We start from the raw sequence: 72,089 nt of genomic DNA on the forward strand, positions 1-72,089 counted from the left end.
CCACAGTTAAAGGAAGATGTTCTGAGGCACAAATTATAAAGGCATGAATAAGTTTTACCTATGACTAGACAGGACTGACAAGTATTTTCTCTTATCTGGAATGAGAAGATGGAATGAGGAAAAGCGGTACATTGCAATGAGTGGGGGCGCAGTATTAGTCAGCATGATTAATGGATGTAAGAATCTGTCTTGAGAAAAAATGCGCTGTTAGTCTTTATGTGCGTATGTGTGTGTGTGTGTGTGTGTGGTGAGGGGGTGGGAGGGAGGCTCTCTCCTTAAATCGGGTAACTGGTGGCTTGTGTTGTATATTATGTTATCATGAGCACAATATTATATTGTAGCCTCTCAGAGAGAATCTTTGAATTTTATTTGAACAGAGGAAAATTTTGTCCAACTCAGATCGCCGTTCTTTAACCCAACTACCCTCCAACCTCACTCCCATGGCTATGGCCAGCTGGGTAGAGTTAGCTGACTATTGCCCTGCTCAGAGCTACACTCATTTCTATTTGAAGGACACATAACCAATTCTGTTTTATTAACAAATGTATGAGCAATGATACACATTGTTATATTCCAGTAGATGGCGCTCTTTATATTAGCTATGTCTAAAGGGGTTCCTTGCCCTTCCCATAGTGTGTCAGGCTATGTTATTGGTTGCTCTTCTGGCTTTTGGGAGTTGCCTAACAAAGGTGGAGCAGCACTTTCCCTCTCCTCTAGACTCATTTGTGGGAACAGAAAATTGTATCGTCTTGATGAAGCAAGGATTTTGCAGGCAGGGAAGGCATTTTATGGGAAGGAATGTGTGACACAGATCCCTTGGTAAAGGGTCCCCAGTTCTTTGCAAACTCTCACGTCAGACCTGAGAAACGCACTACAACAAACACGTTACAGGATATTTACCCATAAAGAGTAACATGTAAGATATCTACAGAAAGCTTGTAACATGTCAAGATTTATAATCATTATGAAGTGTATGTACAGGTAATATTTGGAGAATAATGTATTTGTACAGAAAGTATGCTTTATGGACTTGGGGTAAAGGCTAGTCACCTGCAGATAATGTGTCTTGATGATGACCCAGTCAAGCAAAAGTAAGTTGTTACCCCTCCCTAGTCAGTAGGCAAAGTAATGCAAGGTTCTGTTGTCTACCCTTTCCATAGCCCAGAACAATCAGTGAAAAACTATCAAAGACAATTGCAAATGATGGGAACCACTTGGAGTTGGAAAGGAACATTATAGTAGGTAGGAGATCATCCTGATTCTGAATAAAGACAAAAGACTGTTTCAGTATAACAGAGTGTAGGGAAAGTGTGTGGGGAAAGTCACTCAGTGTATCCATTCACTGAGGAAATCCCTTGAGGAGCAGAGAGGCTTTCATGAAGGTTTGGATCTTAGTTCTTGTGAAACCAGCCAGCTCTGCAATGGACTGAACTTTGGGGTGGAAAATCTACTTTACTAGATATAAAAGGCAACTATTGATAACTGGAGTCCCAGGTTCCTCTTTTATTATTGAGTCGTAACAAGTTATTTCCATCACTTTCTCTCACCCCTAGTTAAATCTCTACTCCTTCTTAAATAAACCCTACTTTTGTTTTATTATAAATGCTCACAAGTGCTGTGTTCATTACTGGAGTAGTGATTTAAGGTAAAACTAGTAAATGGGGACACACAGCACCTTTGCATGCAGAGGATCTCGAATTTCTGTGAGTAACCAGTATCAAGGGCTGGATATCACAGGAGAATGATTCAAAGAGATTCAGATATTGGGGTGCACCTATTGTTAACCTGCAAGGCGAAGTTAGGGCTTGTTAGGACAGTGAGTGAGTGACTGAAAGGCTGGTGGTGTTAGGGGGCAGTCACCCAACTACCACAAGAAAAACTTCCTCTTGCTGGTGACAGGGAGTGACAAGATTACTCTCAGCTGTAGATTTACAGGATGTTCTGGGAGCATCTGGGTATTAATACAGATGCCCAGATAGCATACACTTCTTCAACTCTGGTTATGAGCACATCTTTAACATGAACCTATGACTTTAGCTTAAAGAATGGTTGTGGGCTGTTTGGCAGGATACCAATCAATAAGCTACTTGTGACATTTTGTGGCTTATGTGGTCTTTTGAGGAAGAGAAAGGCATTTGGCTGTTTGGGTTGGGATATTGGGGTGATGACACAGGAGTGTACATCTCCCAGAACCGTGGCATTCAGGGGGGCCCATTAGTAGAGACTGCTTGGTATCTGGCTCAGTGCTGACAGTGATCTTCTTTACGGCCCGGAGTGTGAGACTTGTGACCAGGCCTGGGTGGGCTGGATGGTTTATCTGGCTGGGTAGTTGTTGTGACCATGGAAAAGTCAGGACAAAAGATGGTTCATAGCCTAGCTGAGTGTCTACAGCCACCCTTTGCAATAAACACTACATTTATCCCCCTTTTTGTTTACATTTTTTGTTATTTAATTAAGTTGTAAATGACTCCTAGCCTGTGAGAAGTCTTTCTGGGGATCTTTTAGCCAATATCTTTTAATCTTGCACAACACCTATTGATTCACTTTATTATAATCTAAGATTTATGTGTATGTTTTGGCTACTCACCTCCTCCAAACCAACATTAATGTAACAAATTAAGAGGAATCCACTTGGCTAGTAAGATTCCTACCTGGTATGTATTGAGTGGGATTTGTGCCTTATTTGTCTCATTAGTCTTTATAGTGTCAATTGATATTCCCTGACAAAAAATATAATGAAGGTAAGGTTGAAAGGATGTATCACTTATCTATGGAAAACTACATGACACTGATGTAATTATCCCCCAAATAAGCATTATAAAGCCAAGAAATTCAGAGTCAAACTTAAAGGAAATCCAAATGTATTAAGCTATGGAAATGCACAATTCAGGACACTTAAACAACCTTAAGTCTGTCCTGTAGTAACATCATTCAATCGCAAATTAGAGTGTTTTGAAGGTATATACATCCTCTCCTTTCTGCCCACATAATATCACAACTTCTTAAACACACTGAGGACCAAATTATACAAGAGTATATATGCTTGCAGAACATGTTAATGACAGTTAGCTTCCTGGCTTTGTTTGGGGTCAGTCATGGTATATGGATCTCCTGGGGTCGGGGGGTGTACATACACAGAGAGAGTGAGGGTTTATTAACAGGCTTTGATACTAATACATTAGGGGGAAATAAAAATTGTAACAATAATGATATTTAAGAAGCAAGTTAACTTTTTTCTCCAAATGGCAAAAGTTTGCAGTTACTGTCTGAAATAACAGCCACTATATTTCCTTACACTTGGGTTTTTACTTCAGTTTAGAAGTCATTATTGTACTTTCAGCCACTTATACTTGATCATTCCACAATTGAAACACTCTTTTCTTACCATACCTAGTACTATCTGTTGAACTCTGTTGGATCATTCATTATCATTACACACATGGCATATACCAAAATATAAAGTCCAGAATTGTTAAAACATTTGACATATACAAGAAGAATACAGTCAAGTATGAATGCATCTATTTCAATTAAAAGACTATAAAATGTAGTGTGTACACATATATATATATACACACAGAGAGAGAGAGACTGCATTTTATAATCTTATCATTTAGATTAGTTGAATAAGACGATTCATAGTCAATGCAGTTGGCAGATATTACAAAAAAGAGCAGAAAATGTGTTTTAAAACATTGAAGAAATCTCAGACTATTCCTGTCATTTTTACTTTACAAAATAATTCTAGGGGGTTTGGGGCAATTTTTTTAACTGGTGTAGCCAATTTCAAGGAAATATTGCAAAAAATTCATGCAAAGTGATGTTCGAATGAGTGAGTGTGTGTGTATATTTTTCGACAAATATACATCACTTGAAACATAACAGACTCTGCTGTCTATGCTACATTCTCAGAGGCACTAACATGTTGTGGCAACTGTATGACTGTTTTCTCAGCTGGCATTTTTCCCACTTTCTCTAAAAATAGCTCATCTTAAAAGAAAAAATAGCAACTTTTTCCTAAGCAAATCAAAGCCCAGTTGCCAGTAACAGAAAATAAGAAAAAAAAATCTTTATAAAATATTTTCAAAACTCGCAATGCCCTGGCAAAAAGTGTTAGACCTTTGTAAAATGTCAAATGCTGGCCTGGAAGTTTTTCAGCTCTAGGCAGGGCCGGCTCCAGGCACCAGCTTAACAAGCAGGTGCTTGGGGCGGCCAAGGGAGAGGGGCGGCACGTGCAGCAATTCGGGGGCGGCAGGTCCCTCACTCCCTCTAGGAGCGAAGGACCTGCCGCTGAACTGCCGCCGCCGATCGCAGCTTTTTTTTTTTTTTTTTGCTTGGGGCGGCAGAAATGCTGGAGCCGGCCCTGGCTCCAGGGATCATCACATGGGAATTGGGGAAGCACTTATGGGCCCCAGTGGGAGCAGTGAAGTTTGAGGAAGGAAAGGAGAGTCTTAATGTATGCAACAGCCTGGTTGGAAGACTGTGGTAAGAAGAGAGTGAGCAGTAAGGGATAGTGGGGGAGTTAAATAGGGGAGTAAGGGCCTCAATACAACTGTGGGAACAGGGAAGAATCAGGGAATCTCTTAGGGAATGATTGCCTCAGTGACAGCAGGAAAGTATAATTCCTCCAGGGCAGCGATTGTCTCTTCTCTATGTCTGTACAATGTCCAGCACTATAGGGCTCCAATCCTGATTGGAGTCTTTGGGTGCTACCATAGTACAAATATGTACTACTACAACTAGTAAAAACAAATCTGAGCACTCCAAAATGATGGTATCTTGGAAGAAGCAACAGAGCCTTGTGGTACATCCAACAACATTGTGCCAAATTCTGCTCTTCTTCCTCATTTGAGTAATCCCAATGACTGGCATGGAAATATATTTATTGACTTTCCTGGGATCTTTCATGTGCAAGGTGAGCTGCATTTGGAGAGGACAGGTTAAGCACACTAAAATGTGCTGCCCAATTTAAAACAGCTTAAATTGTGATATTAAATCTGCAGGTAATGAAGAACCCTAGGGAATGCAAATGATTAATTTTGTTAATGAAGAATTCATTCAATTAATCAACTCATTAATTCATTCATTTCTAATACTGAGTTTGTTAATATCAAGAATAACTATCTCTGAGAATCTAAATAGATACCATTTGGGCTCACATTTAGCATGTCAGGCTTCTAGAAGAGAACAAAATCAGATTCCCCTGATGGAAGCCTCCTATATTAATTTAGAAAATATATAAATTAATATATTTAGAAAAGATTAAAAAGTAATTTGCAGAAAAAATATTGTAGGTTCAAAAGCCTTATGGATGTATAATTCAGCTACAAACATAATTTTGTTTCAATATAAACTTTATCATTGTAGATTCTTTAGAAACTATTTTATTGCAGAATGACTGGCAGTTATCAATAGAATCCATGTATTATTATGCCTTTGGTGTACATGTACACACACACCATGATCTTTGTAGTTCCACATTACAAATATCATTGCCATGTTTTTTGGTGAATATTCACTTGTCACTTGTTCTGTTAACATCTCTTCTTTAAAAAAAATTAAAATCTATTAGCATACTACCTTTCTTTTGTGCATCTCAAATCACTTTGTGAACATTAAGTCTCATAGCACCATTATGAGGTAGGTAAATACTATATCCTTTTAACAGAGGTGTAATCTGAATCACAGATCTGTCAAAATGATGACCATAAACACACAAAAATTCAGTGGCAGAGCCAAGAATACGATAGTTCTTAGTATAGCACATGAGCCAGTGGACATATTTTCTTCTTCCTGCTAATGGCTGAGGGTGGCCCAGGGAGCCCCTCAATGCCAGCTAGCAGAGGGCACACCATACCATAACTCTCATCAAGCCTGACACACTCATATCCCCAACTCACTGTTGTCATAATCTGCATCTAAAAGGTGTCATATGCAAGTTGGCTAGTAATATTTATTGTGTGATATATGTATGGGTGGTGTATAAAGAATTATAAATTATAAATGTGTGCTAAAAATATGTTCCTAAAACATGTTTGGCACTCTTTGAGCCTATGAAAGTTGGGTTCCCTAGTCTGGAAATGGGCCATCCTGATTATCACTACAAAAGTTTTTTTTTTTTTCTTTTTCTCCTGCTGATAATAGCCCACCTTAATTGATTAGTCTCGTTAGAGTTGGTATGGCGACCCCCATTTTTTCATGTTCTCTGCATATATATATATCTCCCTACTGTATTTTCCACTCCATGCATCTGATGAAGTAGATTTTAGCCCATGAAAGCTTATGCCCAAATAAATTTGTTAATCTCTAAGGTGCCACAAGTACTCCTTGTTCTTTTTGCTGACAACTTGATGTAAGTCAGAAAACTGCGTAGGCGAAGATTGTAACTTGCTAGAATTAAGTTTTAATCATAAGAAATGTGATTTGTTTATTTTGTAACCTTTCCTATATCTTTCACTGTTACTTGAAATCACTTAAACCTGTATTCTTTGTTAATAAGCTTAATAAGCTTATTTTGTTACAAAACCATCTCAGTGCTGTGTATTACACTGAAGTGAGCGTCTTCAGCCAAATTAGCAGCCTGGTGTGTATATTCTGTCTCTTTGGAGGCAACAAACTATCTTTTGGGCGGGTCCAGTGAGTTAGACTGGACACTGAAGGGGAGATGGTTTTCGGGAGATGGTTTTGGAAGGGCTATTGGCATCACCCTGCAAAGAGTAACCAGGCTGGTGGAAGCCAGGGTGAGGCCATTGTGCTATGAGCATGCTTCCAGGGCTCTGAGTCAAAATAACACAACACAGAAGCACAGAAGTGCCCTGTTGCCAGGATTATGTATGCATACTCACTCTCCTTTCTCAAAGGGGAGTAAAGTTTTAATTCTCCCAGTGTAATATTTGCATGAGTAAACTTGTTCACCTGTGAGATTTTATTGAACTGGAGTTTGACTTAAGATTTGTATTTTTCAGTGCTCATTTGGAGAAGACCAATTTGAAAATAATTAATGGCTAATTCCTGCTGTAATTGATCAGGTAATCCCATACAGGTGTATTCCTATATTCCAGAATAGCTAGATAGAGATCTCCTTCACTCTGGATTTTATTAGCAGGCATGATAAAATTTGAACTGCCTCTTCTATTTATCCATACCAGTAAACCCTTAGCTTTGTTTAATTTCTTGTCTGACACAGGTGAACTGGACATGAGTAAATAAAACTGAGCCACAAATGTTTTCTCCATATTGTTGTGCCCTACCAAGAACAATCTGCTCACAGTGTTAGTGTCTGATATATCCTTTCCTGGTCTTGGTTTAACCAGTGTATTGTTTCTGCAGATGTAACACCATGCTTTGCAGACATGGTGGTGCTCCTGCAAGAGGTCTTTTCCAAAGACTGACTCATTTGTAACTTTTCTACCATAGTCTGATGGAAAACATAGCCAAACACAGTTTCCTCCATCTATTTTTGATCTAGTTTCTGAGGATAGGGGGAAAAAAGCATATTTAAAATGAGGTCCCTTCTTGCATTTACACAGCCTCGAGCATTTACTATGGTAAATGGGTATTCCCGTCACCAGATCAACTGAAGTAAAGAAGTTAGTTCACATTCGCTCAAATGAGGGTATCAAGCCCAACCTTGAGAAGGTAGCACTGAGAACTCTACCAGAGTATTATTATGAGCTGGTAAAGACAGGCATTGTATTCTCCCCTGGTAGCACTAGCCACTAATGTATCATCCTTAAAGGTGAAAACCCATGAAGTCCCAATAAATATTTCTTCCATCTTTAGAAACACATTTTTTCTCTTCTCCCTCCCCCGAACGAACACCAATACTTAAGCTGAAAAATGTCTCTTACTTTCTGGAATATTAAAGTGATTGGCTATGAATTGTCTTTGTCTGCTATTATCAGTAAGTACTCAGGTCTCGCATCTAAATACATTGAAATCAGACATCAGCAAATTTAACTACATCAATAAATACAGAAGGTCACTCAACTATTTACAGCTCATGTATCTATGTACATTTGCAGCCCTCCCCCTCCCCCCACATGTGTGGTTTCTCCTCTGTTTCCATGAAATTTACCCATTCCTAGGACCATCTGTTTGACAGATATTATTCCTAAATTTTCCATCCACAAAATCTCTTTACTTAAATCAATTATTCTGGTATTGCAACTAGAATTTTTCATACAGCATGTATTATAGGTTCTATAGTGGAATGCACTTTAATGACGTTTTTGCCAGGAAACTACCCTAGTCAATAAAATACATCTTGAAAATGTTTTTGTCTATGAGTTCAAAGTTTGCTTTCCGGTCATATTCTCTAATATTGACTTAAAATGTGCTTCTCTGCAAACGTTCCTGACAGTAAACTGAAATATTAGTGGAAAGTGAACACAAAATGGATGCAAAACCAGCCACCACAACTTTCTTCGGGGGGGGGGGGGGGGTTGGAGGATATAGTCAAAGAATTTTTCAAGTGTACATTGACGTCTCCAGACAGCAGATGAATATTAAGTTTTGTACTCTGCTTAAATATGATGAAAGATTGTGTGATATAACCTTGAGATTTAAAATGCCATCTTTTCGTAGGTCAAGAGAAGAAGGGCCTCAAGAAATTGCCAAAATTTATAATTGTCATACTCTTCCTTCACACACACACACACACCATGCGGGCATAGGCTTAAAAGTGCCTGGGGTACAGGTTTCCTCCATCTCTAGTAGTGATGTTGAACATTGATTCAGATATATGGAAACTGATTTTTGCAAGAATCAAAAACATACACGCACTCTCGGAGGTACCAGACATTTTGGATAATCAGAACACTCTTGTGAACCCACAGATACCCAGATGTTTAACAATTTCAACACATGCGTATATCTAAATGATTAAGAAGTAGGGTCGGAATTAACTTTAATCTGCAAATCGAGAGGAAAAGCTGAACTGTAGACAGGGCTGAATGAGGAACCTTTAAAAGGTGACTTGTATAATAGGATTTAGTTTCCTACATTGGAAGACAGAAGTTTGTATAGTTATGGTTATGACAGATTTTCTGGTATACCATTTCATAACTGAGCTATTGTAATAATATTAATAATATCAACCTATTCCCTTATGTACTGTACATAGGAAACTATGAGATTCAGTTAATGGTCCAAGGTCTCAAAATTTGTGAAATATAATCACCTCATTCATCATTCACAACAAATAATTTTTTTATCTTCTCCAACAGGAAATGAGAGGGTGAAACTATATATCCATCTTTTCTTTCTGCCTAATATAGTATTAAAAAGCACGAACAAACAGTGCACCAGCATCTACTCAGCCAGTGACACAAGTGCAGCGATAAGCCATATAAAATATTCATCACTGGAACTTTAGATGTAGGCAGATTCACAACAACAGACACAAGATTTGCCAGGAATTATTGAGAGATTGAAAGTGTACTTAAAGGATTTATTACAGCAATCAGAAGAAACCTCTACTGCAGTTACCATGATTTCAAGGATTTCACTGCCATGTATTTAATCTTCTTGCACTGTAACAGATAAGTTATGCTTCCTTGTGATTTGTGTACAAAGAGTTTTCTCAATCTTTTCTAGTACTATAAAGTATAGAATATCATTTTTTACTTGCTAAGCGAAGCATTAATAGGAATGTCAGAAGCAAGATGAAACATGCAATAAATATTAAATTTTCATGTTATAATGATTTATGGTGCAGAGACTATACCTCTAGATTATGAGATATGATTATTATCCTTTGTGATAAGAAATGATAGGAAAAATAATTTGATGGCAGAGGTAACTTTCTGAAGCTTTATACTCAGCAGGGCTAAGTTCAATATTAGAAGACAACTTGAGTATATGTACTGTAAAAGCAACTGAAACAGATGCTTAATACAATAATTACTCATTAAATGGAACATTTTACTGGACACCGGTCTCTTACCCTGACCACCTCATTCGTCATTTACAGAGCAGTGACAAAAGGAGAATGCTGTACTTGATAAAGAAATAACATTATCTCAATAAATAAGGAAATGATAGATTAGGAAATAGGAAATGTTCATGTAGCGGAGAGTAAAACAGCATTATCAAACCAATAAAACTAAAGAACTTCCTAAAGGAAGTAACCACACACATGATCATTACATAAGTCTGCATTGTCTTTACAAGCTTTTCAACTACATTTACATTTGGAGATTGACCATCAAAGTCTTTCAATTTTTGAGTTTCTTAATGTAACCAATTAGGTGGAATAAAGCTCTCTCCACTGCACTTTTCACTGTCCACGATTTCCTCTGGAGTGCATTGATCATAGGAAAGACTTAGAAAAGTCTTAGAAGTATTAGCTGTGCACTAGAGCTATGTGAAATGTGAATGGTTTCACACAGAACAAAATTGGGAAATTCTGAATTTCACTGAGTTTGCAGAAACAGCTGAAAAAACCCTTTTTGATTTTTCAAAATTATTATTATTTTGGTTCATTCTACTCAGTGAAAATCAGTCTGTGTGTGAAATAAGTGTATGCATAACTAGCTTTAAAATCTTTATGTTCAAAATACAAAAGCATGTCCTACGTTACCTCAGCAGCAAGATATCAAATACCTGTCAGACTTTTTGAGTCCTTGAGTGGAAGCAGATTTTGGGGCCTAGCAGGCATTGTCAGACTTGGAACAGAAATTGATGATACAGTCAGGTATTTACTTAGTGTGATTATTTACAAAATGTACACAAGTCCCATTTCCTTGAGCAGAGATGGCAACAAATTTTACCCAGGAGAAACCTCAGGAAAGATACTGTTGCCCTGTATTAAGAAGTCTAGGGCTATTCTCTTTCTCCAGGTCACTGATATATCGATCTGGTTAAACACACTCTGTGGCACTTTTCATCCCCTCATCCTGTGCACCTTACACCAAAGAAACCTTTAGTCCAAGGCACTCAGAACAAATAATTTGAGGGGGGAAAAAAAGTGTTTTGCTACAATGCAAAGGAAGCTCAGTATGGTCTAAGGCGCTGACAAAGAAGAGTGTTTTCACCCACCCTTAACTATTCTCTATAAGTGCAGTTGCTGCACTACACCTCTAACTCTTTCTATGGAGAGTTTCACCCTTGGTGCTCATAAATCAACATCTTCTAAAGTGTGCACCATTAACACATTTTGTCAGAAGTCATGTGTGTCAAAGGAGTAACACTTTTTTTCAAGTTTCATTAATATTACCAGCATAATATATAACGTTCTAAAAAACTGTAGGGAGTCCTAAATTCCTCAGCTAATAAAGATCTAAAGAAGTCTGTAGAAATAATGTTGATTAATTTCTGAACAATTCAATGAGCACACAGTTTTCTGTCATTGATGTGCTCTATTGTGTTTCTTAGTTTTCCCTACACAGTGTATGCTTGTGTTTTCATTAAAAAGTCATATTAGGCTGTAAAACTATGTTGGTATTTAAAAAATCACCAACAATATTTTAAGAACTAGAGAAGCAAAGAATAACAGAAACAGTGAGCTGGTACTTCTTTCTCAACTCCTACGTTTGTTTCTCTCCCATGTAAAATCTTCTAGGAGCTTAATGCTCACCTTCAAAATTGCACAGTATTTGGGGACTGCATTTCCAACACATTCCTTCCTTGCAGGGCTAGCATTTCTGTATAACAGCTAAGGATGATGCCAAATTTTGAAGCAAGGATGATGCCAAATTTTGAAGCACCTCTAAGAGATTACACAAATACTAATAATCATTACAATGAAAAAAAGAACAGTGTAATTCACACTGAAGCAATAATACATGACACAGACCACAGCTACCGAACATGATGCACACAAAAAGCAGGATCGTCGCCATAGGCTTTGGTTAGAGCAGGGGTAGGCAACCTATGGCATGTGTGCCAAAGGCGGCATGTGAGCTGATTTTCAGTGGCACTCAAACTGCCCGGGTCCTGGCCACAAGTCGGGGTGGGGGCTCTGCATTTTAATTTAATTTTAAATGAAGCTTCTTAAACATTTAAAAACCTTATTTACTTTACATACATCAATAGTTTAGTTATATATTATAGATTTATAGAAAGAGACCGTCTAAAAACATTAAAATGTATTACTGGCACGCGAAACCTTAAATCAGAGTGAATAAATGAAGACTCGGCACAACACTTCTGAAAGGTTGCCGACCCCTGGGTTAGAGAATACTTACAACCTTTTTACAATCATACAAATCTATATCTTCTTTCAATTTCTGTGGGTTCATAACCCTTAATTTTGTTCTAAATGACACCAAAAACTAAGAGAAAATCTCAGATATAAAAGCCACAGTTTCCATGGCTTCCTCCCAAGACCATAAAAAAGTCCACATTTGCACAGTTCTTAGGGAAACTATATTGCTTCTTGAGGTGGCATGATAGACATGGTACCATTCTTCACAGTTCCCAAGCAGAAGAATCCACACTTAATTACGAACTTCATGACCATTTTCAGAGCTATCTGAATTGACCTATGTCTGTTTAGCCCATCTTTAATGAATTCCAACGTATGAAGTGCTTAGTGAACTTGGAGATTTATTAAAACAATTGGATGGGTTAAATTGATACTTAGAGCAGATTATCAGTTTTTCAAAAAAAAAAATCAACTTTTATGTCACATTGGTAGTCCATGTTAATAGGTTTTACATCAAAACAATATTCTGTACCTAACAGAGAAACAGTTATATAAAGACAAGTTTTCATGCTAAATGAATAATAAATTATAGGTTATGTGTCTCTTTGATTTTAGAGGATGCATAATTTACAATGATAAATAATTAACATATCAAAGCATTCTAATTTAACTGATGCCTTCAGCATCAGCACAGCCAAAGTATAAAACCTCATGTTTGGTGCTTAAAACTTATATCCATGGTGGAGACGAGTAGCAGCTTTACATAACTAGCTGTTACAGTTTTTAAGGGGTAATTTCTGCTTATCACTTAAAAGTATGAATACAGGTCAGAAAGTTCCATTTCTTTCTTATGAATGATCTATAAATACAGTGCAACATTGTAAGAAGGGAAAATATAATTATCATTATACTATTAAAATATAACATTTCAGCTATGAATACTTAGTGCAAAAATTATTCTGAGTGGTATTTGCATTTGCATTTATACGCACATACATTTTGGAAAGAATCCACCCATACAAAATAGCTGATCCCCAAGTGTCAGGGAAATGACCATATTATTCTAATAGTGACAAATATGTTTTTAATATATAAATTGGCTGGGATTATTTTATTATTTATTACTTGTTTGCAGTAGTGACCAAAGGTCCAAATCAGAATCAGGGCCTCAGTATGCTAAGTTCTAATATAAGGGAAGAAGCCATCCTTTACCCAAAAAGTGTACAATGCAAGATCCCGATCTTGTGATTGCATCCATGTGGACAGACCCGTGTGACCATGCGTAGCTTTGCTGACATCGGCCTCAACCCAGTTGCAGCATAGGGCTTAATCAAATAATAATGATGCTAGAAATAGTAACATGTAGGTTGGGCTAAATAAAGGACAATAAAGTTCTTCTAGCTTCTTCCTATGACTTTTTAAACCATGATAACCTAGGAATAAGAGTCTCTCTGTCTGCAAGTACTATTCAGTGATGCCTAGAACAGTGTTATGCAGTTGTTCATCACTGGTATTTCCTATTCTAATATTTTCTGTTACACCAGGTCACTTATAAGAATCAGCAGAGAAATTATAGCATAATTTGGGTATAAAGGGGTACCAATGTGCCCTCTTAAATTTCATCAGCAGATTAAAGATTTCCTAGCTTTCGGACAAAAAGAAAATCACACCACTATCATTGTAATAGCTAATTTAACAGCTGCTAACATTGTCTGCAACTGGCTCAGAGGACGAGACCTTTACAAGAACAACAAGATTTTATGAGCCAGTTTAGTTCTTTTCTCTATAATATCAACAAGTATGACCAGTCTCCTGTGTGTGCTACAGTGGAAGGAAATGGTGCAACAACATTGGGAGACCTGATACCACAGGAAAGATTCTTGATTCTTGTTCCAAGGGATGTGGAAAGCTGGCTAACGTCCAATTCTAGACTTCCTCTACTAAAAATTACCTAGGGCCAAATTGTGTCCTCCTCTGATGATATTGCTGTGGAAAACAGACAAGAGACTTTGCTTTTCCCTTGCAGGTAAAATCTTCCTCTAGGAGATGATGGAACAATGGCCTGGAAGCCATGCTATTCCCCTCCTGTGCTGAGTTGCATTAGATCATAAACCCTCTCTGACTGACTTTTTAAACAAAGATTTTCAAAGCCAATTAATATTTGGATGCCCAATTTCCATTAAATTTACTGGGAACTCTGCATCCAAATCCTTTGGATATATAAAGCCATATGTATATGTTAGTTGTGGTTTTCATTTTATCACAGGCCCTATTGGCTGAGTAGCAGCTAGCTGAAGAGCCTTCTTCATCCTCACAATTTAACTCTGTAGTAAAAGGAAATCACTAGAATATCCATAATGCATACCTTCTGCACTGCAGCCCTAGGAGATTCTGAGAGTACATTTTAAGCATTTATGTAAAGTAAGACAAATAGGAACACTTCTCTTTCCATACCCCTGTTCTAATGTACTCAGAAGAAAACAAGAGACTCTGTTATACCAAGGGTTATTTTTAGTAACTGATGGCTTCTTACAACTCTATTTGTCTGAACAGGATCTGTTGTGAACCCCAAAACTTGGCCAACTGAATGAATATATTAGGCCATCTCAGCAAGTTTCCCTTTCAGTTGGAATGACAACCCTGATTAGTCAGCATGCCCTTTATATTTAAAGGTTCTTATTTGTCTACCGTTCCACAATAAAGCAATTCTGATGAATAGTGCAATTAACCTTTCTGTTATTAAAACAATTAATTGCAAAAATTAAAGACATGACAAGGGGCAAAATATTAATGCATAAATTATTGGGTTCAGGAATTGTAATTATTAATCCATGTACAGTAATTATGCCATAAACAAAGAGGACAAACTATATGCAGAAGTCAGTGATAAAACTTGTTTCCTTCAGAAGAAAAGAAATGTGACTTTTTATTTGGTATAAGGACCCAATCCTGCCAACATTTTCACCTGAGCAATTGAACCCACATTAGTAGTCCCATTGACTTTGGCCCTGTAACGGGGTCTGCACCCACCTCTCACGAGCAACCCCTCTGGTTGGGTGTATCTGCATTCTTTTCAGTAAGTATCCCAGCCCTGCTATGGGGCTGTATCTCCAGGGCTTCCACTCTGGAGACACTATCTTCCTGCAACCCTCCCCGGGCTCAGTCCCTGCAGCCAGCCAGGAGCTCCCTCAATGCCCCATCTCCCCGGTCTCTGCTAGCAAACTGTCTTTGGCTCAGTCCTAGCAGTCAGTCAGAAGCCTCTTGCTCTCCTGGTCCCTGCCAGCAAACTGTCTTTGGCCCTGCTGCTCCTCCAGGCAGGCACACAGTCCTTTCTTCTCCAGCTACAACCAGCAACTAACTACTGCTCTGTTTTGCAGCTCCTTTTATAGGGCCCTTCTGACTCCTGGCTGGCCATTCCAGCAGCCCCTCTGATTGGTTGCTTCCTCACAACCATGTTAGGCCACTTGGAGGACCTCTTCACTGCTCCTTTCCTGGGATGGGTGGGGCAGAACCCCGAGGCGTCCAGCAGGGGGCTTTTGGGCCTAGTCTACCCCATCACAGACCCACTCACATGTTTAAATGTTGGTTCAATCAGGCCCTTGGTCTGAACTAGACTATGGGAAGTTTTCACACTGCCCCAGCAACATAAACTAACATCAAAAATATTTAAATTATGTATACATAAATCAAAGTCACTTTTATGAGAAAAATAATAAATTATAATAAAGAAATACGCCACATAAAACAGTGTCAATACTGAATCTCCAGATGGTACACGGTAGCCAGAATACATGGATATCCAGTATTTTAGCATTCCAATACGGAAATATCATTTTGATGTTGCAATGCTGGCAAAATCTATATTAAAGAAATGATAACTGGAATTGCTTTATATATGAAACATTTGTAAGATTAATGTCAACATTGAAGAATTTCATATTCTATAGAAGAATGTATGGCTGATCTACACAGAAGTGTGGATGTGCAAGTGAAAGGAATGTGAGATCACTATTGAAGAGTTGTGAGTGCAGCTGGTCAAAAAATGGAATTTCCATCAGATGGGAATTTCCAAGATATAAAAATCTGGGTTCCTCCTGAATTAGGAGAAAAAGGAGAAATCTCATATTTTTTCACTAATGAAATAGTTTCAAAATATTGTGTTTAGATCTTATCAAATTTGTTTCAAGACAAGGTTGAAACTAGACCTTTTTTGATGGAAAATTTTCTGTTGAAAAATATAGTTTATCTAAATTGAAATGTTTTTTTTGGAACTCATCACTTTCCACTACATTTTTCAATGGGAAAAAATCACAATGTTTTGTTTTGACAGTGTCAGAATATATTGTTCTAGCAGTTTCGTTTCAATTAATTTTATGTTGAACTTTTCTATTTTATTTAAATATTATTATATTATATTTTATTATTTTATGCTATACTATATAATATATTACACCTGTATTATATATTGTTTAATATTTAATATAGAATCAAAATTACATACATTTGAAATGAAAAAAAAATCACATCAGTATTTTTCACAAAGCAGAAGTTCAGTTCCTGACCAGCTCTTGTCAAAATGTTTCACTTTGACTTTGTTTCAATTTTTATGTGATATAAATTATAACATAAGTTAAAATGTTTCAACTATTATAAGTTATACTACAAAAGTCAAAATGATAAAGTCAAAACAAAATGTTTCAACTTCAATGACACATTTCAATCATTTTGACAAAATCAATATGACCTGTATTCATTTTGATTTAATGAAATCAGCATTTTCCAATGGAAAAACTGAACTGTCGGATAATTTTCAACCACCTCTAGTTGTCAGATTGTTTAGCAGTCCTGGACTTTTTTTTGTTAAATATTTGCTGATCCATATTATGTTTGTTTTGAACTAGGTCCTCATCTGGGGTAAATCACCATAGGTCTATTGCAGTCAATGGAGCTAAAAGAAACTATACGATCTTAGGATCTGTCCTGGAGTGTATCAGTTATATCAGTGTCTTGTAGAACTGGTTCAAAATCAATATTGCAGAGAGAAGAAAGGAAGGACACTGGACTAATGCCAATGATCCGAAAGCACAAGTTTAAATTTTGGTTTGTTGATTCACTACGGATGTAGAAGGCAAGATAAAGTGGAATAGCCTAGACCATGCCCCCAAATTCCTGGTGGGACTCTAAAGCTAAATTCTGGGGCACAATAGTTCTGAACTGTGCAGCAAATTGAAAATTCTTCAGCAGTGTGGGATGCGATGGAAAAACATTCAGAAAATGAAAGGTTTATTTTTAAATGAATTATATATCACAGCATTGACTGTTGTTCACTTTAATATTTCATAAAAGTCTCTCTGCCTGTTTGACATGAATTTCAGGTTGCTCCCTAATATATATATTTTTTCTCCAGGATATAGTTTTGACATGCCACAGAAATCAAGAGGGCTGGGTGTAGAATTTAGGGTCTGGGTGCCATTTACTCTCCTTCAAGCCTCTTAGGAGAACAGAATGGACAGGCGTGTATGCCCCTCTTCCTTTTGGTTATTGGGAGAGGGTATCAGAAGGTTGGCCACAGAAGAGAAGGAACTGGTCAGAGGGAGAGTTGGATGAGTTGGAAGTAGAGCTGGTCAGAAAATGAATGGTATTCCAACCCACAAAGAATTTTGAGATTAAAATACCCCAAATCAGGATGAAACCTTTATTTCAACATTTTTCATGAAACAAAATTCTGGAAATAAATCCACTGAGGGTCAACTGAAATATTTTGGTTTGATAAATTTGACATTTTGATTTTGACCCTTTAAAATGTTTACATAAAATATAGTATATTTTCAAACTAAAAGTCATGTCAAAATGAAAGTAAAACATTTTAATTCCAAAAATGTCAGAATAAAATATTTGACATTTTCAGAATTTTTTCCCCATTTTTTCTAAATAAAATTCCATCAAAATTGATATGATTTGCAAAAGAAACAATGGTTTAGTTGAAACAGCATTTTCTGACAGAAAACTGTTTTGACAAAAAAGTTTCTTCTAGCTCTGATTAGAAGTGTTAGGAATCATATAGACAACTCTTGGCAAACAGAGTTCAGAACATACATTTTTAAACCCCACCCCTGAAATAGAGTTAGGGATGTGTCTCTGCTCAGGATTCACAGCCATAAACCCTTTCCTGTAGTTAAGCACTGAGGTCAGATCAGTCTTGTTTCAAGAAAAAATGAAGAGGACTAGACCCTGGGTCTTTTACATCCCAAATAAGTCCCCAACCATTGGACTAGAGAGTAATTCTAATGTGCTATCTGGCTATTGACTATTTAATTATTTCTTCAAAATGGAACAGCTGCAACAAGAAACACTAAGACAGACCTGCCCACGAATACTCTAGTCTAGTGGTTAGTGCAGCCTCCTAGGAAGTGGGAGAACCAAGTTCAAATCCTTGCACCACATCAAACAAAGGGAGGATTTGATCCTAGGTTTTTCACACACTGGATGAATTCTCTAACCACTGGACTCAAGGTTATAAGGATGGCACCTCCTCCTACCATTTTATGTGGGTTTAGACGTCTACCGGATCCAGCCCTGAAGGTGAGATAAGCAAGGGAATACCTGGTTTGTGAATCCTGCTGTGGCTTAGGCATGAGTTAGGCACCAAGTTTCTGGGCAATGTCAAGACTTAGGTGGCTGTCCACAGGCCCAGCTATTGAAATTTAGGCCCCTTGGGCACTTTAAAAGTGGAAACGTAGGCACCTAGGGAATTCAGATGCCTAAAGGGTTAGATGGCAACCAAAATGTTGGACTTGGATGCCCAAAATGGCAGTTAGGCACGTAAGTCCCCCTTGTGAATCCCACCCATGGTATCCTTGAACATAGATTAGATAATCTAATTTGGCTTTCAGTTGGGGATAAAAGTAGTGTTTTGTAGCCATAGAAAAGCTTTGGAGATGAGGTATTTTTAACTTTTTAAAATGCTTTTTCAGCATAATTATTTCCTTTGAATGTACAGCTACTGCATAATGTAAAGTATGAAAACAAGCAAAAGGTCCTCTCCTTTCAAATCTGTGATTTAAAAATCAATCACACTGAGGCTTATGACTGGCCCGCACTCTAGACCAGTGAGATATTCAGAACTCCTAATACATCTTTTTTCACTTTACTTTGTTCTACTGTTTTACATTCCTATAGTTGAAGCACTTTTTTTTTTTTAACAACTGCCACCTTCTTGGCCACAAAGCCTGGTATACTTGCAAAATCATCAGTACTGCTCCATAACTAGCAGCTAGTAGAGGGGCATGTGATATGAAGTATCACTTCATTACTCAGCCACGCTGAGTTATCTGCACAGCGTCCCATTGATTATCAGATTGGTACGGTAATACAAATAGTAAATAAGATATGAAAAACAAAAGCCAGTCTCTTGCATGACAGTGTATGGGACAGCAATGTGGTACAATTTTGATTCTTCTAATTAAGTTGCACTTGGTCACCAATACAGAGGATACTAATTAATAATAGCTTCTCAGTTATGAAACCAAAGTTAGCATAAAACCTCTCTCATGCATTCTTATTCTTTCAATTACCTTGTTCTCTGCTTACCTCCAAGTCTTACGCATTTATTCATGATGCACCAGGCAGGTGTAGAAGAAGCTAAAGAGGACAAAGGTATACTATACGCTCTGAAAAGAGCCATATCACTCAGAACAAGGTACAACTTAGATATATTCACACAGTTAATTATAAATGTTTGTGCCTGAATGTCAATGCTAGAAAACAATCTTGTTACAATATCAAAAGTTATTATATGATGGCCTTTCCTAAAATACAATTTACTAGAGCATGGCAGGTGGTGGACAAGAGACCAAAAACTGTAACAAGCAATTACATTAGGGAATTTATTTTTTTCTCACTTTTATTAGCTAAATTTCTCTGAATTCTAATCTGATCTTTTTAATAATGTGTCAAGCCTGACACTCCTGTGGACATGAAACTCATAATGGTCATGGTCGAATGGATGCATCTATTCAATTTTTTTCCCTTCAAATAGCTTTAAAAATTAATTTATCTGATTGCTTAGACTATTATATAAAATTTGTTGAATTTCTTTTATGACTAATAGGCACACTCCTTGGCTTTCTCCTCACTATTGGCTAGATAAGGTTTCTCTACTCTTATTGATAATTGATTAAAAGAAATAATGAAACAGAATGTCTAAAGTAAATCCCGCATAGCTCTCAGGAGGCTTGCATCAGGCACTGGGTGAACTCATACCACAGTGGGGGTTGTTTTGTGGCTTTCAGCTACAGTTTTTCCTAAGGGTGATCCCTTAACTCAAGTCCCATCCACACACAAATCCCTTAACTCGAGTGCAGTAGTGCTTTTAACTTGAGTTGGCAGCTCAAGAGGGATATAGGCTAAAACTGGAGCAAGTACAACTCATCAGTTGCTAATATGACCACTCTCTAGTGTGAATGCGACTAGCGCTACTCAACCTACATACTCAGACAAGACTGGCAAGTTTTCCCACAATTCACGGAATAAATTCATATTGCGGCTCAGCTTACACAGCCCTATGAAGCATGAGATGTTCCTCTAGAAGTTTTAGCATACAGGGACAGTATGGACAGAACAGTTTGAGTGATATTTTGCAGTGTGGCCGTTCTCAGTTGAGCTTAGATAACTCAAAAAGAGTAACTTGAGTGCAGATAACTTGAGTTAACTCTGGAGTGAAGATATACGCTTGGAGTTGTGAGCCATGTGGGGGGGAGAGGAGGGGAGGATGCCCTCTGCTTTGCTCCTTCTGTGATTGCGGCATACACTCCTCTAATTAATACACTAGTGGGAGAGGACAAAGCCATGGCCACTTTTTCTGGAGTGGCTTGTGTGCTTGGGAGCACTAGATAAGGATGATGGGGCCTTGCTATTGACTAACCCATGATCGGGGGCATAAGTAGAGGATGGCTTCTCATTTTGTGCACCTGCTCAACAGGAAGCCACAATCTGGTCCTCTATGTGTGTATGTTTTCTTTCCCCATCTTGCAATCCATGCACGGATTTAGCATTCCAATTTTTGATGTATTGGAGGGTAAAGTTGGAAATCGCTAAGCTCTGAAGTTTACCTTATAACAAGAGTTGCCTTGTACCTCTGTGTTCCATTGGGAGTTTATTTGAGAATTTCTGTTGACAGCACACAACTTCCATTAGTAAGAGATTTATCAAACAGTCACTATATTACAAACAAGTGGGTAGATATGTTAAATTATTTCCACTAGTACTAAACATATTCCATCTGCACAAGTTTTTTTGTTAGTGGTGGTTGTGACGGGTTCGGTCACAGAAACCTCCTTGGGACTGTTACCTGATGTGCTGAGACTACCTCTGAGCCCGTTTTCTCTGCCAGTTTCGACCTCTGGAACCCTGCCTTTTTAATCCAGACACACAAGCCTGCTGCAACACAGACCCACGGTCTGAACCATGCCCCCAAAGCTTCAGACTTAACTGAAAACAGCTTAGTAAGTGCTCCTGTCTCCAGCACTCAGGCACCCAGCTCCCAGTGGGATCCAAACCCCAAATAAATCCATTTTACTCTGTATAAAGCTTATATAGGGTAAACTCATAAATTGTCCACCATCTATAACACAGATAGAGAGATATGCATAGCTGATTGCTCCCCCAGGTATTAATCACTTACTCTGGATTTATCAATAAATAAAAGTGATTTTATTTAAAAAGTAGGATTCAAGTGGTTCCAAGTAATAACAGACAGAAAAAAGGAAGTTACCAAGCAAATTAAAACAAAACACGCAAGTCTAAGCCTAATACATTAAGAAACTGTTTACAGGTAAAATCTCACCCTCAGAGATATTCCAATAAGCTTCGTTCACAGACTAGACTCCTTCCTAGTCTGGGCCCAATCCTTCCCCCGGTACAGACCTTGTTAGTTCCAGCAGGCATCTTAGGTGAAAAGCAGGGGTTTCAACATGACTGAGACCCCCTTTGTTCTGTTCCACCTGCTTTAATAGCTTTCGCACAAGGTGGAAATCCTTTGTCTCTCTCTGGGTTCCCACCCCTCCTTCTAAATGGAAAAGCACCAGGTCAAAGATGGATTCCAGTTCAGGTGACATAATCACATGTCTTGTGAGACTTCATTACCCATTCGCTGGCACAGAGGTATACAGGAAGGTCTTACAAGTAAACAGAGCCATTTACAACCAATTGTACTGGTTAATGGGAGCCATCAAGATTTCAAACCACCAGTAATGGCCCACACTTTGCATAATTACAATAGGACCTCAGAGTTATAGTTCATATTCCTAGTGGATGACTACACTCAGTAGATTATAAGGTTTGTAATGATATTTTACAAGAGACCTTTTGCATAAAGCATATTCCAGGTACATCATATCTACACTTATACACATATTTTTATAAAAATATGGAGTGCAACATCACAGTGGTTATTTTAAAGATGTATGTAATTTTATTGTAAAGTAAACCAGACGCATCGTCTCTCTCAGGATTTGCTTGTCTTCTCATTCGATCATTCTTACACTTAAAATTTTTTTATATACATGTGAATGAATGAAAAATGTATGTTCCATTTCATTTTAAATTCTAAAGCATAATATCTATTTCCAGTTCTGTACAGAAGTATTTCCTCTGAATTGGGATATGCATTAAAATATTTTGTAGACAAAAGTACTTGTGCACATAGGGAAAAAAAACAATTTCAAGTTTAGAATTTGATAAATAAAACCCTTTAAACTGCTAATAAATTGAAAGGAAAAATCTTCTAAATATCAAAATTATTCACTTATTTTTAAAAGGCATTTGGGATAATGAACCTTTAGAATATAGCTTAGTATAATGTGTTAATATGAAAGCAAAGGTGATAGGGTGGCTATTATACTTTGCATGACAACTACTGTCATAACACAATCTGAATCTAACAGTTGAAAATCTGGCACTCGTAGACCTTTAGTACATTTCCAAAGGGGTGGGGGGGAGACATACTGTAAGGGTGAACTTTTCAAAAGTGCACAACATAACTCTGCTCCCATTGAAATCAATGGGAATTTGATTGTAGGCTTCAATAAGAGGAGACTGGGGCCTGGTCTACACTACGGGATTAATTCGGATTTAGCAGCGTTAATCCGAATTAACCCTTCACCCGTCCACACTACAGAGCCAGTTAATTCGAATTAAAGGGCCCTTTAAATCGATTTCTGTACTCCACCTCGACAAACGGAGTAGAGCCTAAATCGATTTTGTTAATTCGAATTAGGGTTAGTGTGGACGCACACCACCGAATTACTGTGTTTAAGTTAATGGGGTAGTGTGGCCGCACACCACCGAATTAATGTGGTTAAAAACCGAATTAAGGTGCTTAGTGTGGCCGCGCACAATCGAATTTATACAACCTGTTTCCCAAATTCGAATTATCTAAATTCGGATTAATCCTGTAGTGTAGACATACCCTTAGGCTAAGACTGAATGCTTGAAAATCTCAACCTCTGTGCATGACCTATATCAGGGTAAAATTCTCTCTCGGATCTGCATGTTATGTCTCAACCCCAGTACTGACTTAATTGAGTTATACCAGGGATAGTGTGGCCCATTGGTTGATCAAACCTGGAGAACTCCCACTGACATCAACAGCAGATCCATGGATGTAGAATTTTGCCCTTTTGTTTTTTAGAGATGTGCCTGGAGCCATATCTTAGAGCTGAACACATCCTGAACTTAGGGGAAATCAGACCTGAACTTTGTGACATAGGCCTATTTCTGCTTGATTTAAGCTGACAAAATCTTTGTCCCTTTGATTGGAGTCATAGCTAGATAACACAACCGAATCATCAAATACAAATATTAGGAGCTTTTATGTTTGCTTTCTGTCTTGAGCCTAACAAGCAAACAATAGTGTGTTTGTCAGCATTTCACAGAGAGCTTGAAGTGGGACTTTTTGTCTAAGTTTCAATTGCTGTTGAACAGCTTGCTTCACAAAGTTTCAAACAATAGAAAATGCTCAAAGATTGAACACTTGTTAGAAGCTAGTTTGTGTGGAAATATGAACGCAAGTGTCATGAGATCAAGGCTTTTTGCAAGATTTCCATTACCTCCTGGTTACTATCCACCTTAGGTACCTACAAGGCCCCCATTACTCTAGTATCTATGCACCACAATGTTTAATATGTGTTGTTTCTGAAGCACAGAGAGGCTAAGAACCTGATTTGTAAAGGTATTTAGTCACCTAAAGATGCAGATAGGTGCGTAGTGGGAATTAACCACACACACACACATATCAATTTCAATGGGAGGTAGGTGCCTAAGCCTAAACACCTTCAAGAATCTGGCCCTAATTGATTTGTACAATGTCACACAGAAAGTCTGCAGTGGAGCAGAGCATTGAACCCAAGTTCCCCGATCCCCTAAATCACCAGGTCATTCTTCCTGTCTAGTTCTGCTCAGGGCAGAATTACCAGGGAAATTGCCTCTCAGATGATATTTGAATAATGCTGGTTTAGGAAGCAATCAGTAAAGGGGTTTGATCTTGCAGCACTAAAGTCAAAGGAAGATTTTCCCATTGACTTCAATGGGCACAGGATTCAAGCATCCGTGAAGAAATAAAACAAACAAAAAAGACAACTGAACACTTTAATGTCTAAAATAAGAGGCTTAGCTGGCTTCCATTCACATTTTGAACAGAGTCACATCATTTCATAGAACTAGGGCTACCAACTTCCTAATCGCACAAAACTGAACTCCCCTGCCCCGCCCCTTCTCCAAAGCCCTGCCCCGGCTCCCTCCATCCCCCCCATAGTGGAGATAAGCCCAAGTCAAAAGCAGAGCTCTGAAAAAGATAGGCAGTAAACGTTTTTCCCCCAAGAAATATTTTAATTAAAACAAAAACGAAATGCTTTTGTGACTTTTTTATAATTTTTTCAAGTTTTTGTTAAAAAAATCTTATCCATGTTTCCACTGTTTTCAGCAACAGAAAACAAAAACAGCTTATCAGTACCAATATTTTTTGACTGAGGGAATCAAAACAAAAAATAAAATAAAAAAAATCACCATTCCTGACAAAATTTCCATTTTACCCAAAAATCATTTCCCCATTGGATGGGGGAGAAGCTTTGAAAGAAAAATTATTACCAGTTCTAGATCTGAACATCCATGAACTCTAGGAAAGTTTAGTTTCAAAAGCAATGAACCCACTTCAGACCTGGATTCTTTAGTACCAAAGACAGAAGTCCCTGCCACTTGAGTTATGGAAATAACTCTATTAGCTGTTAGCTGTAATAGATTAATCCTCTGTGGAACAACCTTTAGAATTATAAAATCATAGAATACCAGGGTTGGAAGGGACCTCAGGAGGTCATCTAGTCCAACCCCCTGCTCAAAGCAGGACCAATTCCCAACTAAATCATCCCAGCCAGTGCTTTGTCAAGCCTGACCTTAAAAACCTCTAAGGAAGGAGATTCCACCACCTCCCTAGGTAACCCATTCCAGTGCTTCACCACTCTCCTAGTGAAAAAGATTTTCCTAATATCCAACCTAAACCTCCCCCACTGCAACTTGAGACCATTACTCCTTGTTCTGTCATCTGGTACCACTGAGAACAGTCTTGATCCATCCTCTTTGGAACCCCCTTTCGGGTAGTTGAAAGCAGCTATCAAATCCCCCCTCATTCTACTCTTCTGCAGACTAAACAATCCCAGTTCCCTCAGCCTCTCCTCATAAGTCATGTGCTCCAGACCCCTAATCATTTTTGTTGCCCTCCGATGGATTCTTTTCAGTTTTTCCACATCCTTCTTGTAGTGTGGGGCCCAAAACTGGACACAGTACTCCAGATGAGGCCTCACCAATGCCGAATAGAGGGGAATGATCACGTCCCTCGATCTGCTGCCAATGCCCCTACTTATACAGCCCAAAATGCCGTTAGCCTTTTTGGCAACAAGGGCACACTGTTGACTCATATCCAGCTTCTCGTCCACTGTAACCTCTAGGTCCTTTTCTGCAGAACTGCTGCCTAGCCATTCGGTCCCTAGTCTGTAACAGTGAATGGGATTCTTCCATCCTAAGTACAGGACTCTGCACTTGTCCTTGTTGAACCTCATCAGGTTTCTTTTGGCCCAATCTTCTAATTTGTCTAGGTCCCTCTGTATCCTATCCCTATCCTCCTGCGTATCTACCACTCCTCCCAGTTTAGTGTCATCTGCAAACTTGCTGAGGGTGCAATCCACACAATCCTCCAGATCATTAATGAAGATATTGAACAAAACCAGCCCCAGGACCGACCCTTGGGGCACTCTGCTTGAAACCGGCTGCCAACTAGACATGGAGCCTTTGATCACTACCCGTTGAGCCCAACGATCTAGCCAGCTTTCTATCCACTTTATAGTCCATTCATCCAGCCCATACTTCTTTAACTTGCCGGCAAGAATACTGTGGGAGACTTTATCAAAAGCTTTGTTAAAGTCAAGGAATAACACATCCACTGTTTTCCCCTCATCCACAGACCCAGTTATCTCCTCATAGAAGGCATTTAGGTTAGTCAGGCATGATTTGCCCTTGGTGAATCCATGCTGACTGTTCCTAATCTCTTTCCTCTCCTCTAAGTGCTTCAGAATTGATTCCTTGAGGACCTGCTCCATGATTTTTCCAGGGATTGAGATGAGGCTGACTGTCCTGTAGTTCCCCGGATCCTCCTTCTTCCCTTTTTTAAATATGGGCACTACATTAGCCTTTTTCCAGTCATCCGGGAGCTCTCCCGATCGCCATGAGTTTTCAAAGATAATGACCATCATACATATTTAACCAGTGTGTTACTCACTCCAGCTGTCTGAAGTCCACAGAAATTAAAGTGTTTGAATTTGATCTAAATATACCAGATTAAATCCAGAGTAGTTCCACTTAAGCATCAGTATTAAACAGGTGAACATGAGATCAGAATCCAGCCTATTTTGTAGCAAGATCACAAAAGGGTGTCAGAGGGAATTGAAGCTCGGACCTTCATTACATAAAGCAGAAGCCCCTAATCATTAACTCCCTTATCTTTAAATTGGAGATCGTTATAGTCACTGGTTTAAGTCAGTAGGAGGACATGTAATCATACAAACATGACCACTTGCATCTATTCTTTCTCATTTTATCTGAACAAATTCAACCACCCCTGTTCATTACCCACAGACAATATTATGCAAAGGATATTTCATTCTGATACTAGTACATATGCCTTTAATTGGAGAAATTTTAATTACCAATATCTTACATTTCGCATTCAAAACTAGATAGATATTTAAGATCAAATCTGGCCCTCAGTTATGCCAGTGTAAATCTGAAGTAACTCCCATGAATTTAAATGGTTTACTTACTTCAGATTTATATTGGTTTAAGAGAGGGAAGAATTCAGCCATGAGGATCTGATAGAAATATAATATAATTTACTTTGGAAAGAAGGCTTAATTTATGTCCTTGTTTTCATACAAGTGTTTAGAAATAATTAACATTGAACTACTTCATTTATATTTCTAAAGTTACTCTGAACCCAGTGAATACAAATATGCAAATATTTTGGGGGCTCGAGTTAATTGCACCATTATCACATGATTACACATACTAATGAATGTGTTTAACACAAGCTTGTTATGGCCATTCTTCTTCACAAGAAGAATAATTAATGGACTTTAATATCACCATGGATAGCAGGTATCATAGGCTAGGGGAGGCTGATCCTCCCCAAACAGCCTGGCATGGCCCCACCCACGCTCTGCCCCCAGGAGTGCCTGAGTTCCCACACTTCTTTCCTGGCCCAGGTTGGGGCTGGAGCTGGGGCCAGATGGCTTGCCGCCTGGACTCGGGGAGACTGGTGCTGGTGCCCACCCAGCGCTCCATTCACCATGCTCCAGGGTTGGGTTTGGGGGCAGTGCGATGGTGCCACCATCCCCGCGCTCCAGGACTGGGGTCGGAGGCGCTGCCGCACTGTGCTCTGGAGCTGGGGTCAGGCACCCTATGCTCTCGGGCTGGAGTCGGGGGCGCTGGGGCAGCCCGGAGTTGGGGGGGGGGTTGGTGGCCGTGGTGCAGGTGCTCTGAGCTCCGGTGGGGAAATGGGGCAGATAGGGTGGGGCCTTGGGCAGAAGGGGAAGGGCTGGGGGCTAGCCTCCCCCAGTGTCCGGTTCACCTGCTGCCCATGGGTATAATCCACTGTACAGGAGATGATGTACAAAGTGATAAGTTACAGTAAATTTACTATAGCAACTCTACTTCCCTCCCTTTACTTTCCAGAAATAGATCAGTTCCCCTGAGTTGTACAAGTTACAGATAAGCACAGCCTAAAACTTTTAGATTTCACATTTGCGTAATGCAATAAAATGCTTTTCAAATCACTAAACCCAGCGTAGAGACAATCAATCACTTCAGGCTGCCTAAAACTCAGTAAATTATGAATCTGAAGAGATTACAACTGTCATCTTCATCATTTATACTGGCAAAATATTCATATTTCAAATCCTGGTTATCTTTGAATACAATTCAATGCTATACTGTCCTGCCATCTACTAATCATGATTTTGGAAAAAGATGAATCTACCAAAGTCAAACATATATATTTTTTCTCTTATCACCGCAGCACTGTTTGCTCCAAAGTAGTTAAAGTAACACTGGTGCTGCCACTATAAACTTTTGGTTTTGAGGGGATATGTAAATTGTCTACAAAATTTGCTCTGGGATGAAACTTATCAGACCAAGAACTATTTGTCTATTTACCATTTACAAGGATCGTGTAAAAATACCAGACTTTTTGGTTTTAGTATTTCCATCTTCTCTTGCCCTCCCTAATCCCATGCCCCCATTCAAAGCTACTGCTGCCCAAATAGTAGCTCCCCTCCCCCATTCAAGGGCTAAGGTGATTCCACATAAGCCTTGACTATCTTAACTGGTGCATGAGTGGCACTTTAACCATGCAGGTCCTTCAGCCTGCAGAATACAAGATACAACCTGGACATGAAGAGCACTGTCCCTGAGAAAGAGGGGGAGAAGTGGAAGGAGTCAACATGAAACTTGGAAGGCAGCATGGCAATTTAGGAGATCTACGCCCAGTAGGGAGTGCCCAGAGACACAGACAGGCAGGGCATTGAGGGACAGGCTAGCTGTACAGCATCCTTTGTCCCCTTTGTCAGCCTGGAGACTCCCACACACATGCATTTTCCTGCAAGAGGGGAAAGCAACAGGAACCACAAACAAATCTAAGGGTTACGGCAACCATGTAAGAGGCTCCTGACAACAATCCACCGCTTTGCCCAGTGTTAACCTCTCCCCACTCCAGAAAAGAAAGAGTGGTAGGAATCACCAAGAAACTTAAGTAACAGGGCAGCAATGAGGGAAGCCCCCCTTCTTGCCCTTCCTAGCTAACCCCAGGTCCTTTCTCCACCATCCTCCACTGGAAGGGAAGAAGTGGAAAAAGTCCTCAGGAAAATGGGTACCCAGGATGGTAGCATGAGGAGTACTGTTCACAACTGCATGTCAATTGAAATGACAAGTGGCTGATTGATAGTGTTAAAGCAGAATAAGAGGAAAAAATAAATGTCGTTACCTGTTTCTCCCATAATGACCAGTCTGATCTGTTCTTGTTGTTTGCTCATGTTCAAAATAACAACACAACACACCTAAAACCCTCTCTTGAAAAACTTCTAAAAGGTTAATGTTCTACCACGCCAGAGCTTAGACTAGTAGATGCAAACTGTTTGCTCAACTCCCTTATTGTTACTCTGAAATCTCAATTATCTAACAATCCAAAACCAGCTAGTCTCATGTGCCCTTCATTCTCCAGGAGGACATGCAAGACTGAGATTCAACTCAGAGTTGAATTATGACAGGTAAAGTACTTGCCAATTTTGAAAAGCCACCCAGAATAGCGAACTGTAGCAATATCCCCCACTGAACCACACACACTCACTCACTCTCCTTCCTTCTGAAAAGCAAGGACATTCTTTTTTGCAGTTTTTCAGCTTTAGATTCCTTTCTGAATGAGCAATAGAAAATGGTTTCACATCTCCCCTTAGCGATCTGACAAAATAAAGGTGCAGGCTTCAGCACCTATGCCACTGGTACTATTATGCATTTCAAGCAAAAGCAAATACTGGGCTTCCTATTCCATCACTTGAAGGGTTTGACAGTCTCCACTTGTTGAAATAGTATGAAACAGCACATTCATAATGTGCACTCTCATGACACCCAATATTATCCATAGTCACAGTTACATACTGTACCCCAATAATTAACACTGATTCATTGTTACCTCAAAGAAGAGTCAAGGTTGGAATTGTATTTAGAAAGCAAATTATGTAGGGCTATGCACATTCTAATAGTCAGCTAATTGTGTATCATTATTTAGTGGTTAAATGCTTTCTCGCTTTATCTTTAGCACTGAGCAAGTTAAAGGCAAGGACAACTTTCAGCTGCCCTTTTCAACACATTAGCCTCAATTGCATTTTCCAAATACGTTATCAAAATGGTAATTCCATGCTTTCCTCTCTGTAGATAGTCCAGTATTCATAAAGGTAGCATTATTACTACAAATATATTGGGGGGAAACTATTTCAATTACTGGGAGAATATGTAACTCCAAGTCTATTTATTTCAATTTATTCAACTGTCTTGATATATTCGTGCATAGAACTTTTACAAAGAATGAATAAATTCACCTTGAAATTGTACCAATTGACTTTGGCTGGGCGAGGCTGTGAGAAGGAATCAGAATCACTTTTTGAAATAAACCCTGACAATGTTGATCAAAACAAAGTGGCTACTCATTTATTAAACTGACAGCTCAGCAGTGGTTTCAAGGTAGCAGATGATGTGGCCTGGGGTGTTAGCCATGGCCTGAGGTGAGAGCCGTGGTCGGATGCTTTTATGCTAGTCACACATTTGGAGGCTACATCTGATGGGGTAACATTTTTTAGGGCTCCAGCACCTGCTGAGATGTCAAGCAGCTGGTATGAGCACTGTCATCCATTTCAGATTGTTATTTCATGAATGACAAGTTAGCCCTGAGAAAATACACTTAAAACCTGTCCCATTTCTCATTGTTACTAACACTCCAATCAAGATCCAAATAAAGAAAGGTCTTGGATAGGAAGTATATTAAAATATGCATAAGACCATGTGTGTATTATATCTTTATTGTATATACCTGCATTATAAAATATGATAGGAAACATTAAAATAATGCAACATTTACAAACATAACATAAATGTTTCAACCTAATTACTTGAGCTTCTTGGATTTAGAAAGTGATATGTTTATCAGAAGGCTCCCGCCACTAAATGTTGTTTGGTGTACATTAAACGAAAGGGTTTCTATAGTAAACTGCATCTAAAATCAATAGTAATTCAGTCCAGGCAAGTTCTTGAGCTAGCATAACAGGCAGCAATGTGCTCTATCAGATCATTGTTGGTGTTGACACAATGGAAATTTAAGTTAAAGGAAGAAGTAGTAAGTGTCTATATCTGTTAGGAAAGGGGAGTCAGGTGAAAAAGGAGTATGAGTAATAGCAAAATGAGATTTGAGAATAGGGTTAACTGAAGGCAGCAGAGCAGAGCCCATCAGCAAAACTGCAGATGTCATTCCTTCAGCTTTTCTAAAGGACGGGATTTTATTTCACTGAATCTAAGCTTTCCTGAAAAGTCAGTTTTAGCTTCTTCTTTTGCAGACAGCATCCAGTAGTAATCCACCCATGGTAGTTGTGCTGTGTTTCTGACAGAAAACTCCAGCAAGCGGCCACCCAGAAAGGCAAAGGTGCAGGATTCACTCTATTTATTCCCACTAAAAGGGAGACGTGAGGCATGCATTAGCATTTCATTTGGGTTTGGAGTTCTTGTTAACTATAGAACATATAATCCTAGAATTTATGCTTTTCAAGAAAGGAACCAATTTCAGAGGCATTTCCAAATATCTGTTCATTTACTTGCATTTCCTTCTTATCTATCTACATTTTAACATTGAAGTCTACATTGAGACAAAATGTAGCCAGACACCACATAAGCCAGACAGCCTTCAACAAGAAAAAAGACAGATAAGATGCTGGAAGAATTAGGGTTAGTCCTGTGCAGGCGCAAAAGGAGTTGTGTGGTGCGTAATGTACAGAGGTTAAAAGAAGAAGCCCTAATCATGTAGTCATCTACAAAAAACTTTTCCCCCCTGGGACCCTACCAGCAGTGGTGACTGAAGAGGTACTGAAAGATTGGAGAAAGCAAACATAATAGCAATTCTCACAAATCAAAAGAATAGCCAATTTGGCAATTGCTTTTATTTAAACTTAAGGTCAAATTTTCAAAACTGAGCATGCTTTCTTGTGCATGGGAAAACTCCAATATCTAAGGGCAAAATACAGTTAGTGCATCCATATACATGAATATTCGTCTAAATCAGGGTTCCTGCATGCATGCAAATATGTACTTTAACCCAAGCTTCTACTCAGGCTGCTTAATTCCAAGGCTTCCACTTTAGGACTTCTTGCCCTTCCCTGCAGCTCTTTTATCTCAAAGAGATGCTAAGATTTTCCTCTTCCCAAGCTAACACTCTCTCCTGAGTTAAAAAAAAATCAGTTTTGTATCTCCACAAAAAAAAATTTTAAACAATGATATCCTGTAATATTAATGCATCTGAGGCAAATCTGAAATACTGAGTGGGAAAGTAAAAGCAGAGAAGCAGCAAATTAGATATGTGTCTGTAATATGCTACTGCTATAAAGATGGCTAGTGGGCTGCATATAGAAAGGCATCAACATGGGAACATGGAGGCACAGTTCCTGTCTACATGGCTCTGTTGCCTCTGAACCTGGAATAATGTATTGTGTTCTGGGCACTGCATTACCATAAAGATATTCAGAACCTGGAGGGCTTGAAGACAAGAGAAACATTTTTTTCAAGAGACTGGAGGGACAGACTTGAGAGAAAATATTAAAAGAGCTAAAGTGCAGCAGGACTGGTCAAATTATTATTATGGAATAAATTATTAAATGAATTTATACTTTTCTTCTGTGCATGAATCCTTTGCAAACGGATTCTGATTACTAAAACTGTATTAATTACAAGCATTCACCAAGCAGTTTGAGAACAGACTTGCACTATAGTTAGGTAAACAAATTTGCATCTGAGCCTTTGCAAAATTTCATTTAATAAAAAATTACTATAAGTACTTACATTCAGCTAATTATAATGCACACTAAGCAGTGTAGTTGAAACATAGTCAGGAGTACATTAAGACTGGGCCCAGGGGTCCAGACTTTGGCTGTCAAGGGGCCAATTTCTTATTTGTTTGTCATTATTTGCATTGTACAATTGCTCAGCTACTCCATGTGCTATTACTTTCCGCTCACTAACTGGATGACAAACATTTTAAACAGCAGAATGAGAATGATTAGAAAATCATTCTGTATATGCATGTAAACCATCGTTTGCAAGGAAAGATGGATATTTGTATGAACAGATGCCATTCCCTAAACATTTGAGGCATTCGCACAAGTGTTCTTATATAATGAAGGTCAAACTTAACAGTCATTCAGATCAGGAACAGAACATTTTGCAGCATTCAACCAGCTCTAATGTATACTGACGTGGCTACGTAATGATTAAGGACAGGACACGATAACATCTACAAACATATTGAAGGGTGTAGACACCAAGTGTGCCTACAAAAATTTAATTTGATATTTCTGGGTATAACTGCTGCAGAAGTCAAAGGATGAAATTAAAAAAGGGAAAATTAGTTCAAAGTATCAGGGGAAAACTTTCTGACAATGACAATAGTCTTGTAAGGGAAATGGTAGAAACCCAGTCACTAAGGACTTTTAACCTAGAGTGGACAAAAAACTAGAAAATGTACTCCAGGGAACAATCCTGAACAGATAAGGAGATGGACAGGAGATGGACTGGATGATCTAATGGATTTTATCAATTTCTAACTTCTCTGTTCTATTACCTTATTACATCATGCTTTAAACTCTTAAATCAGAGGCCCTTGGAATAACTGGATCCCCTCTTTGGTCCAAATTCTGCTCTGTAAATTCTGACTGTAAATCCTTCACAATTACTCTGCATTTACTGGTGGGTTATGCAATCAGAGAGGATCTCTCTAATAAGATTTAGACCACAGTGTGAAAAAGTGTGAAAATCCCTGTCTTATATTATTGTACATTGTCGGTTAGCTTGTATTCATCAATTTGCAGGAGACACTACATTTTACATCATTTCTTACATAATTAAATCTTGTATCTTGCTCTTGAATTAGCTTTTCCTTCCATTAGCAACTTAGCATAGATACTTTCTAATGCCATCAGCTAATTCATCCCATCAATTCTAAATTTAGCAGTAGGAAGTAGATATCCCTTTGTGCTCTTTATTTGCAATAGATAATTCTGTTTGAGCCCTTGGAGAACTTGCTGGAAAAATTCCAGGCATTTGCATCTATGAAAAGGCTTTCACAGAGATGCAGAAAGTCTATTAGCATTTTTGACCCTGGGCAAAAGTGTGTCTTCAGGGTCATTAAGTGTTCCTGCTTGGCAGAAATAACGCATCATATTTTAGCCTCCCCTGGATTAGGGATATACTATAACTCTCTCCTTTGGTGCTTTCATATTGGTAGACCTACTGCAGAATATACAAAGCAAGAAAATCTCATTTTAACAAAGACAGTGATAAATCCTATGATACAACAACAGGGACATAAAATTCTGTCCCATGCCTACTATTAAATTCTGTATTACATTCACCATCTCAGCTGCTGCCATTGACAATTTCCTATTTCTTCACAAGAGGAGCTCCTAACATAATGCACTTTTCTGTTCTCTGTTAGCCAGCATCTAGAACGCTTCAAAAGCCTCACAAGCAAGTTCATTCTAGGCAATCTCAGTCTGGAACTGGGCTACTGAATAATTATATGGTGTTCAGGCATGTGTTATGCATAATAATTATGCATTCTCTATAGGCGGAGAGTGATATTTGTTATTTGTCAATGATGCCTCCATTTTTTTAATACAGATCAGTTATTCATTGCTGTTTTCCTCCCGCAGGACATTATAAAATATTTGCTTTTCAAATTCCCCCTTTCTTTGTGTGTGCGGGGAGAACAGCTGATGGAAAAAAATCTTTTCTCAGGTAAAATAGTGTAGCTTAATAGCTGACCTGTAGACCTCTCTCAGACTTTTATTACTCCCAGGAGATATCACTTTCTTTGTTATTTTTTGAACGTGTACCTATGTCTGTAATTTTTTTTCTCTCCCTCAGTGAAGTTGCTGATTTGGTATCAAGTTGCATTTGGATGGTTTTTACAGTACATAATGTCAGTTTTACAGAGCTCTCAAGAATGTCTCCAATTTAGTTTAATTGTCTTTTCCTGTTCTCAGAAATCAGATGACAGTTGTTCTTAGAAATCTTTCCTATTAAAGCAATGAATGTCCTTCCTTTTGCTACAGCTGACATGCTACATACATGTACTAACACCCTGACAACTGCACCAGTATCATTTGCAATTTACTATGCAAACTCTTCCACATATTCATTTTATGTCATTATTGGAAGTCAGTTTCTACAGCCCTGTCCCTTGCTCTGCCTAGTTCAGAGGTAAGAGGTTATCTCCCTTGTATCCCAAACCTCCTTGAAGATGGGTTGTATACCACATTGCTCATACTTGCCCTGAAAGAAATGTTTTCTTTTGCCTCACACTGAACTCCTTCATTCATTATGCATTTTTTCACTGCTCACAGCAAAAAACACTTTCCTCCCATAATGTTTGGTTTTATAGTTGATTTAGTTGTGGATTGGTCCTGCTTTGAGCAGGGGGTTGGACTAGATGAACTCCTGAGGTCCCTTCCAACCCTGATATTCTATGATCCTATGATAACTCACCCCAAATAAGTTCCTTGGTAGATAATAGAGGCTGCATGCTGTAGTTTAAAACATGCTTTTCCCAGTCAACTCTTCAGTCTTAGAAAGCACACTACATGTATCTACGTGTCTCTAGTAAGTGCTTTAACAGAGAAGCATTTTTATATGATCTGAAAATGCCCAAGAGGCAAATTGTTCTATTAAAGTTCATAGGCAAAATCAACTTTTGGCGGGGGAGGGTTATCTGTCTTTTCCAAATTCTTTATTACTGTGTGATGGCAGGAGAGAAAAAAAATCATGGTAAATAATCTTTTCATGTGTGTTTAGTAGCTGACAGCTTTCTGTAGATTTATTTATTTATTTCACATTACAGTTTATTAGAACTACAAATCACAGCAGGGGTCAATTAGTGTAACTGTAAATGTTTTTATGGTTGTCAACTAGGTTTTAGACGTTAAAGCATTGTATAATGTCTTGAATTGTAATGTAAGCAATTCTCTATTACTGTAGGGCTACGTCTTCACTACCCGCCGATCCGGCGGGTAGCAATCGGTTTATCGGGGATCGACTTACCGCGTCTCGTGAGGACGCGGTAAAATCGATCCCTGATCGCTCTGCCGTCAACTCCGGAAATCCACCTTGACAAGAGGCGGCAGCGGAGTCGGCGGCAGCGCGGCAGCGGTCGGCTTTCCCCCGTCCTCACCACCAGGTAAGCCGACCTAAAATACGCAACTTCAGCTACGGTATTCACGTAGCTGAAGTTGCGTATCTTAGGTCGGAACACCGCTGTAGTGTAGACCTAGCCTAGGACTACTAATTTTCTTTCAAGAAAAAGGTTGGGTTTCATTCTTTTTTTCAATTTCCCAAATTTGTTAGGCTTTGCTGGAGTTTCTCTCTGGCTCACAACATGAATAGCTGGAAGATACTGCTGTTGCTTTTGAAGTATTTTCTATATTTATTCTTATTTCCATTTCAGAGGTCATGTGCACTTATAGGTTAGCAGGAAAAAATACTAATGGCAATGTAAAGTGCAGTAATCTGGCATTACACAGGAAACAGACAGGAAGAGGTAGATAACATAGGTGGGGAAATGATGAAAAGTGTAAGAGGCAAATTTGGCTGTGGGAAGAAGGAAAAAATGAATTAGAAATGCAGAAATAGATAGAGATCAAACAAAGGAAAAACAATAGAAATGGGACAAAATTTCATGAATAAAGAGAAATGGAAGTTTAGAAAATCTCTGAATAGCCAATCCCTCACTGTTAGCATGGGTGGAGTTGAGCAGTGAGGCTTAATACGTAAGCCAATTGCCCAGTGAACTTCTGAGTGGGTAAACAAGGGAGCTTCAGAGCAGCTCTCTTTCTAGGTGCAGTTTTAACCTAAATACCATAATGACCAGTGATGGATCAGTGGCCGAGATCTGCAATGGATGTACCATATTTTCTTTCCGACTCAGGTCAGAAGGGATTTCCATCATCTCAGTCAAAAAGGAACTAATTGTTTAGGGGCCAGGCTAGCTAGACTAATCAGAAGGGCATTGAACTAATATGAGAAGAGTAGGGTGAAAAAGAGGGAACAAGCGATCACTCATTTAGCACAAATTCAAGATGTTGAGTACAAAAATAATCAAGACATAATGCATGTGAAGAAATTCTTTAATTATCTATTCACGGATGCTAGGAGCATGGGTAATAAACAAGAGGAATTGGAATTACTCATTTATGAGCATAAATTCAACTTAGTTGCTATTATTGAAATCTTGTGGGAAGATCTGCATGACTGGAATGTTAAAGCAATGTTCTTATGTTCAGTGTTATAACCTATTTAGGAAGAATAAAATGGACAAAAGGGAAGGGCAGTGGGAGTGGCACTCTATCAAAAACAACATTACCTGTTTCTGACTCAATGACAATGATCTTGAATGCTTATGGATCAATGTTCTACAAGATGGTGTACCTATTGGTGTCGGCTAGCGATCAACAAATAACACTAGATAAATCACACTAGAGAATGACTGGCTCCTTAAGCACCTTTCTATTTATGTAGGGGGGGGGAAGAGTGACATCAATCTAAGTGACACAGGCTAGAGGTCTCATGTCCTTGGCATTTCTAAGAATCATAGATGACAATTTCCTATATATATTTGGCAATTATTTAAGAATACTTCAGTAGATGCTCAAAAATCCACAATCAACAAAGATGACTACACTGGTTAAAACACCAACCTGGCTTAGACTGGAAGTGCTATAAAAATAATAATAAACATATATAATATATGGAAGAAAGAGTAGTTGATAGTAACCACTTAGTTTTTGTCCTCCTATGTGAGAACTATTTAAAAAGCCCATCAAGCATCTCCCACTATCCTACTGACTGCTCATACTGGAGTATGAGTATGACACTAGATGGGGAGGGCTCTGAGTTACTAAGATAATTCTTTCCCAGGTGTCTAGCTGGTGGGTCTCGCTCACATGCTCAGGGATTAACTGATCACCATATTTGGGGTCAGGAAGGAATTTTCCCCCAAATCAGATTGGCAGAGACCCTGGGGGGCGGGGGGGTTCTCCTTCCACTGCAGCATGGGGCACGGGTCCCTTGCTGGTTTAAACTAGTGTAAATGATGGGTTCTCTGTAACTTGAAGTCTTTAAACCATGATTTGAGGACTTCAGTAACTCAGCCAAAGATGATGGGTCTATTACAGGAGTGGGTGGGTGAAGTTCTGTGGCCTACAATGTGCAGGCAGTCAGACTAGATGACCAACGACGGTCCCTTCTGATCTTAAAGTCTATAAGTCTATGAGTAATGAATATAAATCAGATGCTGGGAATTGTAGAAAACTGATAAGGAGAAATTTTTGCCCAACAGAGTTAAGGACAAAAAGAAGGCAGGGATTTTTTGTATTGTTTTTAAGTATATTAGGAACAAAAGGAATTCTAACAATAGTACTGGTTCCTTAATAGATGGAAATGGTATAATGGTCAAAATAACGTGGAAAATGTGTTCAATAAATATTTCTGCTCTATATTTAGGGGAAAACAGATGACGTAGTCATATCATATGATGATGATAACTACGAACTTTCCATTACAATAGTAATTTAAAAAGATTTTAAACAGCAGCTACTAAAACTAGATATTTTTAATCAGCAGGTCAGGATAATTTACATCCCAGAGTTTTAATGGAGCTGGGCCATCAGAGTCTTGGGATACTGGGGAAGTGCTCGAAGACTGAAAGAAATCTGACGTTGTGCCACTATTTAAAAAAGGTAAATAGGATGACCCAGGCAATTATAGGCCTGTCAGTCTGGCATTGATCTTGGGAAACATAATGGAATGGCTAATACAGGACTTGAATAATAAAGAGTTAAATAAGGGTATTTTAATTAATGCCCAGTCAGCATGGGTTTATGGAAGACAGATCTTGTCAATTAAGTTAATATCTTCTTTTGATGAGATTATAAATTTGGTTGATAAAGGTAATAGCATTGATCTAATATACTTAGACTTCTGTAAGGTATTTGACTTGGAACTACATGACATAGAATGATACAGTGAGGAATCTATGACTCTGAAAAGGACCTATGAGGTCATGATGGATAATCAGCTGAACATGAGTTCCCAATGTGGCCAAGTGTGATCCTTGGATGTACAAACACAGAAAACTGGAGTAGAAGTAGGGAGTTATATTACCTTTGTATCTGGCAGAGGTGTGACCACTTCTGGAATATTCTGTCCAGTTCTGGTGTTCACAATTAACAAGGACATAGATAAATTGGGTTCAGAGAAAGCGACAAGAATGATTAAAGGATTGGAAAACATACCTTAAGGTGAAAGGAGCTTAAAATGCATAATGGTGAAAGGTGTTTAGCTTAAAGAGAAGATTAACGGGTGACTATCACAATCTGTAAAAACCTACAGGTGCAGGCTCTGACCAGGAGGTGCTTAGCACAGGCGGCTCCTGGCCAGTGGCGTAGCAGGGCTCAGGCAGGCTGCCTGCATGCTGTGGCCCCACGCTGCTCCCGGAAGCGGCTGCGGCCGGCTGCTGTTGGCACATTTCCATGCGTCCCTTGGGGGAGCAGGTTTCCAGCCAATGGGAGCTGTGAAGATGGTGCTGGGGGTGAGAACAGTGCACGGCGCCACCTCCCCACCACCAGGGGTGCGCAGAGACATGCCTGCAGCTGCCGGCCTCGTCTGGGAGCGGCATGGGGCCACAGCAGGCAGGCCCTGCTGTGCTGCTTCACTTTTTAACGGCCTGGATATCACGAGGGGGTAGCTAAAGAGCCTGGCGGGCTGGATAGACATGTTAGATGGGCCGGATCTGGCCCCCGGGCCATATTTTGCCCACCCCTATTCTAGACTATGCTGCCTGATTTGTATCATGATTGGATTACTCTTGACTGCCAAATATTAAAAGCGTGCCTGTGACCGTACAAGACAATTGACAACCCGTGCCAGGAAAAGCTTAGTCTAGGAGGGGCATAGAAAGTAGAGTGTGAGGCCCTGAGGAAGGAGTCGCTTACATAACTTTCCTCAAACTTTCAATTCTGTTCATTTGTTTTGGGGGCTGATTCCTAACAAAAGTAGATCTCTCAGAGGGATTTGAGGAAAGGGTTGTTGCGTTGGTATCTGGGGTGTGGGAGGGAATTCAGTGCACAGAGGATATATAGTATCAGAGGGGTAGCCATGTTAGTCTGGATCTGTAAAAAGCAACAAAGAGTCCTGTGGCATCTTATAGACTAACAGAAGTATTGGAGCATAAGCTTTTGTGGGTGCCACAGGACTCTTTGTCGCTTTTTACAGAGGACATAGAGATAGATAAAATAATGAGCAAGGAATAGAAGATCAGGGTGGAAAGAACACGGGGGTAAGAGGTCATGGTTGTGTTAAGCAGAAGGAAAAATATGCTTTAGAAAAAAGCCTTTAGAAATATCGTATTGCCTCTATATAAATCCATGGTATGCCCACATCTTGAATACTGTGTGCAGATGTGGTCGCCCCATCTCAAAAAAGATATATTGGAATTGGAAAAGGTTCAGAAAAGGGCAATTAAAATTATTAGGGATATGGAACGGCTTCCAGATGAGGAGAGATTAGTAAGACTGGGAGTTGTCTCTTTTCCAAGCCAAAGACTAAGGGGGGATATGATTGAGGTCTATAAAATCATGACTGGTGTGGAGAAAGTACATAAGGAAGTATTTACTCCTTCTCATAACACAAAAACTAGGGGTCACCAAATGAAATTAATAAGTAGGTTTAAAACAAACAAAAGGAAGTATTGTTTCACACAATGCACAGTCAGTCTGTGGAACTCTTTGCCAGAGGATGTTGAAGGCCAAGACTATAACAGAGTTCAAAAAAGAACTAGATAAGTTCATGGAAGATAGGTGCACCAATGGCTATTAGCCTGGATAGGCAGGGATGGTGTCCCTAGTCTCTGTTTGCCAGAAGCTGTGAACGATGATTGCCTAATTGATGATTGATGATGTTTGATGATTACCTGTTCTTTTCATTCCCTCTGGGAATGGCCACAGTCAGACGAATGGCCATTCTGGGCAAGGTGAACCTTTGGTTTGACCCAATAGGGCTGTTCTTATGTTCTTATTCCCTATGCTATATTTTCCAGTGAGCTACCCAACTCCATTTTAAATACATATATTCCAGTTAAATCTCTCACATATTAAAGTCAATATGAGCACATTTATTCTTCAGCACCCTAACTTTGCTACTTTTGAGGTCATAATTCCACCATCTATGGCATATTACCATTGTCTTCATATGGAAAGACTCTGAGATCTAAAATACAAATATCTGTGCAAGATACAGGTACTTTATGCACCCTTAGGAATGCCAAATGTTAAAAAAAACTAAAAGAAAGTTAAGTGTTCAATAGAGAGCATTCTTTATCAATGGCATAGTTATTCACTAATTATTCTCTTTGTACTTTCAAAATATGGCATAGTGTTTGTATTTGTAATAGTTCTTTCAATTTTTATATGAATGCCTATCCATAAATATTTGTCTAACCAAAGACCCACTTTGTGTGTAAATGATTATTAGAATGGAACATTAGAAAAGAACATAAGATATGTTTTTCCTGAGAAATAATGAAAGCATATTTGATAAATCATTCATAATTACCTACTCTGCATAATAATCACTGTTAATGTAACAGCTTGACAAAAAGATCAAGTTGTCCATTAGAAAATAGCGTGCACAGGTATGTAGTGCAATGGCTCACAAATCTGGGAACTAGAAGATCTGGGTTTATGCATAAGTGGGGCTTCTCCTTGGTTAGTGTGTCTAATCAAATCCTGCTTAAGCACATACAATCATACCTCAAAGTGTTTTTCCCTCCTTGGTATTTTTTACTGACTTGCATACTATTCCACCTTCGTGATATAGGATACAGACATGTTTATCTACACATTCCTCAAAGATGTTGTCAATATCATTCTCGATTTGGTGGACAGAGTAAACTAAAGACTATCTTTAACCAGTGCAGCGTAGAACATTGCCAAGCCATTCAGTCATATGCGAAGAAGCCCACCTGACTATAGCATGGCTGCATGCTGCACTTGTTTATCAGCATTAGTATTCATGGCTGAGAAAGTTTTTGTGACCCACCTTTTAAAAAAATTAGCTGAACTCTTTCAAGTGATTGAAGTTCATTTTGGTTTGAATTGTGGATTCTGTTGTATTTGAGAAAGAGAAAGAGCTTTGTGTTTGTAAAGATGCTGCATGGAGAGTGAAGTCTTATTTGATCCACTGAACAGGTAAAGCAAAGGTAAAGCAGCATACATTTCTCTACCCTGCTTCACCAATAAGCCTTGTCCATGCTCTGGACAATTCGTTCCTTGGGATGACATGGCAGTTGAGTTTTCATACCCTGTTTAATATTTGTTCTCTCCTGTGAGACTTCCAGTAGCACAATGTAAATTGTGGTGGGTCCACTAAGAACTGAACTGACATTAATTAGTTTTACTTTCTTCATTGAAACTGCCCAAGAAAAATTCTTATTAAAGAACAATAGATCTCTCCTAAACACCTCTTTCAAAGCCGTTTGATGTCAAACGGTCTTTCAATTAATTTCAGTGGGCTTTGCATCAGGCCCCAAGTCAGCTGGGGGCTGTATATTTTTCAACAGAACTAAGCAAAGCCATAATATTCAGAATTCTAATAATAAATGTTAAGTACCTCATATCAAAATCCCATTGTAACGGTGTATTGCAAATGACTGAGAGAAAGTCACTTAAGTTAGGCCATATCTACATTACAGAGCTTACAGCACCACAGCTGTACTGCTGCAGCTGTGCTACTGTAAGGTCTCCTGTGTAGCTGCTCTATGCCGGTGGGAGAGATCTCTCCCGCCAGCATGATTACACCACTCCTAATGAACAGAAGTAGCTCTGTCGGCGAGAGATGCTCTCCCGCCGATATGGTTTCTGTCCACACCGGCACTTTTGTCAGTGAAATTTATGCCAGTCGGGGGGGTATTTTTTCATACCTCTGACAGACAAAAGTTTTGCCAACAAAAGTGTTAGTGTAGACAAAGCCTTAGCTATGCTGACAAGCAAAGTAGTCTTTGGACAGATTCACAGTGCAAATTTTGTTTCCGAGATCTGGCAAATCAAAGTGCTATGTTTGCTACCAGATCCATAGGAGGTTAACATTCTGATTATGAGCCAAATAATCTGGGAGGAAAAATTTAATCAGAAAAATGTGAACGATAATTGGGAATTGCTTAGAACACTTTACTAGATACCCTAAAAACCACAATCAAGGAAGTAGATTGTATTTTTAAATGGTTTAAAGGGGAAGTGAAAGCAGTGACAAAAATAAAATATAACAAATGGAAGAAAGGGGAAGTAAATATAAATCAGGTGCTAGAAACTATAGAAAATTGATAAGGGAAGCAAAGGAACACAATGAGAGATCTATGGCCAGCAGAGTTAAATACAAGAATAAGGAAGTTTTTTTAAAGTATATTAGGAACAAAAATAATCTTAACAATGGTATTGGTTCATTATTAGATGGAAATGGTAGAATAATGCAGAAAAGGCAAAAGTGTTCAATAAATATTTCTGTTCTGTATTTGAGGGGAAAAACAAATGATGTAATCATATGATGATGATAACACTCTTTCCATTCCAATAATGTCTCAGGAGGAGGTTAAACAGCAGATACATTCAATGTCCCACAAAAGCAAATTAGGATAGTGAAGAATCTGAATTTAGAGGACTGAAAGTCCATTAGTATTAGATACATTGGGAAATACAATGGAATATTAAACACTGGAGGAAATCCAATCCAAGTGCACATTGCACAAGAATGAATCATAATAAATATAAACAAGAGAGAAAGATCTTTGAGAGAGAAAAGACATAGGAAGAATACTACAAGGACATAGACTGTCAGCCTGCCGCTACAGAAGACATGTGACATGCGATTTGGAAATGACAGCTTCGCTAAAAAGACACAGACAGGTGAGCAGGATGAGTCACAGATATAAAAGCAGCTACACCAAGCTCAGAAGGTCAAAGAAAAGACTTTCACAATTATGTGGAAGATACTATTTAGTACTTAAACTTCTATGCTTATATCCTGGTAAACTAGAGCTATGCATAGTATCTAAACTCAGTCTCTAATTTTGACTCCATTTCCTAAAAAAAAAGACATTGCCCTGTTACAGATGAAGCTGGTAGTGATGCCAGTACTGAAAGTTGCATAACACTATCATAAGCCCCCATATCTAGTTCTTATAACTTTTCTCACTTTTAACTGTTTGACCTGAAGTTTTCTATACTTGCTCTCTGCCTCAGTCAGAGTATTTAGAAAGTATAAGCAAAAACTGTTGAACCAGGAATAGAATCCACAATTCCTGACTGCATTAAATTCAGTCCTTAATTATATAATCACACATTATTTGTTCTTTCTTCAGTGCACAAGCTAGACAGAGAAGGAGGCAGAGAATTGTAAAAAACAAAATAAAATAAAAAACACCAAAAAAACCACAGGGGTGGTGGTTTTTTTGGTTAAGATTCTGGTCTAATCCTGCCTCTGCACAGACTTCCTATGTGATGTTAGGCAAGAAGCAGAAGGGGACTGAATTAAGGTTGTACAGGCAACATTTACTCCAACATTTCCTAACTTCTAAGTGCTTGATTTTGCTATCAAGCCCCTAATTTTCTTGTAATCTAGTTTTTGTATGTAAATTTAAATAAAGGAGGATTTAACTGTCTTATTTTGGAATCTGTGCTGTAATCTAGTCTCAGAAGGGAAAACAAGCTTGGGGTTCAGACAAATTGGAGTAGGGACAGACTTTCCCTTCTGGTGCACTCATGGGAAGCCTCACTCCAGGAAATATTGTCAAGAAACTGGGTACCTCTGCTAAGGCTATTTGGAAAAGATTAAAGACAAAGAAATGTTGCAGGCACAGTGCAGCTGAAGGTTACAGAAATGCTAAAATATCTCCAGACATACTATATGTTCAAAGCAAAAGAAGTGTCATATTTGTAAAACACAGTTCAGCCTTATGGTCTTCATAAATGGGTTTTATAACTATTAATAAACAATAATAATGTTACCTTTATGGGTGTGCAAGTAAACTATGATTGTCCAAATATCCCAAGGGACATCTGAAACATTTGGGTAATCATAGTTTCTGATAAATGAAATTAATTTCTACAAAGACTGTAGATTTGGGGACATCTACAAATGTTGGGTGTTCTGAAATTTTCCTTGGGGGGTAGGTTACCTTTATTGGCATAATTTAACCTTTAGTTAAAGCAGAACCATCACATATGCTAAACATCCAGAAACAGAAATGCATTCATTTAATTATGTCCAGATATATCCAGTACAAAACTGCCTTTTACTAGTGTTGAATAAACTAGATCAAACATACGGTCCTAGTGGAAGTACTTTGGATGCACTCATGCTTTGCATTTAATCCATAAGCATTTGATGAATAATTTCTAAACAATGCAGTGGTTGAGATAGTGCTCACTGGGTTACTTATGTTCAAAGTATTTCAGAAGTAATACTGTGGAAAGAGTAAATGACTTTTCAAGGATGTTTAAAGTGGGAGAGAAGTCAGTGCAATCAAGTCACTGGCATTAGCAATATGATGCCACTTTGACAAGGCCTATAATTCAGCACCAACAGTATTTCACTCTGTTTACACAGAGTCCTTTGAAGTGAACACATTCCTTTAATGTAATTATCTTTCCTCAAGGGATTGAGATGATGAGGAGCGTATTTAATATCGGTGATTCCTGTAAATGGAATGGATACATTTAAGAGGATAATAATGGACAAGGGAAAGAGGTATTGGCCGAGAAAGTAGGTGAAGGGCAATCTGGACATACTAGATTTAGTTTATTTCATGACCTTCACATAATTTACCAGAAGGCCAGGAGAAAATCTAGAGACTGAGGGAATTGGGAAAAGAGTAAAAATTAATCTATACATGTTTTAAATACTTTATTACTCTGGAAACTAGCTATACAAATGTTTCATATACACCCTCTTTGCACACTCTGCAAAAGTGTGAGATAGAATCACAGCCTCCATCTCTATTTTTCTGGGATGGCACAGAGCCCCAAAGGAGATAGAATTGGGCAGAAGGTGTTCCCAGCCCCAAACTATCAGCCAACAGAACCGGCCAGCAGCAAGGGACTGAGGGAAAAAATTGCACTCCCACAAAGGGAGTGGAGGGTAGGGGGAGATTCAGGCTTTGCACTATACTTTCCAATGATATGTGCCTAAATGATATGCTCCAAATCTAGGATTGTTAATTCAGAATTTAGAATGCATCTTCCTTTGTGTCTTGTACAGCACTAAACACACTGTCTTTGCTCAACAAATGATAACTATTATTGTCATTGCTCAACAAATGCTCAACTGTAAGTATCCTTTTGGAGTGGATGGGAGGGTCACAAGCAAAATGATGCAAGGGTTCAACCCTTACAGTGTCACACTAATCACTTATCTGTTGTATATCATGTTCACTTTCCTCGTTGCACTGAAATGAATCTCTTGATATAAACTGAATAGAAAGCTTATGGGAAAATCCTATAGATTTTAACAGGGAATAGAATTTCTATAGTCAGCAAAACACCACTTAGAAGGAAGAAAAATCTCTAAAATTCTATATATTGGCTTAAAAGTCTGTAGTGAGGATAGAACTTTGTTAAATGCTACAGAATTTTGAGTAATATCTATGGAGCCCTAGGTGGTTTAAAAACTATTACATGCTACCAAATTTTTCATAAAAAGAGAAAACACTTGAATATAGGAATAGTGATATTGCCTATCAAAGGCCAGCAAAATATTCCTGAAGACAATGGTAATATACATTAACATCCCTTAAATTATTTAAAGTAATTATTCTTCAAATAAATTATTCAAATACATTATTCAAATAAAGAAAATTTGTCCCCCCAGGCTGGGCTTTTTAAAGGATTTAGGCACCCAATTTCTATTGAATTTCAATTTGATTTCCTTTTGTGCTTATTTATGAGACAGTGTAAACATTCTGCTTACGCAGAAACTGCCATATAGTAGCCCCTCTACTGCCATGGGTAAATTACTGTTCTGGACTTGAACAGTATCTCAATAGTGTTCTTCTTAGTGAAGCTAGGAAGGTCCTGGCCATTAAAAGAGAAAGGAATAGAAAAGAAGCATTAGGGATACAAAACATTGCTTTAAGATAAAACAGTTATCTGCCAAGGTGGCACTGCTGGTAATATTTTAGTTCTGTGAGTAAGAAACACTCTGTGTGAGAAAACCTACTTTCAAAGCATTAAGTGTGTGCTAAAAGGGTCCCATTATAAAATCAACCCTTATTAAAAAGTCCTATAGAACTGAATAGATTTTAAACCAATAGGATTCTGTAAAAGTCACTCTAAAAACCTATAGAATTCAATAGATAATAGTATCCTCTCTCTAGGTTTTTTTTGTTTTGTTTTGTTTTGTTTTTTAATGTTTTTAAATATCCTGTAGACAAGATACAACTTTCTGATCAGTTGCATGGGACTTTTCCATAAGGAACAATCCTTACACTTGAAAGAGTGACAAGAGTTAAAGTACCTTGTACATTATTTGAGCACCACCATTATGATTTTATGCTAAAGGCAACTCTATTGTGAGGGTTGAATGGTTACCAACTCTTGCATTCCTCATGCAGTCCAAAGTCCCTCCCCTTGCATTCACTTAAATACAATGGGACTTTTCCCTGAATAAGGATTCAATAGGAACTACAGGATTTGGCTCCAAAAGAATAAGACTGGACCTTTGGAAAGTTCTTGTGCCTGATTTACTTTGGAGGATAGCCAGAGGCTGTAAAATTGGACAAAACATGGGTAAGCAAATTCATTTTGATAACTTTTCAAACCCACTCAAATATTGCATGTTTAGACCTTCAACAAGGAATAAAGCTAGAGTGGTTTGAAAATCTTTCAATGGAATTGTTATCCATCAAAAACCGGTGATTCAACATAATTAAAATGTTTCATGGGAACTTATCAATTTCGTCAATATTGTCAACAGGAGATTTCCAAAATGTTTTGTTTCAATAAGGTCAAACTGTTCTGTTTTGACTAGTACTTCAGCTTTTATATTAATATAATATATGTCCCATAATTAGGGGAGGCAGTGCATCATGGGAGTCCCTGACCATGGTGCAACTTGGGAGCCTGGCTGACATGCCCAGTTTGAGAAGAGGAGATAGGGCATATGAAACAGCTGAACTACAGCTCCTAGTAAGCACTATGGTAGCATATCCAAATAAAAAATGTTTCTATTTTCAGCCCAATTTTTATTATTATGAAAAATCAAGATTTCCATGGTAAACAGAACTTAAAGTAAAAACCCAGTTTTCCATCTGTCAAGGCTGTATCCCCACTTTGAACTTTAGGGTACAAATGTAGGGGCCTGCATGAAAACTTCTAAGCTTATCTACCAGCTTAGCTTTGGTCCGCTGCCACCATCACAAGAATTCCCTCCCTGGGAAGCCTTGAGAAACCTTTCACCAATTCCCTGGTGAACACAGATCCAAACCCCCTTGGATCTTAAAACAAGGAGAAATTAACCATCCCCCCTCCTTCCTCCCACCCTCCTTTCACCAACTCCTGGTGAATACAGATCCAAACCCCCTTGGATCTTAAAACAAGGAGAAATCAATCTGGTTCTTAAAAAAGAAGGCTTTTAATTAAAGAAAAAGGTAAAAATCATCTCTGTAAAATCAGTATGGAGAATAACTTTACAGGGTAATCAAACTTAAAGAGCTCAGAGGACCCCCCTCTGTCTTAGGTTCAAAGTACAGCAAACAAAGATACACACTCTGGTAAAAAGGTACATTTACAAGTTGAGAAAACAAAGTAAATCTAAGACGCCTTGCCTGTCTTTTTACTTATTAGTTTGAAATAGGAGAGACTTGTTTAGAAAGATGGGGAGAACCTGGATTGATGTCTGGTCCCTCTCAGTCCCAAGAGCGAACCACCCCTTAAAACAAAGAGCACACACAAAAGCCTTTCCCCCCCCCAAGATTTGAAAGTATCTTGCCCCCTTATTGGTCCTTCGGGTCAGGTGTCAGCCAGGTTACCCGAGCCTCTTAACCCTTTACAGGTAAAAGGATTTGGAGTCTCTGTACACAGAGAGCTGTTACCCTTCCCTTTATAGTTATGACACCATCAAAATACAGTTTTGATGGAAAAATGTTGACCAGCCCTAAAAATGACCTTTCCCATTATAAACTAGCCCTAAGCATATGTGCAGGTCAGGTTTTCCTTCACCCATTTCACTTATCCACTGGTAGAGAACTTCCCTGGATTTTCCCTCCCATCCCAGCATGAGCAAGACTGAAGAAAGCAGTCTGCATCTGTGGTAAGGGATGATACAGGTATTCCAATTACAACCCAGGTCACTGAGTCATGTTAGCACCATGCTTTCAAATTTAAGGCAATAATAGATAGAATATCAAATGTCAATTATAACCAACCACAACTGTCTATATTTTGTAACAGTGATATTTTTAAAAGCTGTTTTACTTCCAGACAACATTAATGCTTTGCCACTTTTTGCAATTAATCGTATCTACAAGAAATTACATATTTCATAATCTAGGACATTTGGGATGACATTTGCACTGAACAACATATTGAATGTACTATATTATGTAAATCTTGTAGTTGTCCAACTGATCCATCACCCTGTCTAGCTCACTATTAGGTAAGCACTGATGCAGAGCAGGCTGTCAGGTATTCCGCTAGAGACAGTTATCCATTTAATGTTTCTGGTTTCAGATTATATCTGATATTTAATTTAGCACCTTGGATATCTTCATTTAAGAAAACCCGTCACACTAATTGGGATTAAACAGAAGGGTACTCACTGCATTCCTGAGTCTGAATAATACTGTTATAGATACAAAAAGAGACTGGAAAGAAAACATTCACAAACTCAAAGACAACAAATTAAGAATTCACACATGATAAACTTCAGTGTCCAGATTCAACACGGAAAATCACCAGAATCAGTCACTTTAGAGTTGGGTGGAAGATGACTATTAAAAAAAAAATTCAATAGAAAAATAACAACAAGTCTCCTAACTTGGAATTAAATAGCGATGTTTTTCTTCTCTGCTCTCAACACCTGGTGTCTTTAGTACCAGTACCCATAGCAACTCTTTCAGATTGCCAAGACTGGACACTGCTTTGAGGTTCCCCTTAGCAAAGCCTGCCTGCATTGGCTATTGAAATCATTTGCATTTGTAAAACAAGCTTACTCCAAACACCTCTCTGCCACTATCCCCAAGCATATGACAGTGGGTTTATTTAAAGTAGATCAGTAGCAATTGGAATACTTTTAAAAATAGATATGACCTTTCTTCCCCTGGAAATCTCACTATCCTGCTAGAATTTAGGAAAAGCAAGTGTGGAGATTGTGACACTAAGCACCCTCGTATCGACACCTTACAGTAATGATCTTTGTACAAAATATGCCGTGTGAGGTATCATTTGGAAACAAAAATTCACTGATCATGAATATTCTTGTGTGATGTACACGGTGGGTATTAAGAGTGATGAATATATGCTGGAATTATGAATAAAGTGTGTGTAAACCAGGAATGTCAGGGGGAGCTGTTAAACAGGTCTATCAGACTCCATGTCACCTTCCTCACAGCTTGAATAAGGTTTACTTTGAGGGGTAAGCATCAGGAGAATCCATTTCAAAGGTTTACAGTTCTATAAAGACAGGGGGTCTGAACCTCAAGTGATAAGCAATTGACTCAACTGTATTATAACAGTGTATAGAATGAGAGGGGTAGCCGTGGGCATTCACCCACGAAAGCTTATGCTCCAATACATCTGTTAGTCTTAAAGGTGCCACAGAACTCTCTGTTGCTTTTTACAGTGTATAGAATGAGGCCTTTTTTGAAAGCTAATGACACACAGATGATTAATGTCATTGTGAAACTGATGTATTAATACTATCTGAGGAAATATAGATACTTAATGATATTATCTTTTAAAGTCTGTGGCCGAACAGGGAGAAACAGTTTCCCTCCAACACAGGAGAGAAGGCAGCTATTTACCTATCTCCAATGAAATTAAGCATGTTATGACCAGAAACAATGGAAGCCCCATTCACATAGAAATCAACAGGGGGGTGGGCATCCCAGTGGAGGGGACAAATAGCATAAGGTCTTCCTTTCTCTTAAAACATAATCATTGAACTTTGGAAGATATAGGCAAAGACAGAAACCATCTTTGCCATCCATCACTAGACAGACACAAGGGAACAGAGCTCTTGCAAGCTGAGCAAGCTAGGCCCTTCAACCGGGGTGGGGTGGGGAGGGGAAAATCAAGTCTCTGGGAATTGAATATAGATGAGAAAACATATATTGGACAAAGCCTGTACCTTGCTAGATTAAGTTTTAAACTCTGAGATGCATGTTTTCACTTGTATTTGCTTGTAACCTTTTTGAAGTTGTTCCTTTCATGCAACCTATGTCCTATTTTTAATAAAATCATTTTATTTTTTTACTATAAACCAACCCAGCGATGTGTTAAAATGAAATGGTGTGTTTATCCCAGTAGAGTTAATAAGCTGTGATGCGCTTTTGGGTCTTTAGAGGAACAAATGAACCATATTGTTACTCTGAACTGTCAAGGTGAGGGCTGGACATTGCAGAACAAACTATTTTGGGGAAATTCAGGACTTGGCGTGTGTTGGGGTCACCTTGCTGATTGTGACCAAGGTTGGTGGAAGCCAGAGTGGGGCTTGTGAGGCTGAAGACAGACTGGTGGGGTCAGAGCTGTTGAACCAGGGCTGTCTAGCACATCGAAATTCAGGGTCTAATCTGCATGCTTGTAGGCTGGTTGTTGAAAACTACAGCAGCAAAGCATTGTGAGCACCCAGGGCTGCAGGGCAAGTTGTGACACAATCCCTTACTGGTCTAGATTGCATCCTGAACCCTGTCACAGAGATGATCAAATGTAAGCCTCAGAGGGATACATCACACTGCACTTGTAACATGGGAAATATGAGTTGTAAACTGTCGGAAAGACTAAGAAACAAATGGCAGAAAGGTGCCAAAAGTTAGTTATAAAAAACAGAATTAATTTAGGATCCAATGGAATGTACATTAGTGTGGCTCACAAAGTTCTAATAACAACAGTCATTCCTGCATAAACTTATGCATGTGTGTGCACAGAAGGAGCAGGAGATGTGTGTTGAACAGTTACACAGGGAAGCCTAAGAACCACTTTTGTTCTACATAGGTGAGTGGAGTTGGTGCAGAAAAATGCACTAATGCAACTGGCAATTAGGAATGGGCCATAACGGAGAGCAGAGGGAGACATGTGACCATTGATCTAGTGGCCAAGCCTGCCTCCCTCCACCTTGAGGCGGGGAGGGGGTAGCTGCTATTCCTGAGATGCTATTCCTTCCCATGAATCTTGATTTGCTTATTTCTAATGATGATGTATTTCACACCATAATCAATGGGTGAAAAAAAAAACCAATAAAAATCCATCTCATACTTCCTTTCTAGTAGAGAAGGAGGAAGTTAAAGACAGCTGGCAAAGGAGTAGGTACCCAAACTGACCTGCAGAATGCATACCTAAAATACCTATACTGCATTCTCTCTCCTTCTTTACTCTCTCTCGCCAGGGTGTCAACTCTTCCTCCCATAACAGCTGGCTTGTAAAAACAAGGGAGATACAGAAGTGGCATAGCCTGAAGGGGGTTGCATCAGTCAGAAAATTGCTAAAATCCTTCATTTTGATACAATATATGCTGACAAGTCATGGGGGATTGTTTTGTATTGTTAAGGCAGCAGGTTATTTGCAAGCTGCAGCCTAACCCTTCCCTTTATTTTTATTTTGTTCCGTGACAGTTATATTAGTGCAATCCGCAATATACTATTATTCAACACTTAAAAAACAAACCAAAATCTCCTTGTGAGTATTTTAGATTTCACACAGATTAAAAACCAGCATTGATGATACACCTGAATCAATAACTAACAGATTTCTGACTAGTGCACTAGGCATTTTCTCTTTGTGAATTACAACAACTTAAAATGCTAACAGTCCCAGCTTTAATCAAGTGTAACTGTAAACTACTGAAAATGAAAAGAGCATAAGACATTTCACACTTGAAGCAGTCAGACAATAATAAGTTTCCACCAGTTAATATATTAATAACAATGTTAAAGAGTACGATGTTCCCGACACAGTGCCTGAGGTTTTACAAGCCTGTGCAATTTTACATCTGTCAAGAAGTGCTTTTTGCTTGTTAGCAGCTGACTGAAGTATCAAAAAGGGGAGGGAATGAAGGAAGGAAAAAATTACTACATAAAGGTTTGAACCTAGTTGTGGAAACCCAGCAACTTGGCTCATTTAGAACTAGGCTGGATAAAACATTGGAAAATATACAGGAAATAATATTTCACTGGTGAGGAGGTCGGGCTCAATGACCTCACAGATTTTTTCTGTCTCTAATTTCTATGATTAATATGATATACACTTTCCGAAATGGAAAGCTGATGAAGAAATAGGATGTTATCAAAGTTCTATAAAAAGAGTTAATGGATCAGAAGAGGAAAGGGAGTAATTAGATAATGCTGATAGAAACAATTGCACTGGTATAATAAGTAGGACATGTTGTAGGGCATGATGCTATAATGAGAGAAAGGCAAGTTGATGGTGATTAGATTTCTGGAACCAAAGAAGAAACATAGTACTGAAGGAATAAACATGCTTGCGTAGAGCGGAGCAAATAATTCACAGTGAATAATTTGGGGAATGTCTGAGAACTAAAAAGAAGGCAAACTGACTACAATTTCTTCACATTCCTTAGTTGAAATTTACACACCATTTTGCGTGAGTGGTTCTTTGATTGTATGGATTGATTGCAAGCACTTGGAATATTTGTAACAGGAAGGCTGCTCACCCCTTAAGGGCTGGAGCTAACAAACCCTCATTACAGAATGAGCCACATCTGGGAGAGATCACAGTGATTACCCTATACAGAGCAGCAGGAGACCACAAGTGGGATAGAGGCTCAGGGATTAGAGACTGATATGTGTGAACAGGCTCTAATAGAGTCTCCTTGGAGTTAGGATTGAGACTCCAGCCAGGTAGGGCCTTGGAGTGGCCTACCAAAGAAGGAAAGGTCCCAGGCAGGAAGGCCTGGGAGGATGAAGAGAAACCTCTGTTTGTGTGGACTGCTGGATGAAATTGAAACTTTATTTCGAATATTTGTTAATGTAATAAAGTACAACCCTAGAAGGGATGGGAATAGAGAATGGTCCATCTAGTCCAGTATCCTGTCTTCTGACAATGGCCATTACCAGATGATTTAGAGAGACTTAGGGACACCCAGAGCAAGGGGTTGCATCCTGCCCACCTTGGCTAATAGCCAATGGTGAACCTATCCTCCAGGAATTTATCTAATTGTATTTTTAACCCAGTTATACTTTTGGTCTTCAGAATACCCCCTGACAATGAGTTACAGAGGTTGACTGCGTGTTGTGTGAAGTACTTCCTTATGCTTGTTTTAAACCTGCTGGCTATTAATTTCATTCGGTGACCCCTGGTTCTTGTGTTATGTGAAGGGGTGAATAACACTCCCTTATTCATTTTCTCCACACCTTTCATAATTGTACAGATCTCTACCATATCCCCCATCAGTTGTGTCTTTCCCTGGCTGAACAGTCCTAGCCTTTTTAGTCTTTCTTCATATGGAAGTGATTCCATAGTCCTAATCATTTTTGTTGCTTTTCTCTGTACTTTTTCCAATTCTAATATATCTTTTTTGAAATGGGGTGACCAGAACTGCATGTAGTATTCAAGGTGTAGGTGTGCAATGGATTTATATAGTAGCATTATAATATTTTCTGTTTTATTATTTCTATCCCTTTCCTAATGGTTCCTAACATTATTAGCTTTTTGACTACCACTGCACATTGAGCAGATGTTTTCATAGAACTATCCACAGTGATACCAAGATTTCTTTCTTGAGTGGAAACAGCTAATTTATACCCCATCATTTTGTGCATATAGTTGGGATTATGTTTTACAATGTGCCCTACTTTGCATTTATCAACATTAATTTTCATCTGCCATTTTGTTGCCCAGTCACCCAGTTTTGTGAAATCCTTTTGTAATTCTTCACAGTCAACATTGGACTTAACTATTTTGAGTATTTTTGTAATGTTTGCAAACTTTGCCACCTCACTATTTACTGTTTTTGAGTTTCTTGAACAGTCCAAGCAAGGAAACTGAGGCAGGCTGTCTGTAGTGTGACCCTAAGCCCAACGGGGCACACGGAAGTTGGCCAGGCCACTAAAGTGTTGCACACCTGATATACGAAATTCATTCAATTTGGCTTACATCAACTGGTCACAAAATTCATGTGCCATTTTCTCTTCTCTTTCTGGGAGATTGTGACATTCATCAAAAATTGCACATGAAGTCTTTGAAAAAAGTGTAGTGGGTCAGATCTCTGTCTGTCATTTCATTGCCTCTGTACCAGGGTTCTGGAGAGGGGTTTTGAGAAGCCTCTCTTTCAGCTGTCTCAGGCAATGTCCCATCTCATATAAAATATAGCTCTTCCAACATGAATGCTTGTTTGTGAAAGCTTCAAATGAGCTTCTTTCAAGCATTCAACTGAGTAAAACTTCATCACCCTAATGGTCAAAGTAAGAATATGTAAAAGGAACATGAATAACTTCAACTTTTATTTTCAAGCAAACACTCAGGGGAAATAGATTGTGAAATATGCTCGAATCTATGGATGTAGAGTAAGGGAGGAATCGGGAAAGAAGGAGAAACAATGAATGAAGAAAAAAGTCAAGAGGAGAGCTAAAATTTATAGTAGTATGATAACCAAGGATAAGTTTAAGCAAGAGTTATTCACTTACTATATATAGGGTGACCTCTAGCGGAGGAGGACCTGTTTGATGATTTATTTAGCAACCCTTGCTTCAACACTTAACTGTTAAATGATAAAGGAATATGCATATGTTTGTATCTATATTTAGACAGTATAACATTGACTACCTCCAGTGCCATTGGGAGATGGAGCATTTAATACATTTGATAATCAAAATAATTTCCCCCTTAATTAACACCACAAGGGACAAGACCCATTTTGCATAACAAGGAATATTAGCTAATTGAGCTTCAGATGATTAAAGTGGTCCCACAATGTAGACTAAAGATTGTGTGTTCTTTATATCAATTATATGGAAAAGGGACACATCTCAGAAAAACAAGTTGAGCAAAATTTAATCATATTCAGCACGACACTCTTAAGGAGACTGCAGGTCTAGCAAGGTCAACTGAGTGACACTGTTGACAGCCCTGGGTTCCATTCACTGCCTCATTCAGGGAAATACAACATTACTTCTCACGCAGCGGGCAAGTCCTATCGTAGCTCATTTTCCTGACATTTTGGCCTCAATCATTTGCCCTGTCAACTGTTTAAGCCACCTCAGTTGGGAGCCTCTGTTAGAAGAGTCAGTAGTTCAACTCTGCTATCAGCACTGTGAACAAGGTCAAGCCTGGGAGACAGCAAATGATTGCAGAACTTTTATTTTCAGTGCCTTAATCTTAGCCTTGTTCCTTGCTGTCAACACCTTTGTGTTTTGACTAGGGAATATAGGAAGAAGTATAGGCCATCCTGGAAAAAAATGACAGGTTGGCTTTGGCCAAAATATCCACTTTGTTTATCATTATGCTCCATAATTCCCAGAGCACAAATATATATTTGGCTATTTGTCTATATTTTGTTTGTATGCTCTTGTCACTTGAAGCAAAATTAGTTGAAATCCATGGATTATACACATGTAACCCACTGGTCAGTGTGTACTGTGTGTTCCCCTCCGTGCCTGATCAGCTGAAGATGACAGACTGTTACAGCCCCCAGCTAGAGCCTGACTCTGTAGACTCAGGCTTTCAGCTCTGGAAATTCCTAATTCAATCCCAGAGGAGGCCATCACATAATCACCAGACTAAGTATTTTAGTTATGTCACTAAAACAAGAAAGATGTGTTTGTGTATGCGCGTGCACTTCACAACTGCTGTAAAAATTTCCAAGTTGAAACCATTCATTCAGTTACCATTCATTAAGCCATTAACACCTTTGCTCATCAACAGTTTGCATCTACTGCAATAAAATACGCTTGTCTTTTTGTGCAGTAAGAAAGAACTCTCTCCAAGGGTTCATTTGCCTTCTCTCTGGTATGGAGACAAAGTAATGAACTGGTAAAAGTGTGCTTTTCATTGGTTCCTTAATATCTGCATCTTCAGCCTATTAAAAGTGTCCCCTAGCTGACAAGATAATTTTACAATGCCTGTGGGTTCCCCATGTAACTATATAGTAGACACAGATAAATGCTGTTCTAGGAATATGTGGATGAATTTTTTAATGAATGTTTTTTGATCATGTTTGAGCCCTTGTGTTTGCTTTCCTTAAAAGTTAGATTTCAATTGGCATGAATAACTATGGAAAACTTCCAAGTTGTTATAAGCAAACACTTCTGTGTGGTCAATTTTACATTCATAATGATGTGAGTTAACAACAGAACTGTTTGGGTGCTCACACACTCAATCAGGGGATAGGAAATGTGCCTCATCTGACCATTCACAGCTAACAATGAAGCTATTGTGATGACCTTGAAATAAACATCAAGTACTTGTAAAATGTTTCCAGCTAATCTATAGTTAAAAAAAATTCTCCCTCTCACACACAACACTAAATACTTCTAAATAACAAACGAATATGAGGAAAGGTGCTCTCTGCTTAAAGACTTTCTATGGACAGGAAAAAAAGGAAAATTCATTAAATACATTTTTTGTCATGAATTAGTCACACAACTCCATGAGGCACTACTATGGGTTGAAAACAAAGGAATATTTACAACTATAAAGTCTACTTTAGCAGACATTCTTTAAATAGGCCTTTAAATTAACATCCTTTAATACTAAATAATAGCAATTAACATTTTGCACTTACACATCTTTCTAAAGTCCTCTGAGATAAAAGGTAAGTGTCATGCTCCTTATTTAACATTTGGTGAAAGACAGGTACTAAAAGATATAGTAACTGAGAGATGAAGGCAGAATCAAGAATAGAGCCCCTGGCTCCTAGCTCCCTACAGGACCCAGATCAGCACCAGCTATATGCTTTTGCCACAGCAGCTGATGGTCAGTAGTAAAGGCAATCTCTTTTCTGCTGCACTTCTATTGGCAAGCCAGACAAAGCATCAGTATTTTTATGTTTTATGTAAGGTTTTACCTAAGGTCATATGAAGAAGCATATCAACAATTGTGTCTGTTTTCTTGTGATTGATATCGGAAGACAATTTTTGATTTGGCATACAACAGTTTTTAACAAGGAAGTATAGCCTGTAATAAACACAGACTTTCTGTTGCAATATCCTGGTGAAGTTCAGTTACCCCCAATACCAGGTTAATGCTTTTGAGCATTAAAAGGATAAAACTTCCTTTCTTCAATAAAATAAAGGCAAGATCAAAGAGCCATAAATTTCTCAATGCCACTGGGTGTCTTGTGAGAAATGACAGCCCTCATTCCATATTTTGAAACATCAGCAGTCAAACACATTGAAAGGGTTGGGTAGACAAGTAGTTAGGATGACACAAGACAGACCAGCTCAGCATCTCTTAGAAGGATATCCTTCTGATGTTTGACATTATGACTGACCAGGGAGAAGATGGAAGGATAACAGTGAGTAAGAGCTCAATGGGAGAAATATGCCCTTGATAGAAAGAAGTGGAGGTGAACAGCACAGTCTCCAAGGACCTCCATGGTCTATAGAGCCAAGGAGTAGCAGTAGAATCATAAAACACAAAACACATACAACCAAAATTTTGCTTAGCCAGTTAGACAGTTCAATGTCACTGTTAATTTTTCTGTAACAGACATCTCAGGGAACTTGGTAATGATTCAACTCTCATAAACAGATATAATTGAAATTTATCATAATTTAAAAGTGCAAAATGGTTTTCAGCTCATATTGTTGCATTGAATGTATCCAATACCCAGTATCTTTTACTCTAATATAGTACATCTGACTTGTACAAAGACACAAAGTTTATCTTTCATTTAGACTTTGTAACTTCAGTACATGTTACACCAGCAGTTTCAGTGCTGCCTCCAACTATTAGAGATGATTGGAGTTAATTTTCAGTGACTGCAATATAATGCAAATAGTAAACAACAGAGTCTAATGCTAGCTGGATTTGAGCAGATACTTTCTGAAACATGCCAAAAACCTGTGCCCATACCGTAAGACAGCTGGTTACAGTGATACAGCCTTTTAGGAATATTGATTATCAAATATGGCTTCAAGATATCATCTCCTATAACACTGGTCTACAATTTTTGAGAAGTCGTCTGCTTCAGAGATAAAATGTGCTATTTATTATGTATTTTGATGTGCTGAATTCAAATATGACAATTAAAACAACTGATTGGCTACTGTTTCTAAGGGTATGTCTACACCCAGCCACTAGTTCGGCGGCTGGGAATCGAAGTTCTGGGTTCGACTTATCGCGTCTTGTCTGGACGCGATAAGTCGAACCAGGAAGTGATCGCCGTCGACTGCGGTACTCCAGCTAGACGAGAGGAGTACCGCGGCATCGACGGGGGAGCCTGCCTGCCGCGTGTGGACCGAGGTAAGTTCGAACTAAGGTACTTCGAACTTCAGCTATGTTATTCACGTAGCTGAAGTTGCGTACCTTAGTTCGAATTGGGGGGTAAGTGTAGACCAAGCCTAAGATATTTAAGTTTTTACATTTTATGTCTATGTATATTGTGTAGATAGTAGAGTTTTAATCATAAATTGTAAACCTAGGTCTTTTCATGTGTTTATGGTTGCTTTACATGATAATATTTCACCTGTCCTGTTTATGTAACACTTTAAAAATCAGCAAAAGGGTTATATAAATAAAATTTATTATGAAACAAAAGGCAAAAAACTATTCTGTACATAGTTTAGTCCTATTCAGTGTCTACTCGGCGCTTCTTGGCTTGTCTCTTGTATTCATTAAATGGAGCATCTCTTGTCACTGTCCAGCAATAGTCTGCAAGCATTGATGGGCTCCATTTGCCCTGATAGCGTTTCTCCATTGTTGCAATGTCCTGGTGAAATCGCTCGCTGTGCTCGTCGCTCACTGCTCCGCAGTTCGGTGGAAAAAAATCTAGATGAGAGTGCAAAAAATGTATCTTTAGTGACATGTTGCAACCAAGGCTTTTGTATGCCTTGAGGAGGTTTTCCACCAACAACCTGTAGTTGTCTGCCTTGTTGTTTCCGAGAAAATTTATTGCCACTAACTGGAAGGCTTTCCATGCCGTCTTTTCCTTGCCACGCAGTGCATGGTCAAATGCATCATCTCGAAGAAGTTCACGAAGCTGAGGACCAACAAAGACACCTTCCTTTATCTTAGCTTCACTTAACCTTGGAAATTTTCCACAGAGGTACTTGAAAGCTGCTTGTGTTTTGTCAATGGCCTTGACAAAGTTCTTCATCAGACCCAGCTTGATGTGTAAGGGTGGTAACAAAATCTTCCTTGATTCAACAAGTGGTGGATGCTGAACACTTTTCCTCCCAGGCTCCAATGACTGTCGGAGTGGCCAATCTTTCTTGATGTAGTGGGAATCTCTTGCACGACTATCCCATTCGCAGAGAAAACAGCAGTACTTTGTGTATCCAGTCTGCAGACCAAGCAAGAGAGCAACAACCTTCAAATCGCCACAAAGCTGCCACTGATGTTGGTCATAGTTTATGCACCTCAAAAGTTGTTTCATGTTGTCATAGGTTTCCTCCATATGGACTGCATGACCAACTGGAATTGATAGCAAAACATTGCCATTATGCAGTAAAACAGCTTTAAGACTCGTCTTCGATGAATCAATGAACAGTCTCCACTCATCTGGATCGTGAACGATGTTGAGGGCTGCCATCACACCATCGATGTTGTTGCAGGCTACAAGATAACCTTCCATGAAGAAGAAAGGGACAAGATCCTTTTGACGGTCACGGAACATGGAAACCCTAACATCACCTGCCAGGAGATTCCACTGCTGTAGTCTGGAGCCCAACAGCTCTGCCTTACTCTTGGGTAGTTCCAAATCCCTGACAAGGTCATTCCGTTCACCTTGTGTTATGAGGTGTGGTTCAGAGGAGGAGGATGGGAGAAAATGTGGGTCCTGTGACATTGATGGTTCAGGACCAGAAGTTTCATCCTCTTCCTCTTCCTCGTCTGACTCAAGTGAGAATGATTCTGGTGCATCAGGAACTGGCAGTTCTTCTCCGTGAGGTACTGGGCGTATAGCTGATGGAATGTTTGGATAATGCACAGTCCACTTTTTCTTCTTTGACACACCTTTCCCAACTGGAGGCACCGTGCAGAAGTAACAATTGCTGGTATGATCTGTTGGCTCTCTCCAAATCATTGGCACTGCAAAAGGCATAGATTTCCTTTTCCTGTTCAACCACTGGCGAAGGTTTGTTGCACAAGTGTTGCAGCATATGGGTAGGGCCCACCTCTTGTCCTGATCTCCAATTTTGCAGCCAAAATAAAGGTAATAGGCTTTCTTAACCATAGTGGTTATACTGCGCTTTTGTGATGCAAAAGTCACTTCACCACAAACATAGCAGAAGTTATCTGCACTGTTCACACAAGTACGAAGCATTTCTGCTCAGTTTGGCTAAACAGAAATGTGTCCCTTTGCAAAATCAAACACTGACAAATAAGAGAGCACGACACTCTATGATTTCTAGAGCTGATATAGGGCAATTTGTTCAGCAGAGTGATGTAAGCTTCCTTATGATTGCATCATCCATGACTTCTAGGAATATGCAATGATGCAATTCATATCATGTATGACGCAATACCAGCTTCAGATTGCATCATTCATTGTTTTGCCTAAAAAGCAAGTACTGTCCAAACCCAGTCATAGATTTATTCATAGATCCAGTCAAAGATGTATTTTAGTCATTTCTGGTTTAAATTGAGATCCTTTCCCTTTATAACTCACTTATCCTCCGCCATTCCCAGGTCAAGGGTCGTATATACTGACCCAATAGCATATCTTGAAAACTAGAGCCAATCAACAATTTTAAGCATCATTTTCCTTCTCGGTGACCCAGAATTAGTAAAGTTTGACTACATTTATTTCAGAAGCATTTTGGCTGTAGAGCAGTGTAATCTGTTGATAAAGCTGTGATAAATCAAGGTAAGTACCTTTGACACCATCTTCATCTACACTTTACAGTCATCACATATTTCCACTATATTAATGTGCTCAGGTACTGTATATATAGAAATACATCTTTTCATGTATATCAAACCAGTTTCCTTATTGGTGAATCTTTAATAATTGTTTCAATGCTGAAGGCAATAGGATAGGACTTTTAAAATTGTGTTAAATTATTAGCCACACCTTAATTTTATGCAGTGAATTAACCCAACTTCTGACACTGAAATTGAATTTGAGAAGCAAAGTTCATGGGGTGTCAGGTGCCATATGAAAGCAACAGTGACCCCAAATCACTTTTTCTTAAATAATTTGTGTTTGCAATAAAGATATGTTAAAAATCAATCAATATTAATTAATCTGATATTAAGTGTCAGATTCTAACAACCTTAGTCACTTTGAGTAGTTCCTTAATCCACACGCACTCCTGGTCATTTCGGTGGGGCCTCTTCTGCAGCAGGTCACTATTCAGCACAAGTAAGGATATCAGACTCTGGCCCTAAGAAATGCAGATTCCAAATCGTTTGAGATTCAGTTTTGACCAAGTCCCAAAAGTTTAGGTGCTGATCTGAACTATCCAAAGTTCTTGAGCTGAGAACTCTTATGAGAGCAGGGTATTTTCTGAGGTTTCATGTTTTCAGCAACTGGAATTAGCCAAAATTTAACAAAGATACATAGTCTAGATGCTTACAGCAGGGGACTGAAAGTCAGATATGGGATCTATTCCTGGCTGAGACAAAGATATCCTGTGTGACCTTGGGGGAAATCAATTAATTTTCCTGTGCTTCAATTTCCTCCAGATGTACTATAGGGATAATAGTACTTGCCTATCTTGCAGGGGGACTGTGAACTTAATCCAATAGTGTTCATAAAGGCACTGTAGGATTATTATGTGGAAATTGCTATAAACATTTTATTTAAGGGATCATCTGGGTCTGACTTTTGTGATTTGAGGAGAAGCTTCATTATTTATGTCAACAACTTCTCCCCAATCCTACATTTTATGCCACAAGATTACAGTTTTCCCCAACATTTCTAAAGTTTATGAATCACGAATCTAATTCGTTGTAACTACCTCGAGTTATAACTCTTCTATGACTATAGCCTCTGCTGCTCCAGTATTGATCTGCATTACTACACAGTTTTCTCATGTACTGTGACAAATTCTGTTAGGCGTCATAGGTTTCAACCAGTAACTGTAACAATGATGGAGGTGGAGGGGAATCTCATCCTAGACTTCCAACTGGGCTTGAGTTACATTTGACAGCCTCATTCCCTTTGACCTCTGAATACCTTGGGGTTCAGTTTTGACAGCATTAGTTCCAGTTTGAGCTTAGGTGTTACCCTTTGACTCTATAAGTCAGACGTCCTCTCTGAACATTCTGTGTCCATATAAAGAATGAATCAATATCCATGGTTAAGGACAAAGTTAAGTTGCTTAAATGTGTGCTGTATATAATACTTTTCTTTCTAAGGTTTTGGCTTTGGACTAGAGCTGTGCGATTAAAAAAATTCATCACGATTAATCGCACTGTTAAACAATAATAGAATACTATTTATTTAAATATTTTTGGATGTTTTCTACATTTTCAAATATATTGATTTCAATTACAACACAGAATATAAAATGTACAGTGCTCACTTTATATTTATTTTTGATTACAAGTATTTGCACTGTAGAAAAACAAAAGAAATAGTATTTTCAGTTCACCTAATACAAGTACTGTAGTGCAATCTCTTTGCCGTGAAAATTGAACTTACAAATGTAGACTTATGTAAAAAAATAAACTGCATTCAAAAGTAGAACAATATAAAATTTTAGAGCCTGCAAGTCGACTCAGTCCTACTTCTTGCTCAGCCAATCACTAAGAAAAACAATTTTGTTTACATTTGCAGGAGATAATGCTGCCCGCTTCTTGTTTACAATGTCATCTGAAAGTTAGAACGGTAATTCGCTGTTGTAGCTGGCGTTGCAAGATATTTCCGTGCCAGATGCGCTAAAGATTCATATGTCCCTTCATGTTTCAACCATCATTCCAGGGGACATGCATCCATGCTGATGATGGGTTTTGCTCGATAACAATCCAAAGCAGTGCAGACCGACACATGTTCATTTTCATTATCTGAGTCAGCTGCCACCAGCAGCAGGTTGATTTTTGTTTATGGTGGTTCAGGTTCTGTAGTTTCTACATTGGAGTGTTGCTCTTTTAAGACTTCTGAAAGCAGGCTCCACACCTCATCCCCCTCCTCTGAACAAGAAGTAGGACTGAGTGGACTTGAAGGCGCTGAAGTTTTACATTGTTTTGTTTTTGAGTTATGTAACAAAAAAATCTACATTTGTAAGTTGCACTTTCACAACAAAGATTGTACAACAGTACTTGTATGAGGTGAACTGAAAAATACTATTTCTTTTGTTTATCATTTTTACAGTGCAAATATTTTTAATAAAAATAATATACACTGATTTCAATTACAACACAGAATACAGTATATATGAAAATGTAGAAAAGCATCCAAAATATTTAGTAAATTTCAATTGGTATTCTATTGTTTAACAGTGTGATTAAAACTGTGATTAATCACAATTAATTTTTTTTTACTTAATCGCGTGAGTTAACTGTGATTAATCGACAGCCCTACTTTGGACACAACGTGCTATCATTTCACAGTTACTGTATATCATCTGGAAAGTCCCTGCATTTTCAGGTTCAGTATTTGCTAAATGCATTTGTGATTTAAGCAGTTACTACATTGTCTATATAATTGATAAGGAGCACTGGAGTCATATGACTCTGCTTTAAAAATCAATCTTGGGTGCAATAACTCCACATAAGTGTAAATAAAAATTTTAACACATTATTTACACTTATGCTTCCTGTGGTCTATAGACAACATTGTGGATTTGTATACCAACCGTCATCAGAAATATGACTGCCAGCTTATTCTCCTCTCTGCAATTGTATACAACATATATTATTATATATATACTATTGCACTAACTGGTCCAGGTTTGATTTAATTTTCTCTTCTTCTCACTTCTCTTTCCACTAAAATAAATCTACTTTCCATCCCCAAAACACTTTCAAAGTATGTTAGCAAATTATTTCAATGATTTCTCTTCTTTGACGGATCACAATTTTTAAGCATAAAGCTCTGGCTTTCATTTTCTTTTCTCCCTCCAACTGGTTACTATTTTAATTTAGGCTACCAAAATGTGCCATTCATTATCCAGTCTTTAGTGTCAGAGTTCATTGGCACACACTCATATCCTATCCATATTATTTTGGAGATTTGCTACCCATCTTCGGGTATGGGAACAAACATAATGAGAAGTAACTTTATTCATGATTCAGCCTAGTACACATATCAGGAACATGATAACAATAGGAATGGATTATATTTAGGAGGTGCATGTCCCTCACCCAGACTTACATAGAATTGAGACATTTGCACAACAGTCATTGTGGTTCTGCATTCCCTTTTTACTGTATAGAGGATCTTACAAAATTAGATATTGTTCTGATTTTGTGCTGTCTCACTACATTGTTTCCTAGCTCAAACAATAAGATAAATATTGTAATGCTTTATAGATGTAAATACATTATTGAAAATAATACGAACACTTTCTTTGATTTACCTGTTCAATTTTACAGTAGTCACATGCTTTAAGATGTTTCATTCCTTAAAAAGAAACTGATAGAAGAATGATTTGATCCATACTGCTCACGGCTTAATTATAATATTTAGGCACATTCCTCTGCTGCTCCTGCACAGATACTTCCTCCAAGGCCCAGTCCCTCCCTGATCTCCCAGATGTGCACAGAGACTGTAGGGGTGCAACCTGCTTCATAGAGTGTGGAGGGGTATAGTGGGGAGCAACGTACCCCCCCTCCACACACACACCCCGTGGGTCCCTGGCAGGAGCGATCCCTGTGCTGCTCCTGAACAAAAGGACTGTAATTGTCCCAGGCTTTTTGTGCCCTCCCCTACTTCCTGTGTATAAAAGGCAGGCACCAATGGGCAAATATAGTTAGACATGTATGGCACAAAAACATATATGGCACATGAACTTGCCCTTTAGATTGGAGTGCTTTTTTAAAGGTAATTTAGCAACTCCTTTACAATATTTTTTCTCAGGAAGAAATCCAAAAGCTATATGAATAACAACATTCATATCTGATTTTCCAGATTGTAACACTTTCCAGATAGTCTGTATTGATATGTTCGGCTCTATGTGCGCACATGGCTTGAGAATTTGGGGATTGATTTCACCACCTTCAAGAGAATAGCATTCTGGACTTGCCAACTATAGCTGTAAACTTTTGTCAGAGTGTGACTGTGCTAACAACCATGAAGTGAAATATAATACCAGATGGGTTTAGAAGACTTTTCAGAGTTCTCCAATATAACATTGCATTTCTTTGCCCAACTTGGATATTACCATTATATCGAGCAGCTTGGATTCTGTTTCCTTGGCCTGCAAGAATTTTGTATCCTGCCAGGATACTTTGTTCACTCTGAAAAGTCTGTCTCTGTCTTTCACTTCATGTTTCCAAAATGCCTAATTTATCTCACTACACTCTGCTTATTATTTGGAGATTTCTGCATTTCTAGCACAGCTGGCAAAATTGCTGGAAAAGATTTTGCATTAAAAGTTTAGCCAATTCACTTCACATGGTTTTAGAACCCACAAAAAGCATTGTTTTTCACAAATTGCTGGGGCACAATTTTATTTTGTTTTTGCACATTGGATTCTGAAATCCACTTCTGCCATGAAATTTCACAATGTTGCATGTTCACTGTTTATCAAGAAAGCATAATCTTTGGCATTTTTTTCATTTGAAGAAAATATAAGGAGGGATAAAGCAGGAAAGAGTCGTATACGCTTTTTAGGGATGCTCTTGCTTGGTGTGACTGAGCTCTGAAAGATCATGGCCAACTTCCGCATAATAAAGAGCTCCAACTGCTTAGATACAGTCCCACCCTGTCCCTATGAAGCCAGAGGCCAAAGCCCCACAACGAGTGTTGCTGTCATTGCAGTGTACACTTTTGACATGGGCACTATAAATACGGGTGCTCCTCCTTTGATCACTTTCTCTCTTTTTCTTGCAGTGAATGGGGATATAGTATATTCCCTGGACAGGAGCCTGTTGAAGTGTGTCAATTCAAACAATCCTGTTCCCCCTGCCCACCAGGATCCTGCATTCATAATAGCATTTATTCACATTGACCTGTACTGTGAAGGAGATAAAATATCCCAGCACTAACATAACCCTATGATCAGAAAAAATATTAGGTAAAGCAGCCTCAACATAGACTAGCTGTCAATCTAGTTGGAGTCCCCTCTTCTGGCCCTGTATATATCTAGTGATGGAGGGGAACCTCAAAAGCTTGAATGTTTAACTGAACTAACCAAATGTCAGGATTCTCCGAGCTCAGAACAGCTCTCTGTCCTCACACAGTTCCCCTCCACACCTGTAGGTATCAAGTAACTAGAAAGGGAAAAATGATGTCAATATCTTTGTTAAATCTCTGAGCATGCCTGTTTTAAACCAGCTTTTTTTCATAAGTTTGGACAGAGCCAGAGACTCAGACTGAGCTGAGTGGTTCTGCAGTGAGCAAAAATGTTGTCCCTTCTTCTGACAGATCTGACTCAGGAGTGCTTACAAGGTATTACAATACCTCCTTGGGAGTGTATTTTTGTAGGGAAATACTGAAGGTCTGCTATTCTTTTAGTATCTTTGTTGGAATAATTGTTCTTCCCTTGGGTGTTTTGGGGGTCCACTGCTCTACTTTAATCGTGCACAGACCATTAGAATAGAGGAAGGAATTCCTCCTCCGAGATGCAGAATATAAGTGAAAACAATGAAGAGTCCTTGTGACACCTTAGAGATTATCAAATTTATTTGGGCATAAGCTTTCATGGGCTAGAACCAACTTCATCAGATGCATGAAGTGAACAATACAGGAGCAGGTATAAATACATGAAAGGATGGGGGTTGCTTTATCAACTGTGAGGTCAGTCTAATGAGATAAATCAATTAACAGCAGGATACCAAGGGAGGAAAAATAACTTTTGAAGTGGTAAGAGAGTATCCATTACAGACAGTTGACAAGAAGGTGTGAGTAATAGTAGGGAGAAATTAGTATTGGGGAAATTAAGTTTAGGTTTTGTAATGACCCAACACTTGCAGTCTTTATTCAGGACTAATATGATGATATCCAGTTTGCAAATTAATTCCAGTTCTGCAGCTTCACATTGGAGTCTGTTTTTGAAGGTTTTTTGTTGAAGAATTGCCACTTTTAGGTCTGTTATTGAGTGACCAGAGAGACTGAAGTGTTCTCCTACTGGTTTTTGAATGTTATGATTCCTGATGTCAGATTTGTGGTCCATTTATTCTTTTGCATAGAGACTGTCCAGTTTGGCCAATGTACATGGCAGAGGGGCATTGCTGGCACACGATGGCATATATCACATTGGTAGATGTGCAGGTGAATGAGCCCCGGATGGTGTGGCAGATGTGGTTATGTCCTATGATGGTGTCCCTTGAACAGATATGTGGACAGAATTGGCACTGGGGTTTGTAGCAGGGTTTGGCTCCTGGGTTGGTGTTTTTGTTGTGTGGTGAGCAGTTGCTGGTGAGTATTTGCTTCAGGTTGGGGGGCTGTCTGTAGGTGAGGACTGGCCTGTCTCCCAAGGTCTGTGAGAGTGAGGGATCATCCTTCAAGATTGGTTGTAGATCCTTGATGATGCGCTGGAGAGGTTTTAGTTGGGGGCTGTAGGTGATGGCTAGTGGCGTTCTGTTACTTTCTTTGTTGGGCCTGTCTTGTAATAGGTGACTTCTCAGTACCCTTCTGGCTCCGTCAATCTGTTTCTTCACTTACCAGGTGGGTATTGCAGTTTTAAGAACGCTTGATAGAGATTCTGTAGGTGTTTGTCTCTGTCTGAGGGATCGGAGCAAATACGGTTGAGTCTTAGAGCTTGGCTGTAGACAATGGATCGTGTTGTCTAGCAGCCTCTTGTTCATATTCTGACCTATTCATGATGACTACAGCACCTCCTTTCTTTACCTGTATTTTTCACTTCATGCATCTGATGAAGTGGATTCTAGCCCAAAATAACTTAAGCCCAAATAAATTTGTTAGTCTCTAAGGTGCCACAAGGACACCTCATTGCTTTTGCGGATACAGACTAACACAGCTACCACTCTGAAACCTGTCACCATGCAAGGTACTGAATTTAGCCATATGAAGTGGAAATCCATCAACTTCATGAAAACACTTGTGCAGATACAGACAGACATCTTCCTTTCCAAATCCAAACAAATGGACATAATACCAAAAAGACTGAATACTAAGTCAACATTCCACACAGACTATAGTGAGAGATTGTGCCACACACTCTCAAAAAAACTGTGGAACCACCTGATCAACATCCTATACAGCAAACAAGAGAAGATCAAGAATGAACTCTCAAAACTAGAAACTCTCTTAAAAAAACAACCTTCCACACAAACTCCTTTGTGGCTGGAGTTTACAAAAACTAGACAAGCCATTCACAACACACACTTTGCATCTTTACAGAGGAAAAAGGACACTAAATTATCTAAACTCCTACATGCCACAAGGGGCCACAACAGTGGTTCCCTTAACTCACCTAACAATATTGTTAATCTATCCAGCTATTCTCTTAGCCCGACAGAAAAGTCTGTCCTATCTCGGGGTCTCTCCTTCTGCTCCACCACCCCCACAAACATGATACAGTTCTGCGGTGACCCAGAATCCTACTCGAAGTCTCCGACTCAAGGAATATTTCCACCACACCACTGAACAGCACACTAACACATAGGATTCTGTGTGGAGTCCTCCTGAAGGTCAAAACAACAGACTGGACTTCTACCTAGAATGCTTCCGTCGACATGCACGAGCTGAAATTGTGGAAAAGCAGAATCCCTTGCCCCATAACCTCAGTTGTGCAGAACACAACACCATCCACAGCCTCAGAAACAACTCTGACATCATAATAAAAAAGGCTGACAAAGGAGGTGCTGTAGTCATCGTGAATAAGTCGGAATATGAACAAGAGGCTGATAGACAACTCTCTGACACCACATTCTACAGGCCATTACCCTCTGACCCCACTGAGGATTACCAAAAGAAACTACATCATCTGCTCAAGAAACTCCCTAAAGAAGCTCAGAAACAAATCTACACTGACACACCAGGGGTATTCTACCTGCTATCCAAAGTCCATAAACCTGGGAATCCTGGACGCCCTATCATCTCAGGCATTGGCACCCTGACAGCAGGATTATCTGGCTACGTAGATTCTTTCCTCAGGCCCTACACTCCCAGCACTCCCAGGTATCTTTGAGACACCACTGACTTCCTGAGGAAACTACAATCCTTTGGTGATCTTCCAGAAAACACCATCTTAGCCACTATGGATGTAGAAGTTCCCTACACCAACATTCCACACAAAGATGGACTACAAGCCATCAGGAATAGTATCCCCGAAACCATCACAGCAAACCTGGTGGCTGAACCCACAACTATTTCAGACTTGGGGACAATTTATACCTTCAAATCAGCGAGACTGCTATGAGTACCCGCATGGCCCCTCAGTATGCCAACATTTTTATGGTTGACTTAGAACAACACTTCCTCAGCTCTCATCCCCTTATGCCCCTACTCTACTTGAGCTACATTGATGACATCTTCATCATCTGGACCCAGGGAAAGGACACACTTGAGGAATTTCACCAAGATTTCAATGATTTCCACCCCACCATCAACCTCAGCCTGGACCAATCCACACAAGAGGTCCACTTCCTAGACACTACAGTGCTAATAAGCGATGGTCACATAAACACCACCCTATACCGGAAACCTACTGACCGCTATACTTACCTACATGTCTCCAGCTTTCATCCAGACCACATCACATGATCCATTGTCTACAGCTAAGCTCCAAGATACAACCGCATTTGCTCCGATCCCTCAGACAGAGACAAACACCTACAGAATCTCTATCAAGCGTTCTTGCCACAAGGACTCCTCATTGTTTTTTGCTGATACAGAGTAACACAGCTACCACTCTGAAACCTGTCAGAGTACAAGTGGAGTCACTCTGTGGTCTCCACTGCACCTTAATGTGCAGAAAGGAAGGATGGTCTGGGTACCAGCCTAGGACTTGTGGAGCAGGGAGTTTAACCCAGGTCTCTCAACAGGCTTCCTAGGTGACCTTGGGCAAGTCGCTTTGTTTTTCTGTGTC

The sequence above is a fragment of the Terrapene carolina genome, unplaced genomic scaffold, assembly GCF_002925995.2.
Source record: "Terrapene carolina triunguis isolate 2854851 unplaced genomic scaffold, T_m_triunguis-2.0 Scaffold838, whole genome shotgun sequence".
NCBI classification, from domain to species: Eukaryota; Metazoa; Chordata; order Testudines; family Emydidae; genus Terrapene; species Terrapene triunguis.